At 47.2% G+C, this 72,089-nt stretch overlaps 3 protein-coding genes across 3 annotated transcripts in view; 1 reads left to right on the top strand and 2 right to left on the bottom strand.

The window, feature by feature from the left end:
• Positions 1 to 2,604, top strand: part of chac2 (ChaC, cation transport regulator homolog 2 (E. coli)) — a 3,838-nt gene extending 1,234 nt beyond the window's left edge. Inside the window, exons 2-3 of the mRNA XM_036543244.1 lie at positions 1,729 to 1,764; positions 2,203 to 2,604. Of these exons, the coding sequence (XP_036399137.1) occupies positions 1,729 to 1,764; positions 2,203 to 2,574 (408 nt within the window). The 3' untranslated portion in view covers positions 2,575 to 2,604. The remainder of the gene's footprint in view (positions 1 to 1,728; positions 1,765 to 2,202) is intronic.
• Positions 2,605 to 5,722: 3,118 nt separating this feature from the next.
• On the bottom strand, positions 5,723 to 7,748 carry LOC118790309 (probable G-protein coupled receptor 75). Its single transcript, XM_036547220.1, has one exon. It carries the CDS (start codon positions 7,480 to 7,482, stop codon positions 5,773 to 5,775), a length of 1,710 nt encoding a protein of 569 aa, XP_036403113.1. The 5' UTR covers positions 7,483 to 7,748; the 3' UTR covers positions 5,723 to 5,772.
• Positions 7,749 to 12,865: 5,117 nt separating this feature from the next.
• Positions 12,866 to 49,336, bottom strand: psme4b (proteasome activator subunit 4b). Its single transcript, XM_036542097.1, has 47 exons — positions 48,855 to 49,336; positions 45,343 to 45,483; positions 44,552 to 44,668; positions 41,973 to 42,017; positions 41,327 to 41,476; positions 40,799 to 40,862; positions 40,115 to 40,189; positions 39,866 to 39,988; positions 39,445 to 39,537; positions 35,856 to 36,121; positions 35,171 to 35,357; positions 34,994 to 35,083; positions 34,736 to 34,800; positions 34,326 to 34,476; positions 33,879 to 33,977; positions 33,104 to 33,173; positions 32,838 to 32,905; positions 31,461 to 31,676; positions 29,917 to 30,074; positions 29,196 to 29,291; positions 28,747 to 28,802; positions 28,453 to 28,509; positions 27,886 to 27,941; positions 26,636 to 26,734; positions 26,131 to 26,193; positions 25,156 to 25,251; positions 24,708 to 24,839; positions 24,271 to 24,480; positions 23,700 to 23,836; positions 23,282 to 23,335; positions 22,695 to 22,824; positions 22,350 to 22,431; positions 21,653 to 21,791; positions 21,150 to 21,219; positions 20,690 to 20,815; positions 20,008 to 20,160; positions 19,453 to 19,557; positions 18,723 to 18,814; positions 18,485 to 18,616; positions 17,837 to 18,045; positions 17,274 to 17,359; positions 16,835 to 16,963; positions 16,183 to 16,338; positions 15,139 to 15,301; positions 14,486 to 14,619; positions 14,081 to 14,220; positions 12,866 to 13,716 (listed from the first exon to the last, which is right to left on the bottom strand). Exons 1-46 carry the CDS (start codon positions 49,049 to 49,051, stop codon positions 14,086 to 14,088), a joined length of 5,472 nt encoding a protein of 1,823 aa, XP_036397990.1. The 5' UTR covers positions 49,052 to 49,336; the 3' UTR covers positions 12,866 to 13,716; positions 14,081 to 14,085.
• Positions 49,337 to 72,089: the final 22,753 nt, after the last annotated feature.

The raw sequence follows: 72,089 nt of genomic DNA, 5'->3' as shown, positions 1-72,089 counted from the left end.
TTGAAGTAAAACATCTACAGCTATTGAATCACCACAAATCCCGGTGTTCTGGGTGTTTAAATAGCCTAGTAAAAAAAATGTAATGTGGTGTAACCCTCCAAACATAAATGCAAGTAACAAAAGTGCTCAAAATGTTCAAATTAAATAAACTGTCAAGATCTTCTGTCAGGGTTTGTTGTTGTATCCTTAAAGTTAAAATTATTTTGCTTATCCCAAAAATGGATTTTACAACATGTTGCACAGTGTAACTGGCATCAGAAAGCCATTTTCAATGATGAGGTAAAGTATGACATGGTACAACATCTCAAAGAAGACCACAAATGACCCCTCTGACCTGGCAGAAAGGTTCTTAAGTCTCCCATAAATATTGCACAACCACAGAAAATCTGAAAATGGAGTGGCACGAGGGCTACTGTCCTTGTGGTTACCTTATAAGTTGGCTCTTAAAATTGAATAGGAGGGTTGAGGGTTGAAATCAAGGGTTGTGTCCACAACATGTCGCTGGGAGTTACTAGAATTTCCAGTTCCACCACAATGACATCAGCGATTCCAGATGGATTAAGGGATGTTTTTGAATGTTTTTTTTCAAGAAGTTTAAATAAAGGTAACAGGGAACACAAAAATAGCAGTACTGTCACTACAAAGGAGTGCCTTGTCGAAAGATGAGCATGGTGCTGTTTTCATGGTTTAACATGAAGCTTTCTTTAAAGTATACAAATACTGTTTGTATGTGGGCTCAAATATGACTCCATTGATAACATCCATATGGAGTTGTGAGTGTAATTTTAAAGAAATTTTGTCTTATTTTTTTTTCTTTTGCATTTTGACAGCATTATTTTTCATTTGCTCAGGTGATGTTATCCTTAGTGGCTTTAGTCACTTTCTGTTTAAAGTGGAAATTTAGTGACCATTACTGACCCATTTAGCTAGCCAATGCTGGCTATCCCATATCTAGCTGTTAAAAATAGGTCCATTAAATAAGTAGTAACATATTATGTTTTCCAATACTATGAACAAGTTTAAAATAAAGTGACAAGAATTTGAATTCATGGAATATAGGTAGATGGGTGTACTGTTTTTTCACTTACATGTTGTTGAATTAACAAGCCAGTGACAGTGGCACACATCAAATGATGAGAACCACCTAACTAGCTAGTTATCCACTGTAACAGCCCCCCTTAAGAGCAAAAAAGCTCTAATGCCGACAGTTGTTATGTAGTTTTCTTTGCAGCTAATTGGGCCTAGCCTCTAACCACCCTCCCAGCCCCTTTGTAACACAGACTTTCACACAGGAGGCAGAAGCTGAGGCCTTGAGGGAGAATAGCCTGCAAGTTGTCCACCTCTCTGCTGCTCCTGGGCGTTCTTTTTAGAATGTTTTGAAGAGGAAAAAACAAATCAATTCTGATTTTTTCCAGCAGGGCAATACAGTATAGTACAGTTAAGGCTGAAATAAGATATCTACCCCAAGGGGATGTATGGGAGTGAGCCCGTGGGAGGTGTGTGTGTTGATAAGGGAGGTGCACAAGGGTGGTGTTAATAACGCTCTCTCTTTCCCCCTCTCTCTCTCTCTCTCTCTCCCTCCCTCTCTCCCTCTCTCGCTCCCTCTCCCTCTCTCTCTCTCTCTCTCTCTCTCTCTCTCTCTCTCTCTCTCTCTGTCTCCCTCTCTCCCTCTGTCTCCCTCCCTCCCTCTCTCTCTCTCCTTCTCCCCCCCCCCCCCCCCGCTTTCAGCCAGGACGAGTGGTGACGTTGGTGGAGGACCCTGAGGTGAGAGAACGCAGTAACATGCTGCCTTATCTGTCTTTCTTAACTTAAAGGTGTATGCATGCTGTAAAGCCACAGTGTCAGTCTGGTTTCAGTGATTCTGTGACAAAAGGAATTCTTCCTTGTCCTGCTGTTTCCAATAATGTAAAAGATTAAAAGATTTGTATGCACTTTTAGAAATCACTCTGGATAATATGCTAAACAACTGAACAAGATGTACAACAGTAATTAAGGCTTCTGTTGGTGGGCGGTGCACAGAAGTGGATTTCTTTCGGTGATGTTCGGAGTATTGGTAGGAGACCTTGTCCACGAGCTCCCAGCTGGCCCACCTGTTTAAACCCAAATTCTGCTGTTGGCTTGAGTGACAGGTTTTGTTTGACCACCTTGTAATCCAGGATATGTGTGGCCTAACCGCCCCCCACCTCCTTTTCTTGCTGCCAGGGCTGCGTGTGGGGTATTGCCTACAAGCTTCCCACAGGGAAGGAGCAAGAGGTGAAAGAGTACCTGGACTACCGGGAGAAAGGGGGCTACAGAGTGATCACCGTGACCTTTCACCCTAAGGAGCCCTACTCGGAGCCCCGGGACACGCTGCTCTACATCGGCTCATGTGACAACCCCAACTACCTGGGCCCCGCCCCGCTGGAGCTGATCGCCCGGCAGATCCTCAGCTCGGTGGGACCCAGCGGCCGCAACACGGAGTACCTGTTCGAGCTCGCCAACGCCATCCGAGACCTACTGCCCGAGGACGGCGACGAGCACCTGTTCTCCCTGGAGCGCCTGGTCAAGGAGCTGCTGCAGGAGAGAGGGGACTGAGGAAGAGAAGAGGGAGAGAAGGAGGGAGAGAGAGAGACAGAGGGAGAGAGTGAGGGGGTAGAGAAGGAGGGAGAGAGAGAAGGAGCGAGGGGGAGAGAGCAAGGGAGAGGGATAGAGGGAGGGAGGGAGCAGGGGAGAGGGGTTGCGTCCATTCTCAGGGGCGGGAGTGCAGTCATTCCTCAGGAAAAGCCCTAAAAGTACAGCAGAGCTGTCAAAGTTGTAAAAGCACTTTTATCTTCTTTTATTCTATGTTCTTAGTCGCAGTAGGGGTCCACAGTCACAAACACTAGATGGAACAAACAAGACATACAGAAATAAAAGAGTGATGTAGACATGTGGTGCAGAAAATGGACCCTTTGAAACATAGTGGAGGATGCCATAGTAAGCTAGAGGAGGAGCAGTGACATATTTACAGTGGCTCTGCTAATGTCATTTAGTGCAGTGAGCACTAGGTCTGTGTCTTCTCATCCTTCTCCCTTCTCTCTGCTGTACATCCTGTGAGTGTATGAGTGGAGTCTGACAACTCCACAGGTGCTATGAAGGAAGCTATTTCCCCACCTTCCTCCAAAGCACCTCTTTGTACTGCTACCAAATGATTAAGTATGACTTACTTTGTTTTTGCGTAACTAGCAAATGGATATTGAGCAGGTTGTAAATAGGTAATAAACATTACATTATAAAGTGTTAAGTACAGTTTGGTCACCTTCTGACAAAAATGGTGTACCACAAGTCAAAGTGGAGATCATATATTCTGTTTACTACCTCCTTACTGTCTGTTTATTAACTGTTTAAAATAATGCAGTCATACTTAGGTGAAGTTATCTTGAAATGACATGTGTATGAAATGTTTTCCTAACAGCATAAACAGGTCATAAACAGAGTTCATAATTCATCAGACCTGAAGCACGTTCTGATTTGGCCTGTTGGATCAGATTCATAAAGGATACGGAGAAAAAAAAGTCCCTCATCGTAATTATGTGTTACAGTACTTAATGTATGTGCCCTTCCACTACCAATGACTGGTCATACAGGAGCCTGGAAATGGGCACTTTCTAGTACAGATTGTTCCTATGGATGTAGCTGTGTCGGGGTCTGAGGTCCCAGGCTCCCCTGGGATTTTTAGCCATTCCAAACTGCTTGACTCAGGAAGCATTTGTGCATCTGGTTTTGTCAGTGTCGTATGAGGGCACCCCCATACCAGTCTGAATGCATATGCATTTGAATTTGCACTTGCATTTGCATTCACATGTTGTGCATTGTAGGACTGTGTCTGTGGGTTCAGTGAATTTATATTCAAAAGCGCTGTCAGGCTGTGGACGTGTTTTGTGCTGTTCACATGTAAAAATTAATATATCAAGGAGACCTACCTAAATGGAGAGGAATGTATGTTTTATGTGTGTCACAATACAAGGTATATGTTATTCAGTATAACCAGTGAGGTGGCTCTGGCTGCATTCAGAGCTCACGGGACTCTCTGTGAAGTGATCCAGCCGAGGCACATCGTTTTCAGCTCACGAACGCTGGCACAGACTGCTCGGCTGTTTAAACAGTATGTGACACTGGATGCGTCTGAGTGGGGTTTTAGGGAAGTGACTCGTGACAGTTGTAGTATCTGTCCATTCTCGCGTCTCCACAGACTTCATGTAACTCTGTAACGGTGATGTACGCTCTGTCTTGGTGTCTGAATAAAGCAGACTGTCTGCCCCAGAACACGTATTGCCCTTGGGGTTTTTTATGGGTAATTTATGTACATTTGCATTTAGTCATTTGGCAAACACTTCTGTACAGAATGACTTGCAAAGCAAGACGTGCAAGTGCACGCAAGGTCACATGAAGAGCAGGGCAGCGACAGTAGTGTCTGTGCACATCTGAGACCTAACAGACAGACGGCAGAGTGCTGCCATAATCAGAATAGCAGTAACATATGAGTGTCCATGCACATGTCAGCATTGCAGCTCACCCTAACAAATGAACCTTACAGAAAGGTAAGACTTGGAACGTTAGATGTGACCTCTGTAGGGGGGCTGGGGAGTTCGGTCTTCAGTGGCGGATGGTGGTTAGTGGCTCCGCCTCTCCGCCACATTGGGTGGATACAGAGCATCAGCTTGTTTCAATGGAATGCTCACCAGCGGGTTATTTTTCATTTGAGTAAATGAGAGGAGTGTTTTACATAAAAGGTTTCAGGTAGTCACTGTATAATAATGACACAATCATACATTTGCTGTTTCGTTATGTTTTTTTCCCTTCATAAGCTGGGGTAGCAGTGTAGCGTAGTGGTAAGGAGCAGGACTCTTAACCAAGAGATTGCTAATTCCCTGCTGGAGCACTGCTGTTGTACCTTTAGGTAAGGTACTTAGCCTAGAATTTCCTCAGTAAATATCAAGCTATATAAATGGGTAACGTAAAAATTGTAACCTATGTAAGTTGCTCTGGGAAAGAGCATCTGCTAAATGCCAGTAATGTAAAGCAGATATAATATCACTCTCCTCTGTGGAGTAACAGGCAGCAGACAGGTGTTACAGAGCAGAGCTGTAACCCTTGGAGTGTGGGTCTGACTGCTGCTGTTCCCCTGGGTGAGGTAGCGTGAATTGCACCAGTAAATATACAGCTGTATGAGTCACATGGAGACACTTGGCATGTATGTGAAGAATAATTCCAGGCATTCCCTTTATGTGACCGGAGAAAAAAAAACATCAAGCACAAATACTCCTGTGATATGTTTATTGTAATTATTACAAAATGTAATATTACAAAATGTAATGTAATGAGACTTTCATAAGTACTATTTCTCACGAAGAACAGGAAAAGACAGCATCAATGTAATATATAATATAATATGAAAAATTAAACATCACTGTAAAAAAGAATCGCGGCAGTCTCTATTGTTACTATACTGTGATAACACTGTACTGTACTGAGATAACACTTTGGAATATTTACTCGTTGAATAATTTATTAATACATATTTGAGAGCAGATTTGGCCTGTTCAGCATGAGAGAACGTCCATTCTTGATCAGAGGTGGATAAAATCATTCCATGTAATTCTGTTTTAAAATATGAAGAACAAATAGCACACTGGACCAGATACTAAGGACAGACAGGTATATGAGCGTACGTGTATGTTTGTGTATATGTATGCTTGTGTGTGTGTGTCTGTGTGTGTGTGTGTGTGTGTGTGTGTGTGTGTGTGGTGGGGGTCATACAGAGGGTATGGGGATCTGGTGCATAGAGGTGCTCTCATAGTCCTGCAGCGCCTCCTGCTGGGGGTGGTGGTGCATTGTGGTGTAGGGCCTTGCGAAGCTGAAAGCGGAGCCAATGGGCGAGCTGGGCTCCCCGGACAGGCTGCTCTTGTAGATGCTGTAGTAGGGCTCTACCCGGGTGTTTGCGGGCGTGGAGCTGCTTGGAGGGCGGGGTCGGCAGCCAGCGGTGGGCGGGGTCGTCAGCGCGCTGTCAGCAGACCGGCTGGGGCCGCACGCCTGGTCCACCAGCCTCCTCCGATTGGGTGACTGTGCACAGCAGGCTGAGTCGGTCTCCCGGTGGGAGGACTTGTTCCGGTTGGCCTCCAGGCTGCCCCGCCCCACAGCGCGGAGGCGGGTCTTGCGTCTGCAGCAGGCGGGGTTCGGCGCCGCCCCCCGCAGACACCAGATCACCCGGCGCCGCAGACCGGCGCTGTTCCGCGAGTACATGAACGGGTTGACGCCGGATTTGAGGAGGACCAGGGCGAGGCCGCACAGCTCGAACTGGTAGAGCGGGAGGCCACCACCCGGGGACAGGAAGTCACTGCCGCGGGACAGGAAGTCCCAGACGAGCGAGACGGCCAGCGGCAGGCAGCAGAGCAGCACAGACAGCACAATCGCCACACATGTCAGCACCGCCTTGGAGTCCTTGGGCGTGGCCAGGTTGACACCGGAGGAGGCGGTAGCCTGGGGGAGAGGACCCCGCCCCTTGGCAAGTGCGTGCGCCTGCTGCAGCCTGCTGTAGGCCTGGTTGCGGTACAGTGTCGGCACGGGAACGCTCACAGCGCACTGGACGCTCTCAAACCCCACGGTCGCCAGCGGCGGCGGCGGGCGGGTGGCATCCGTGGTGATCGCGGGGCCCCTGCAGACCTGCGTGTTCCTGTGCAGCGCGTGGGCGATGGCTGCGTAGGAGACGGTCACCACGGCGACACAGAAGGCGAAGTCAGCCAGGTAAAGGTAGAGGGCGGGGCCAGCCAGTGCCCCCACCAGGCCGGCGCAGGGCAGGCAGGGCGGGGCCCTCCTCAGGCGGGGCCGCAGGGTGACCAGCGTGGCCAAGGTGAAGCTGGACACCCACAGCAGGGCGGTCAGCACCAGGGTGCAGGGGAAGGGGGCGGGGCGGTCTGGCTGGCGCCCCAAAACCACCCGGAGCCTCTGCAGAGCGATCGCTGCCACTGTCTTCAGAGACATCAGCACCAAGCCCGAGCTGCTCAGGTGGAATGCCAGGCAGAACTCCCTGGACACGCCCACACCCCCACTCCCTCCCCCAGTCGTGCCCCCGACCCTGCCTACCGCGTCCAGGAAGAGGAGCAGGGCGAACATGGGCGCAGTCACACAGCAGACCAGCAGGTCACAGAGTGACAGGTTGAGCACCATGAGGTCGAAGCTGGTGCGGAGCTTGCGGACGGCCGGGTCAAAGGAGGACAGGACCACAACCAGGTTGCCGTAGGAGCCCAAGCAGAAGATAAGGAGGAGGAGGAGGGAGCAGAAGGCCAGGGTGGCGGTGTGGACCGGCACCCCGCCCAGCGAGGGGTCGGGGCCCAACGTGGCGTTGTAGGGGCCGAGCCAGGTTACGTCCCCCGGCCCCAGGGACGGTGAGGTGCTGTTCATCTCGCTCGGGGGGTCTCCGCGGCCACCGCGGTCACAACTGTGGGACCACCGAAACTCTCCCATCCACTAAAAACCATGATCTTGCATGTGCCAGCTGATGGCAGGCAGGTTGGAGAGAATGCTGTCAGTACCTTATTTTCTTAGAGTTTTGCCTGCATCTTCCTCTCCATTTGAGCTGCTGAGGTCAGAAAGATCTCTCCTGTGTGATTTACATTATCAGATGTGGCAACTCTAGTGGCTCTACATCTGAGGTTACAGTCTCCCTGAATTTCCCATAACTCCATCGGACAAGGTCATGACTCCTGCTGTTCTCTTTATCTCCTCAGGGAGATGTTCACTGGAAGAGAAACAAAGTTACTTCACTCCTCTGATGAAAAAAAATGTGTTAATAAACCCATCCCTTGTGACTGGATCTCTGTCCAACAATGAGAAACTATATTCCATTTCAGTGGCATTGTGATTTGTGCTCAGTGATCACTGTTGTTTTATTATTTTATTATTATAAAGGTAAATATCCAAAATGAAACAAAACAATGAAACCTTCAGAGTAACTGTATGATTTTCAACTGGAAGCGCACCAGAGTGTCGTACCTTCACTCCTAGGTCTAGCCATGTACATTATGAATTAGCTGACACTCATTTCCTGGGTGACTCTCACAACTCACTGTTGTGCTATACATATATCTGGAGATATGCTGAAGAACTCATAAGTACTAAGTACCGCACTCGAGAATATAAAGTCACTGCCCTGTCAGGGCATCAAACCTGAAACCTCCTGCTTAAAATTCCTGAGTAACACTGCCGTTCTACTTATAATCCATATTTTAACACAACATCAGAGACCTTGTGTGATTTTTAGCATGTTACTTTCATGGTATTCATGCATCCATTAACATCATATTATTTTAAATTCTGTGGGGTAATGGTCTACAATGAAACAGCTTCAATGCCATCATTCCTCCTCTTCCTCACTTTCTATCTGGGCAGAAAAAGTTACGAAGCGGAAGTGTGGTGTGGTAGAGACTGCGCCTCTAAAACACTGACCCCAGATCAGTTTAAATGGTATCTCCACTGGTAAAATATATATTCAAAGTGACTTTACGCAGAACATTATTCATTGAAGAATATCTAACAGTAACGTAGCTGGGGATTATAACCACGTTATAAGGTAGGCAGTGGATTTTATCTGGTTGTTGCAGGTAAAACTCTGTGCTTAAACCCACTGCTTGATCGTTAGAGTTAGGCAGTACTAAAAAAGACACTGGCGGGCCAGAACAACCAGGAATCGCCATCTATGTAGCCTACGAGCGTATTGTCTTCGCTTTCGGTCGCCAGGATGCTGCAGGTAAACACTCCGATGACGTCTGTCTCTATCTGATGTTGCTCAGCAGACTTCAAAGAGGACCACCTGTCGCTTCAACCCCGCTGTCCGTCTGTCCGGGACACACATGCGCGAGCACACAGACGCATTGGGCACCCATTAAAACTGTATCATATATGGATCAGATAGAAGAGGCATGTGCAGACAGCAGTATGCCATCACTAATTATATAAACTCGCTCTATGGTGCGTTATAACCGTATGAACACCCGTAAGACCACAGAAACAACTGCTCTATCAATCGTCTGTTGTAGTTAAGCAAAGTGTGTGTGTGCGCGCGCGCGTGTGTGTGTGTGTGTGTGTGTGTGAACCAAACACATATGTGCGCGTGCGTGTGGAAAACAAATTGTCGTGATTCCCTTCAGAGATAATCGTAGTGTTCTTAAATATCAAGGTTACAAGCGGAGATGAATGCACTGTAAAACCAGCGTAATCATCATAATTTATCACACTCTAGTTATAATAATAATCATAACAACAACAACAAGAACAACAACACCAACGGTACTTGCCATCAGCATTCCCGATGATCAATGCGATGATTCCAGACGCAAACATTTGGGGTATGTTCTTAATTTCCTGGTGTTTCCCCCTCTTTGGAATCCGTTTTCCACCCTGCCCTTGATGTTATCTGACCGGTGCTGATGAGATGCAGAGAGGCGTGTAAAATCACCGTCCAACGTCTGCGCAAGGCACATCCTCTTCTGCGGAACGTGGACACACGAGTTCTGACCACGGCCGCGAGAGAGACGCGCGAGCGCGTGCACGTGGATGCAGGGGTGGAGGATATTATTGAAATAATATTTTCAAATACTTTGTCAGCTCAAAAAAAATAATTATGCACCTATGTAATGCATAAAATAAATACAATATGTATTTTTTGTAAAACAGCATGGAGGGGATTTAGAAAAGAATTTAAAAATTTAGATTATCTGGTCAGCCTCCAGCCCAGCTATGGTAAATATGCCGCCTTGTACTGCCCTGGGCCCAGGATACTGATAGTGGTCACTATGGCAAATCCATCTGCAGGTTTGTGATAAAAATCCTGGTCCACTCTCCTCTCATGCTTCCATTCCTCCATCTTCCTCCTTCGTTCTCTCTCCATCTCCTTTTCTTTATGTAGTGGTGATCAGAACACCCCCCCCCCCCCCCCCCCCCCCCATGACATTAGAACATCATTATCTCTGTCACTACAATTTCCATGAAAACACTGCACTTTCTGTGTGCTTACTCTGGGGTGTGGCTGTGGACCTTGTGCTGGGTGGGCGGAGTGACTCTGCTTCACATTGGATTTGTGTCCAGTTGAGAGTGGGTTCTAACTCCTCCCCATCTCTCTCCTCAGTAGAGACTCGTGAGCCCTGTGACCTGTTTTCAGCTGGCTGTTGCAGGTAAAGCTCTATCCTTTATCCCACCCCTCCTCACAGGCAGGTTCAGGTATGCCGCATGTCTCTCCCTCTCTCTATCGTTGAGCGTGCTTTAGGCTGTTGGTTCCATCCTGTGCTCTCATTGGCTGAGCCACATCTGCACCAATAGACTGGCAACATGAGTGCACAGAAAAGCACACTGCGTTTCCATGGAAACATGTGGAGTTCAGTGGAACTGTACACATTTGTGTTTTTTTTTTTTTCGAGGGGGTTCTGTCAATGTTGGAGATGAAGTGTACAAGCTGCGATGTGATGGTTAAAATGATTTAGAGGCAGGATTACTATTATTTAGTTTCTTCCTCTTTTTTTGAAAATAATAGAAAAAGAATGCTGCAGGCTAATCATCTGAGGACTTAGATATCTTTTGTCTTGAATGCATTAAAAAATAAACCAGCACAGAACAAAGTCCATGCGAGATATATTGAGACTGCAGTCATCTTTGTGTGCTTAAGTAATGTTTGAACACCAGCAGGTGCGGCTGTGCTGGTACACTGATCCTCACAGCATATGGATGGCCTGATGTTGCAGGCACAGGCAATTGGACGACCCATCCAGATGATATACAGATTTAGGAGGCTCTATGCAGAATCTACCATGCCTGGCAGCTCAAAGCATGACCTGTCTGGGTGATTTTTCTATGGCTCAGAGAAGAATGAGAAGAATGCGTTTCTATGAGACAGGGGTGAACATTGCATTAATGTATTTATGGAGTCCTATACTCTGTACAGCACATGCATACAGCATACAGAAGCAGAAATCACTATTTGGCAATGTTGGCAGCATACATTCACACATATTAAGGACACATTACTTTTATTGTGGATCCTATGTCAGGCTGTTGGACTTTTCTGTAAGAGCTGCCTTCTGTGGACACAAAGCCACTCTGAGGCTGAAGAGGTGGGGAAAAGTTGTGACCATTTCAAGTGTGTCAAAATTAAGAGCTGTGATGTTTTTATATTAAAATAACCATATATATTCTTTTGCTTCCACAGTTTATAATCATGCTGATATGGTACTAACATTTCGACAATCAAATGCCTTGTCAGCTATAGTGTTTACTTATTTATTGACTCATGAACTGATACCTTTGTAGAGTTGTGTTTTTATTCTCGTTGGCTGTAATTTCTCATCAGGTTGTGTCAGAGACAGCCCCCAGCTGTACTGTGGAATTGTGGCTTTGCTCTTCCAAATACACACACACACACACACACACACACACACACACACACACACACACACACACACACACACACACACACACACACACACACACACTCGCGCACACACCCATATGCACATAGATAAACACAAAAGTCTCATTATAAACAACCCATTTATTGCCCTTTTTTGTACATAAGCAAGCACAGTGCATCTACAAAAATCCCTGCAGTTTTGGCACTACGCTCTACAGTGGTTTGGTAGAGACCTTCCTGAGTAATGAGGTTCTGCTAGCCGGGTCCCGGCCTTCAGGATAAAATCTGTGGGGTCATTAAGGGAGGTGATGCATGTCATACAGCACTGAAGCTGCGTTAACCTCTAAGAAGCTGTCTGAAGCTGAGAGAAACAGCAAGAAGCTCTGTGGAGCTGTCTGAAGCTGTGGGAAGCAGTCAGACAAGCTTCAGATCTCTGGCTACCTTTATAAATTATGATGGTTACTATTAATAACTTATTCCTCAGTGGGGGGAGGGTACTGTGGAGTCATCACAGTGACATGCCATCACACAGTAACAACAACGCACACTGCAGAGGCACACATGCACACACACACGCAGTTCACACACTCGCACAAGCACACATACACATACACATACAAGCACACGCACGCACACATGCACACACACACGCAGTTCACACACTCGCACACGCACACATACACATACACATACAAGCACACGCACGCACACATGCACACACACACGCAGTTCACACTCGCACACACACACACACACACACACATACACATACAAGCACACGCACGCACACATGCACACACACACGCAGTTCACACACTCGCACACACACACATACACATACAAGCACACGCACGCACACAGTTCTTCTCTCTCATACATAAACACACACACACACACACACACACACACACACAAGCCCAGTCTGTTTCACACAAACGGCTGAGAGTACAGTAATCCCTTGTTCTTTTCCCAGCTACAGGGCTGCACCTAAAGTGCTTACAGTGCTGCACTTAAAGTAAGCGTGAATCTCACACTGACCTACTCACGCCAGGGAGCAAGCAGCTCAATCCACTGTTCGCAGTAGTTTACATCCCTACACCATTACTGTACAGCATCACAATCTGAGCGAGTGAAAAACTGTGGTGAAAAAATTACACTTTCATATCTGCGTCAATTCCATGAACATAGCTGCACATAGCTATTTACTCCTCTGAAACAAGGGATCACTGTACTGATTGAGGCAAAATCCACCTCAGACAATACATCAAGGTCTCTTTACAACAAATGCAAGTTTCATCTAGGTACATTACAATACATACTTGTGTAAATATATGTCACTATTTACAAAGGTATGTAAATAATATAAACATGTTAAGTATTACATACATGAAGTAAAAACTGATTTTGTATTGATAGCATGTGAATCGAACTCCATGCAGGACTCTCCCGGTAGACTGATGCAGAACTAATTACACCAGGGTCTGATTCATATGTCAAATAGACAGTCTTCATGGTACATGCCATTGTAAAGATTCTGGTGTTATCACACTTCTGTAAAGATACAGGGCTTAACACACTGCTGTAAAGATGCTGGTAATAACACACTGTTGTAAAGATGCTGGTCTTAACACACTGCTGTAAAGATGCTGGTTTTAACACTTTACTATAAAGATGCTGGTAATAACACACTGCTATAAAGGTGCTTGTCTGAACACAGCATTGTAAAGATGCTGGTCTTTGCACTGCTGTAAAAATACAGGCATTAATACATCACTGTAAATATACAGGTCTTAACACAGTGCTGTAAATACACAGGGTTTAACTGGGGGTGAAAAGGGCAGACAAATTGTAGCCAATCACGTCCAAGCACTCGGCACACAAGCAAGGAAAAACTGTACAGTAATGTTACAGTAGTATTACAGAATGAATGCCAATCTGTCCTGCTGTTTACCTTAAATATTAAGTATATCAGGAATGAGATTTTAATTGAGTACACCTGCTTTTATGAGACTCCCCAGCCCTGCTGAAGGATGACCTTTCCAGGAGTTTTGCTGCTGACAGTCAATGACCACGGATGACCACTAGTAACCATAGTATGATGCAGCAAAGACACAGTCAGGCAAAGTCAGACGTCCCTCTGAGACCTCTGAGACGTCCCGGACCACAGGAGGGGGAAAAATAAAACTATGAGGACATCTTCTTGTTTGCTTCTTCAATCTTCAAAAACTCAATTTAAAAAACAAAAAACAAAAAATCCAACAAAAACTGGTCTCCAGAAGAGAGTCATGTCATGTCACTGCCTGGAAAAGAGGAGAGAGGGAACATTCACGGTCACAGCTGGAGATGCGTTCTCCTGGGGCTCGCCTGAAATGAACCTTGGTTTCATTTTCAAACCGTACTCACACATGACACGTGTCACAACAAATGTCTGCCTCTGAGATGGCGCTCTGCTGAAACAGGATTTACTGACAGATTAATGAGTGAATAGGTGTGCAGGTGTGTCACGCAGAAGTACCATACCTGCTCCAGGCATATTAATAGGTGAGTGAGCAGGTACACAGGTGTGTCAGTGCAGAGGTGCTATACCTGCGCTAGGTGTAGTAGCAGGTGAATGTGCAGGTGAGTGAGCAGGTAAGCAGGTGTGTCAGTGGAGAGGCACCGTACCTGCTTTAAGCGTAGTAGCAAGGTGAGACCAGCAGATCGGTAAGAACGCACAGCTGGTCATCAGTGAACTGCTGCTTGTGCTCCTGCCAGTTATCATGGTGAGTCCGGCGGAAGTCAGACAGGGTCTTCTTCACAGTCATCTGGCAGGACAGGAGCGTGTGGTGAGAGAGAAGGAACAGCTACCCTGTGGCCCGCAGTGAGGCTCATAACCTCTATAGGCAGTGTGAAGCGTTCAGTACCTCTATGGGCTGGGTGAGGGGTCAGTAGATGTTCAATACCTCTGTGGTCTGGGTGAGGTTTTCAGTACCTCTGTCATTTGGGTGAGGTGTTCAGTACCTCTTTGGTCTGGGTGAGGTTTTCAGTACCTCTGTGGGCTGGGTGAGGTGTTCAGTAGGTGCTCAGTACCTCTATGGGCTGGGTGTCGTTGAGGTGGGCGCTCAGGTCCATCAGCAGTTGGGGCATCCAGTCGGGGACATCGTATGGACTGGAGAGGATGCAGGCGCTCAGACCCAGAACTCCAGCATGACGGCGCACCAGATCTGCACATGCACACACACGCACACGCGCGCGCACACACACACACACACACACACACACACACGCATATACACACACACACACATAAACACGCATACACGCATACACATGCACACACACACACACACACACACACACACACACGCACACGCGCGCACACACACACACAAACACGCATATACACACACACACACATAAACACGCATACACGCATACACATGCACACACACACACACGCATATACACACACACACATAAACACGCATACACGCATACACATGCACACACACACACACACACACACATAAACACGCACACACATAAACACGCACACATGCATACACACACACAAACACGCATACACACACACACACACATACACACACACACACAAACAGGCACACAGGGAGGAGAAGATGAGCCAAATATCTGAGTTGTGTGTCTTGGTTATGAAGTGTGAATGTGTGTACAGTCTGTGTTGGTGGCGTGTCCAGTAACATGTGTGTAGCATGTGTCAGTACCCGCAGAGGGGATGGTGTCCACCACAGAGCCCAGCTCCTTCTTCCTCCTCTTAGGCAGGCGGGTTTTACACAGCGTCTCAAAGTGGGCCTGCATTTGGGCATCCATGGGCAGGAAGTTACACTGCAAGAAGCCGCTGAGAGTGGTTGCCGCCATCTCCCGCACCTGACCGAGAGACAGAGGAAGAACGAGAGAGAGAGAAGAGAGGAACTTTTATCGGATTGCAGAGAAATCACTCCAATAAGACAGCAAACTCTTATATAAAACCAATATAACTTCTTGTGATGTAGAGACCACAATCACTAACTACAACAACATTGCTTCTTGCTTCACCTCCCCCTAGAAACTGAATGTTAATTGTTTGTTAATCGTTTGTTAAATGTTCAATGGCGCTTTGTCATCTTTACATTTCAAACTGAGCAAGAAGAGATCTTATTTCACCAGCTTCATCAAATTGCAGATGACAGGGCATCTTTCAGAGCCCAGCGCAATTTCTCCCCTCCTCCACAAACCTGAACATCCATCTACACATCACCATGGCAACGCAATACTCCTGCAGCAGGGGGTTTCCAAGGCAACAGCCAGATCAGCAGAGGGGAGGGTGCTGACTCATTAAATGGGAGGCAGTCAGGGAGAGAGACTGATAAAGAAACACACACACACACACACACACGCAGATACATACACAAACACGTACTCACACATACACGCACACACAGCTCTTTTCAGTCTCTCAGCAGGGTATAATTATATGAACTTACGGTGTGTGTGTGTGTGTGTGTGTGCGTGTGCGTGTGCGTGTGTGTATATGTGTGCATGTACATGTAAGTGTGTGTCTGAATGTGTATTTGTGTGTGTGTGTATGTGTGTGTGTGCCTGTGTGTGTGTCTGTGTGTGTGTCTATGTGTGTGTGTGTGTGTGTGTGTGTGTGTGTGTGTGTGTGCATTGTGTGTGTGTGTGTGTGTGTGTTTGTGTGTGCATTGTGTGTGTGTGTGTGTGTGTGTGTGTGTTTGTGTGTGCATTGCGTGTGTGTGCGTGTGTAATACCTCCAGCTGCTCGTCCTCCAGAAGGCTAATGACCAGCATTCGGACGTCTCTGACCGACTGCTCGTCGCTCAGGAAGGTGAAGAGGTTGTAGAAGACCATGATCTGCAGGTAGGTGAGCACGGTGTAGCGGGCGTGCCAGGAACTGCTGCCTGCAATCTGTGGGAGACAGCGCCCCGTGGAGTCACATCTCACATCTACAGCATGCAACACCACCACATCACAGTGCTGACACCTAACCTTCAGTTCAACATCCTGAAGGCATTATTATACAAACACATAATGCATTTCCAATTCAAACTCTGTAAATCATGAAAAAATTAAATTCAAAATTCCAGTGCTAAATGAGACCCATCTTTACAAAATAGATTCCCTGCCTACATTGTTAAGGAACTAATGCTAAAAACAGACAATTAAGAAAATTAAAAAATTAAATGAAATGTAATATGACACAGCAGATCCCTCACAAATATGCGTTTCACAAATATTCAGTCACATGATGTATTGAAAGTGTCTTTGGGAGGGTGAACAGCACTATGCATTTGCTTATTTTCACTGAATCTGAAGTGATGGATTGGTCCAGCTGCATTAAATTTTACTCCAGTTGCCCAGTGAGAGGCGCGTTGCGCTTAGTGGAGCCCCCTGGTGGCCTCACCTCCTTCAGAGTGTGCAGCACCTGAGGAATCTGCTCTGGGTACAGCAGGCCCTGGGACATCAGAGACAGGCAGGCCTTGGCATCTCTCTTCATCTCATCATAGCTGTCGTCATTCTCCACCGGAGCGATCTACAGCCACACGGAGACACGGGCACTGTCACTGTGTGTGTGTGTGTGTGTGTGTGCGCGCGCGCACGCGCGTGTGTGTGTGTGTGTGTGCGCGCGCGCACGCGCGTGTGTGTGTGTGTGTGTGTGTGTGTGTGTGTGTGTGTGTGTGTGTGTGTGTGTGTGTGCGTGTGTGTGTGCGCGTGTGCGCGTGTGTGTGTGTGTGTGTGTGTGTGTGTGCGTGCGCGAGAGAGAGAGAGGGAGAGAGAGACAGAGACAGGGAGACAGGGGACAGAGAGAGATGGGGGACAGACACACAGACAGAGAGACCCACCTTGAAGAGCAGGGGTAGCAGCTGCAGCTGCTCCCGGACAGCAGTGGAGAAGGAACGTCCTGCACTGGCCATCTGCCACTTCAGCACTGCAACGCAGACAAAGTACATCTTACACACACACATTACACACACCTCACATACACGCCTTACACAATACACACATCTTACACACACACATTACACACACCTCACATACACGCCTTACACAATACACACATCTTACACACACACATTACACACACCTCACATACACGCCTTACACAATACACACAGCACACAAGCACATTACACATACACATTACACACACCTTACATATACACCTTACACAATACACACAGTGCACAAGCACATTACACACATTATACAAACTACACAAGAAAATTACATGTACACTACACACACACTCTACACATTACATGCATATTACACACACACTACACGCACACTACATGCACACACAACACATGCATTAGTTACATTACACACAAAACACGCCACACATACATTACTTACATTCTACACACACTCAACACACGTTACAGTCCATTAACCCCTTCCTCACCAGTCTTGAGCAGTTTGATGGCCTGTGTCCTCTCGTCCTGCTCTCCCACCCCGTTCTCCTCCACCACATGGTTCTGGATCTCCTCGTCCCCCTCCAGCAGGGGTTTGAGCCGCATCACCACCCGCTTGGTGAACTCGGAGACCCGCGGAGACGCCGTCGGCCGGGTGAAGGGCAGGTCCACGTCGATCATGAAAATGTAGGTGAGCACACTGTAGGAGGGAGGGAGAGAGAGAGAGGACAGAGAGAGAGGGAGAGTGAGAGGAGAGAGAGAGGACGGAGAGAGAGAGGGAGAGAGGGAGAGAGAGAGGACGGAGAGAAAGAGAGAGGGAGAGAGGGAGTGGGAGAGAGGGAGAGAGAGAGGACAGAGAGAGAGAGAGAAAGAGAGAGAGGTTGGAGAGAGGGAGAGGGAGAGAGGGAGAGAGAGAGGACAGAGAGAGAGAGAGGGAGAGAGAGAGGACAGAGAGAGAGAGAGGGAGAGAGGAGAGAGAGAGAGAGAGAGGGAGAGAAAGAGAGGATGGAGAGAGGAGGCAGAGAGGTGGCCTGAGCTGAACTGAAATCACAGCATGCGTTTCACAAGCGTTGCACACACCTGCAGTTTAGGTACAGTGGGAATTCCACGGGGGTGAGGCGGGCACACGTGACACTCACCTGCCGATGCGCTCACGCACGTTCTTATACACCTGTGTGAGTTTGGGCTCCAGGTACTGTAGCAGCCTGTGGAGGAGCTCAGGGACCCGCCACTGCTGCTGGGCCAAACCGCCCTGGAGCACGTACAGCCGACTGGAGCAAAGAGGGGAAGAGGAGCACAGTGCACACTCCGCCAGGAAGCTGAGGGGTGTGTGTCAGTGTGTGTGTGTGTGTGTGTGTGTGTGTCTGTATTCCTCACCAGGCATCCACGAAGGATCCTCCCTCTCCATTCACCGGTGACTCCATCAGCATCTCAAACAGCCAGTGCAACTTCCGAGGGTCTCTGCTCTCCTGCAGGACCACAACACGACCGGGTCAGGACCAGGTCAAACAACACAACCAACAGGGTCAGGACCAGGTCAAACAACACCACCAACAGGGTCTGGACCAGGTCAAACAACACAACCAACAGCGTCAGGACCAGGTCAAACAACACCACCAACAGGGTCTGGACCAGGTCAAACAACACCACCAACAGGGTCTGGACCAGGTCAAACAACACCACCAACAGGGTCTGGACCAGGTCAAACAACACCACCAACAGGGTCTGGACCAGGTCAAACAACACCACCAACAGGGTCTGGACCAGGTCAAACAACACAACCAACAGGGTCAGGACCAGGTCAAACAACACCACCAACAGGGTCTGGACCAGGTCAAACAACACCACCAACAGGGTCTGGACCAGGTCAAACAACACAACCAACAGGGTCAGGACCAGGTCAAACAACACCACCAACAGGGTCTGGACCAGGTCTGTATATGGACTGTATATGGAAACAACCACTCAGCACTGACAGACAGGATGCACTGATGAGCACAGAATCAACATGCAGACACTGAGTAACAGACACAAACTGAGCATGAGCAAATGTTTCCTCAGACAGACAGACAGACAGATGGGGTGGGGGGTAAAGGGGTGTACATACACAAGCGGTGGCGATGCACGTGCCCCAGTCTCCGTACGTTTCCACAGTGATGTTGGACAGCGCAGTGCGGATCAGAGGACAGAGCAGCTCCCAGAGGCTCACCACCTGCCAGGGGTCAAAGGTCAGACAAACACCCGGAATAATATGTCTATAGTGTATGTGTGTGTGTGTGTGTGTGTGCGCGTGCGTGCGTGTTTGTGAGAGTGTGCATGTGTGTGTGTGTTTCAGTATGTCAGTGCATAAGTGTGTATGTGTCTCTGTGGCATTATGTGTGTCAGTATGTCAGTGCATAAGGGTGTATATATAAATGAGTGTGTGAGCCAGTGTGTGTCATGTATGTAAGCGTGTGTGTGAGCTTCTGTCTCTGCATCTCTCACCTTGCTATAGCTCCAGCGCTTGCTGCCACAGATGCATGCGTGTGTATGTGAGTGTGTAAGTGTATATTTCTGTGTAAGCGTTCTCGAACCTTGCCGTAGCTCCAGTGCTTGCTGCCGCGGATGTGTGCATGTGTATGTGAGTGTGTAAGTGTATATTTCTGTGTAAGCGTTCTCGAACCTTGCCGTAGCTCCAGTGCTTGCTGCCGCGGATGAGGCCAGCGATGATCTCGGCTACGCAGCGCTGCGTGCTCTCGTGGGAGTCGGCCACCAGCCGCTCCATGTGGGGCTGTAGCACAGGCAGGAAGGCGTCGCCGAAGTTCCGGAACAGGCCCTGCCAGAGAGAGACACCGAGACATCAGATGCTCACTGCTGGGCTGGCAGTGTAGCGTAGAGGTAATGCTAATAGCCTCCCATTCTATAGCCTCTCCTGTGTCATGGCTAAAGCTAACAGCCTCCCACTCTATAGCCTCTCCTGTATCATGGCTAAGGCTAATAGCCTCCCAATCTATAGCCTCTCCTGTATCATGGCTACAGCTAACGGGCTGATTGGAGGTGCAGCATAGTGGTAAGGAGCAGGGCTCATAACTGAAAGGTTGCTGATCACTGGGGCACTGCTGCTGTACCCTTGGCCAAGTTACTTAAACCTCAATTGCCTCAGTAAATATCCAGCTGTATACATGGATAAAACTGTAGCCTATATAAGTGGTTCTGGGTAAGAGTGTTTGCTGAATGACAATAACGTAATGTAATGTGATGTAATGTAAAACTCTGATTGCTGGGATATCTGCCGGACACAGGTTTTGGCACAGTGCGTTGCAGGTGTGCAGGGTTCGAATGGCGGCTGTACCATACTCCTTTACCTTGAAGAGGCAGAACCTCCGTGGGCTGAACTGGTCCTTGCCCTTGCGGTCCTCCAGACACAGAAACTCGATGAGCTGGTCGACAAACTCTGGGTCGGTGAAATGGTCATAGACGATCTGCTCCCTCTGACAGAAAGACAAACACACAGGAGCCGCATGTTTACAGGCACTGCTGATCTCTACAAGCTACTCTGCGTTTCTGTGTATGGGCGTGTGTGGGGTGGCAGGGTAGCATTGTGGTAAAGAGCAGGGCTGGTAACCAAAAGGTTGCTGGTTTCATTTCCCTGCTGGGACACTACTGTTGTACCCTTGGGTAAGGTACTTATCCCAGAGTTGCCTCTGGGCAACTGTATAATTGGATGGCATGTAAAAACTGTAACCTATATAAGCCACTCTGGATAATAATGTCTGCTAAATGCCGATAATGTAGTTGTGTGTGTGCATGGCTGGTTATCTATACCTCACTCATTTCCTCTCTGGTTAGGTCTTGTTTTGGCTGCTCATGTGTAGGAGCGTACAGCATCAACTTCCTGGAGAGAAAGAGGGAGAGAGAGAGGGCCAGAGAGGTAAAGAAGGAGGAACAGAAAGAGAGACGGACAGTGAGAAAGAGGGAGGGACAGAGAGCGGGAGAGAGAGAGGGCCAGAGAGGTAAAGAAGGAGGAACAGAGAGCGGGAGAGAGAGAGGGCCAGAGAGGTAAAGAAGGAGGGACAGAGCGGGAAGGAAAAGAGAGGGAAGAGAAAGACAGATGTTAACAGTGTCATTAGAAACTGAAGATACTGAGAGATGAGTAAGAGAGCAAGCAGTGAGGAAGATACAGAGTGAGTGAGTGAGTGTAAGTGTGTGGGTGTGCATGTGTGAGTGTGTGTGTGTGTGTGAGTGTGAGTGTGAGTGTGAGTGTGAGTGTGAGTGTGAGTGTGAGTGTGTGTGTGTGTGTGTGTGTGTGTGTGAGTGTCTGTGTGTACCTCGGCCAGCAGTAGTAGCCCCAGTGTGTCTTCTCCACGAAGCAGCAGCTCTCCCACTCCTGCTGTGTCCGGGGGAGACGGCTGCTGTCATACAGGAGCCAGTGGTTATCAGGCCTGCCCTCCTGCACACTAGCACTAACTGGGGAGACACAAGGCCAGACATGACCAATGAAAAGCCCAGTAAAGACACGCCCAATCAAAAGGCCCAGGAAAGACATGACCAATCAAAAGGTCCAGTGAAGACACTGTTCTGCTCAAGGTTTCTTCCTGTTAACTAGGGAATTTTTCCTTGCCACTGTTGCCTTAGGCTTGCTCTCAAGGGGTCTCAGGCCTGGTAACAATGTAAAGTTGCTTTGTGACAACTTGTGTTGTAAAAAGTGCTATACAAATAAAATTGAATTGAATTGAATTGAATTAAAGACACGACCAATTAAAAGCCCAGGAAAGACACTACCTAAATGACAAATGAGGATACGACCGATCAAAAAGCATAATAAAGATGTGACCAATCAGAAGACTCACTAAAGATGTGACCAATCAAAAGGCTCACTAAAGATGTGACCAGTAAAAGAGCCCATTTAAAGACACAACTATTTGTATTAGGAACAGAGAGTGACGTTATGAAACCTGCCGACCGGCTTTGGGCAAACCTGCTCTCTCTGTTTTGACTGGTCTGTGCTCTCTGACTGGCACTCACTGATTTCAAAAGGATCAATGGGCACTTTCTTGTGGGCCCTCTTCAGCTGCTTCAAGATCCCACCCACAGCAGAGATCGCCATCTGGTGGAGAAAACAAGAAAAGAATCAGACTGCAGGTTGATGGTGTCTGCAAGTGAGTGAGTGTATATGTGAAAGTGTGTGCGTGCATGTACTGTATGTGTATCTGTGTGTGCATGTGTGTGACTAAGCAATTTTGGAAATGAATGATTGAGAATAAGGAGGAAGTGTATGTGTGAGGAGAGTATGAGGAAATTGTGTATGTGTGTGTGTGTGTGTGTGTTTATATGAGTGTGTGTATGTAAGAGAAAGACAGGCACACACACCTTGCGTATGGTGATGGAGTCGTGGTTGAGACTCTGGATGAAGAAAAGCACAGCGGGGACAGGAAGGGCGTGGTCATCCCGAAGCAGGAGGGATAGGAAGCCGATGGCCATGTGCTCAAACTTCCACGGCCTGGATCACCGAGAGAGAGAGAATCAGAGACACAAACACTCTACCTCACTGTCTCATAGAGAGTCTGAGACACTAACACTCTGCCTCAATCTCTCACAGAGAATCAGAGACACAAACACTCTGCCTCAATCTCTCACAGAGAGTCTAAGACACTAACACTCTGCCTCAATCTCTCACAGAGTCAGACACACAAACACTCTGCCTCACTGTCTCAGAGAGTTAGACACAAACAATCTGCCTCACTCTCTCACAGAGAGTCAGAGACACAAATACTCTGCCTCACTGTCTCACAGAGAGTCAGACACACAAATACTCTGCCTCAATCTCTCACAGAGAGTCTGAGACACTAACACTCTGCCTCAATCTCTCACAGAGAGTCAGAGACACTAACACTGCCTCAATCTCCCAGACAATCTCTCACAGACACAGACACACAAACACACACATGCATACTTACAGGTCTGTGTCGCTGAGCAAATCCACAAGGTCATTGACCAGCCTCTCGTACTTCCTGTCAGGCAGAGGTCAGAGGTTACCAAAGGTATGACACATTAAATAAAGGGCTGTGGGGTAAAGCCAATAGGTGTAGGGGAACACAGCTGGGGAGAGTAGTAAATTTATAGTAAAGTAGAGAATTAGTAAATGCATAGTAAGGTTATGGGGTGCGCAGTACAGTCAGTAAAAGTGTTGTAAGGTGAGGGAGTGCACAGTAGAGTAGGGTGGGTGGGTAAGTAGTGGTTGGTATGTATGTATTTGAATAGAGATTAGAGGGTGTAGTAAAAGGTGTGTGTAGGATAGAGTGCAATGGAGTGTGTGTGTCTGAGTGTGTGCATGTGCATGTAGTGCAAATGCAATGAATGGCAGTGAGAACTCACTGTTCTGAGTCCAAGTTTTTGGCCAGCATGCGCTGCACACCCATCTCCAGGTCCTGGTCAGTGGGCAGGGGCAGGGAGGGCGTGGGGCTATCAGACTGTATCATCTTGGTGGTGAGGGGAAGCATGTCTTCTGGTATCTGTAGGGGACAGTGGCCTGTGAAGGTCAAAAACGCAACCACAAAAAAAGACACACAAGCTACCGGGGCAGCAGTGGTAAGCATAGTGGTAGGGAGCAAGGCTTGTAAACGAAAGGTTGCCAGTTCGATTCCCTGCTGGGACACTCCTGCTGTAGACAAGGTACTTAACCCAGAATGGCCTCAGTAAATATCCAGCTGTATAAATGGATTAAACTGTAATCTATGTAAATCACTCTGGAAAAGAGCAACACCTTAATGGCAATAATGTAGTGTGAACGTTTTTTTTTTTTCAGTTGTAATGTGGTCACAGAGCTTTAAGCACTCAGAGGACTTTGCTGAATCGACCTGGAGGACCAAACTGGACACATCTGACAGCAACCGCTTTATTCAGTGATAGCAGGGGGTGTGGAAGGGCCGGGGTGTGAGGGACGTACGGTGAAGTCCAGACCGATGGTCTCATACTGGCGGTGGACCTTGTCGGCGAGGTCGTCGAACAGGCGCACGATGGACGGCTTCTCCAGGGACATGGCGGCACTGAGGCCGGAGCGCACCATGGCCGGCCACGTCTGCACGATGCAGTCCCAGTCGTGCAGGCACGCCAGGCACACACCGCTGTGGTTGCCCAGGAGACAGTACAAGGCACCCTGCAGCAGGGGAGGGAAGGGGTTAATATGATGTCATGGTGTTTCTGGGCCTCAAGAACGGTGCCCGGATCTCTGTTTTTTGCTGATGATACTTGATTAACTTTAAAAGGGAAATGTTGTGAGACACTGAATAGGGGGAGAGAGGGAGAGAGAGAGAATGAGAGGGACAGAGGGAGAGCGAGAGAGAGGGAGAGGGAGAGGGAGAAAGACAGACAGGCCCACTGTACTTTGAATTGCTGCTGTGTGACATCGGTGCGGTCTGGCTCCAGGAGCTCCAGGACGTGGGGCAGCAGGTCTCTGCAGCAGAAGTTGTAGGTCCCCAGAGCAGCGAACAGCACGTTCTGGGCCTGACTGCGCACCTGGGACATACACACACATACAGAGCAATCAGAAAACACACACACACATACATAGCAATCAAAAAAGACACACATACACACACATACAGAGCAATCAGGAAACACACACACACACACACACACACACACACACACACACACACACACGCACACACACGCACACGCACACAGCACAACACCATAGGTCAACAATCAAAGAAACAACCAAATGGAGACCACCCGGAGGCAGACTGAAAGTCATCCTCACTGAAATTCTGAGGGCTATAGCAGTGCAGGTGTGTGGTAGGTAACTGGGCGTGGACCGGGCCAGTCTCACCTGGCTGTAGGTGCTGGTGGAGAGTTTCAGCAGGTCTTTCAGAAGGTCCTGGTGAACGCTCCTGTATTCACACCCCTCCACCGTTAGCTTCCGCAGCTAGAGGCCACACACACCCACACACACAGATGTGCACACACACATGTAAAACGAGTTATATTAGCAGGCACAACTATGCTGGCTAATTTGCTATTCTCATATAGGTACACCTTCTACAGCTTTTCTTTTTGCTTTAATATGCTGAAGTGGATGAGTACCATATTTAATGACACAGGGTCCCACAAACTCCTAACTGGAGCAAGTGGGTTACTGGTACGTCCCCACAAAGACATATATCGTGGGGACTTACACACGCTCAGTCACACACATAGGCATGGCCTCAGAGGTACATGCATGGAGGAAAGCATAGTGAGACAGGCCCTGAGATGGACAGAAATGGAGACAGACAGAGTCCAGGGACAGACAGACACACAGAGAGATGGAGTCCAGTGATGGACAGACACACAGAGAGATGGAGTCCAGGGACAGACAGACACACAGACAGTTGGAGTCCAGTGATGGACAGACACACAGAGAGATGGAGTCCAGGGACAGACAGACACAGACAGTTGGAGTCCAGTGATGGACAGACACACAGAGAGATGGAGTCCAGGGACAGACAGACACACAGACCAGTGATGGACAGACACACAGAGAGATGGAGTCCAGGGACAGACAGACACACAGACCAGTGATGGACAGACACACAGAGAGATAGAGTCCAGGGACAGACAGACGCACAGACAGTTGGAGTCCAGTGATGGAGAGACACACAGAGAGATGGAGTCCAGGTACAGATAGACACATAGACAGATGGAGCCCAGGGATGAACAGACACACAAACACATGTAGTCCAAGGATGGGTAGATACACAGACACATGGGAGTCCAGGGACAGACAGATACACAGACACATGCGGACAGACAGAGCGAACCCCACCTCATGCTGTAGCATTACTCTGTCGATGAGCAGAGCCCGAATGTGCTGCTTCCTGCCGTGGAGCTGAGGGGACACCAGTACAGATGTTAACACCGTGAATGCCAAAACCACAAGGGTCTAAACACCCTGCCACAGCATCAACAGCCAGCATGATTAGGGCTTAACTGTCCCAGCAACAACACCACAGCCAGCCCAAGACTGTTTTTAATACCAGGTTATTCCCAAAGTCATAAAATAAATGTTTCAATGCCAGCCCCACATTTGACTGTAAATACAAACCAAACAAAAGGCCTCACAGTGGAGATAGATCTACATTGCATGGTTCAAATCAGTGTGTTGCAACTGAAGCAGTTAGTTTGACATACTTTACTTTATGTAGGGGTTTGTAAATCCAATGATGTCACTGTCTGAATGTGAACAACACCTCAGAACGCCAACCGTGATTGGCTGCAGCAGTGAATAGAACCACAGTGCAGCGGTTCTCCAGATTGCCATGGAAACTCACCCGGTCCTCCATGGACTTCTTTACCAGGTTGAAGCTCTTCCAGCGGGAGTCAAACTCTGCCTTGTGGGACCCTTTGAATTGCAGCAGGTCACTGATGATCTGAGGAAACACACACAATTCTCAATTCCCTTTTTCATTTACACCAATGAAATAACCTGCAACAGCCTTCCTCACAGTCTGGATTGAAAGGTCCCTGGAGCTCAATATCAGCAAAACTATAGAACTGTGCTGTGGTGCTGATAACGATCACCCACTTTTTAAACCAATGCAGCTTAAGGGAGAGGTAGTTGAGCAGGTGGGCTCTTTTAAATACCTAGGCACAGATATCGACCCCTGTCTCACCTTCACCAAGCGCGCAGTGTTTTTAAAAATGGCTCAACAATGCCTGGGCCTTCTACGGAAGCTGAGGAGTTTTAATATTATCAAGGACATTTTAACAGTTATGTACAAATCACTCACCAAATCTGTGCTCACCTTCAACATCTCATCCTAGTTCAACTCTCTTTTAGTTAAATGCAAAAAGAGGCTTTCAAGGTTCACACAGCAAGCTGGCAAGATAACAGGTATACAGCAAGAACCTCTTTCAAAACTCTACACACTGGCAGTTAAAAGGAAAGCCCCCCTCATTGCAACGGACCTTTCCCACCCCCTCCTTTCAGCCACTCCCGTGGGGGAGATGGTACACCGTACGTTTGGTCAAAAAGAACATTTACAAGAAGACTTTAATCCCAACTCCTATTGGCATTTTAAATAAGCAGCCAAGATGAACTTTTAAGTCCCAGTTTTTACTGCTCTTTTTATTGCTCTGTGTTTTTAATGTATGCATGTCCTTGTCCCAAAGTGAATGTTTTTTAATTGTTTTACTGAGCCTCCTGTCAAAGAAAATTTTCTATCCTTGTGGGATAGACAATAAAGTTTTTTGAATTGAATTGAATTGAATTGAACAGGTAGACACACACGCGCTCACACACACATACAAATGCAAACACAGGCGTACACAAGCACAGACGAGTCCACACAGATGAGCACACATAAACAGACACACACATGGTAAAACACACACATATACACATAGTTACTCTCCAACCTGTATCTATTTCACCATTTTTTCCACCGCATTTAACAGTAACTGTTGAGTCCCTCTTCAACCTAATGGTGCTTATACAGGCATGACTATGAAGCCTACAGTTTTTGACCTTCCATAATCCTACCCACAATTCCAGGGCCCTGTCGTGCAGCTCTGCACCCACCTTGATGATGCTGAAGAGGGACTTTGTGTCATCTTCAGAGTGTTCCAGAATGTGATCTGAGGACACAGAGCAGGGGTTCAGTTTTAGGGTGCATCCATGATAAGATTTGGGGATTTGGATTTGGGAAGTGTGAGCTGGATGGAAGTGGTGGGTAGACCTGTTAAGGAGAGGTGTTGAGTGGGGTGGCAGGAAGGGGACAACCATCTCCATTTGGGGTGTGGTGCAAGGAGTGGGTGGAATTGCAGAGGGGGAAGGTTTGGGGTCTGTGAGCAGTGTTTAAGTGAAAGGGGAGTAGGCTTTAAGTGTGGTGTGTGAATGAAGGTGTTCGGGGTTTCAGTCACGTGGGACATGTAGGGCATGAGTGGGGATTTTAGGGGGCATGGTCAGGGCATGATTGGGGCATGCGGGACATGATAGGGTGTGACTGGGGTATGATTGGGGTATGACTGGGGAGTGATTGGGGTGTGAGTGGGGTGTGATTGGGGCGTGACTGGGGCGTGTGGGGCATGCAGGGCGTTATTGGGGCGTGCATAGCGTGTGTATGGAGTCATGTCAGGGCGCACTCACGCAGTAGCTGTCTCATGACTCTGCAGATGGTCTCTCTGTAGTTCTCTTGGGATGTGTCTGTGGGAGAAAGAGACAGAGAGGTTAGCTCAGGCAGAGAGAGCAGACTGGCACAGAACACACAGCAGAGAGAGAGACGTCCGCAGTGTTACCATCACAACCACCATCAGAAAAGTGCACAGACTCAGTGCAGCAGCTGAATGTTACAGAGTCAGTGACGCTCACCATACTAAGGAGTCAATGAGCTAAGAGAGGACTCACTGTACTCTAGAATCAGTGAGATGAGAGAGGACTCACCGTATTCCATGCCAGCATAGAGTTTGGTCTCCTCCAGACTCACCATGCTGGAAACCCTAGAGAGGACAGAGCAGTTACCACTTACAGCTACTTAACAACTCTGCTAAATACAGCCCTGCTGCTTACAAAACTACATTCAGCTGTGCCACATACAGTTTTGCTAAATACAGCTCCATCAGATAATGAACTACAGTACATACATTTCTGCAAGTGCAAAATTAATACGTTAAATTATATACAGAAAGGTGAGTTTACAGATAGGTGTGACTACAGACACAGGTGTATACAGACAGGTGAGTGTGCCGACAGATCTATACAGACAGGTGTGTATAGACAGGTATGTACAGACAGGTACACAGGTGAGGGTATAGACAAGTGTATACAGACAGGTAAGTGTGCAGACAGGTGAGTATACAGACAGGTGAGGGCTGGAGTGCTGTGGGACTCACAAGCCAGACACCACGGTTCCCTCCAGTGGGGGCAGCATGCTCCCAGCTCCTAGCAGGCAGTGCTGGACGATGGCCAGGCTCTGCAAGACGTCATCCCTGAGGGAGAGCAGAGAGAGAGCTTTAATATCAAACTCCACACTGAGGGAGAGCAGAGAGAGAGCTTTAATATCAAACTCCACAGTGAGGGAGAGCAGAGAGAGAGCTTTAATATCAAACTCCACAGTGAGGGAGAGCAGAGAGAGAGCTTTAATATCAAACTCCACACTGAGGGAGAGCAGAGGGAGAGCTTTAATATCAAACCCCACAGTGAGGGAGAGCAGAGAGAGAGAGCTTTAATATCAAACCCCACACTGAGGGAGAGCAGAGAGAGCTCTAATATCAAACCCCACAGTGAGGGAGAGCAGAGAGAGAGCTTTAATATCAAACCCCACAGTGAGGGAGAGCAGAGAGAGCTCTAATATCAAACTCCACACTGAGGGAGAGCAGAGAGAGAGAGCTTTAATATCAAACTCCACACTGAGGGAGAGCAGAGAAAGAGAGCTTTAATATCAAACTCCACAGTGAGGGAGAGCAGAGGGAGAGCTTTAATATCAAACCCCACACTGAGGGAGAGCAGAAAGAGACATCTTTTATATCAAACACCACAGAGTAGATCAGCTTTAATACTAAACAGACCCCTGACTCCACTCTCCAAGCAGCCCTCCAAGCACTGGCCGCTTACCTGCTCATGTCCTGCTCTCCCTGGGCGTATCTCTGCAGGCGCTGGAGTTCAGGCTGCAGCAGCAGGTCCAGCAGGTAGAAGCCAAAGTCCTTCTCCTCCACGTTCGGCACGTGCCACTGAATCTGCAGGTCATTCAGGTCCCCGGGCCGACCCCAGTCCTGCAAAACCAAGACAGGATCATGAGAAATACAGACAGGACTGGGTACTAACATACACAACTAAACACATACACGCACACACGCACACACACACACACACACATACATACATACACACACATACATACATACACACACAGCATGCACCTAACCGCAATCACAACACACATGTGTACACGCACATACACACACATATGAACATACCTAGATGCAAATGCAAACATACACACATATACACTCAAATGAATACACACACATACATACACATGTACACACACACACACACACACTCCAAATTACCCTATCATGATGGAAAAGCACCACTACTTTTAGTAGTTATCGGGGCTTCTGGCACTGAGGGTTATTGCGGTATTTCAATCAGGTGCAAACCTGCCAGCACAATGGCAGCTGAAGCTGAGTTAGTGAAATGCAAATATAATTCTGAGTAGGAACCTTAACTAAGGGCCTAATCGCGACCCTCGGGGGTACCTTGTGGGTGTGTCTAAAGACCCCTCCTGGTCCTCAGCATCTTTACAGCAGTGATAAGGTCCAGACCCAAGCCAAAGAGGAGTACATGCTTGAAACATGTTCGTGGCTTTCTCCATGTCCGTGGCACGACATACAACTTCAGACAAGCTGCGGTCACCCGGTTCTACCGCAACATGACCACACAACCCCAACACTGAGCCACAGGATCGCAGAGGAAAGCTTAGCCAGAGACGCCAGCGTCAGCGGTGCGTCAGTACGTTTGGACAGAGACGGCAAGGTTAATTCCGTGATAATTCTGCCTCCTCAACACGAGCTTAGGGAGATTTAACAGGATAACAGAGCCCCGTGGGGAGGGGCCGCGGTGGGGCTCGTTATGTAACCGCCCGGAGCTGTGCTAATTTGGGACTGCCCTGGAGGAAGCGACAGGCGTCACATGACAGCAGCCCAGATTATCCCGCGGGCCGACGCCTCGCTGATGTGAAACCGAGATAGGCCGACCGCAGTGACGTGCAAACAGGACCGTGTTTCATATCTCTGAGTCACTTCAGAGGATGGTTTTACAGTAATCAGAAACAAAACACGGTGATACTCATGGCACCTGCAGACCCGCAGAGTGTCAGAAAATTTGACTTTAATTAAAGGAATCAGTGATAGAGACGAGGGCCTGACTGTTAGGGGTAAATATTGGTTGGTGTGTAGGTTCTGAATCTGGGACAGCTTCTTATTAGGCAGATAGCTCTGCACTACAGAAATTAGGTCACCGCCTGTATAGTCAGGTAGACCTGCAGTAGTGATTGGGTATCCACAGTAAATATGGTCTTTACCTGTATCTGCAGGTAGGTCTTCAGTGGTAGTAGGGGTATGTACAGTACTGCAGTACAGTAATAAGGGCAGTACCTTGATGGGCAGGTAGTCCCGCCGCGGCCGCTGGTATCCCCCGGGCACGCTGCAGTACTCGGTGGGGTAGGTGAGGGCAGTGGAGCGCAGGACGTGGTGCAGCAGGTTGCAGGCCAGGCTGTAGCCCTGTTTGCACTTCAGGTGCAGAGTCAGCTGCAGGATCTGCACCAGCTGAGAGCGGTACGGTAAGAGCTGCTGTCCATCCACACGAGTCACCTGCAGAGAGAGAGAGGGAGAGAGAGAGAGAGAGAGAGAGAGGGAGAGAGAGAGAGGGAGAGACAGAGGGAGAGAGAGAGGGAGAGAGAGAGAGAGAGAGACAGAGGGAGAGAGAGAGAGGGAGAGAGAGAGAGACAGAGAGAGAGAGGGAGAGAGAGAGAGAGAGAGACAGAGGGAGAGAGAGAGACAGAGGGAGAGAGAGAGGGAGAGAGAGAGAGAGAGAGACAGAGGGAGAGAGAGAGGGAGAGAGAGAGACAGAGAGAGGGGAGAGAGAGAGGGAGAGAGAGACAGAGGGAGAGAGAGAGAGAGTGAGACAGAGAGAGGGGAGAGAGAGAGGGGAGAGAGAGGGAGAGAGAGACAGAGGGAGAGAGAGATAGAGAGAGACAGAGAGAGGGGAGAGAGAGAGGGAGAGAGAGACAGAGAGAGAGAGGGAGAGAGAGAGAGACAGAGAGAGGGGAGAGAGAGATAGAGTGAGAGAGAGAGAGAGGGAGAGAGAGAGTGAGAGAGAGGGAGAGACAGAGGGAGAGAGAGAGAGACAGAGAGAGGGGAGAGAGAGAGGGAGAGAGAGACAGAGGGAGAGAGAGAGAGAGAGACAGAGAGAGGGGAGAGAGAGAGGGGAGAGAGACAGAGAGAGAGAGGGAGAGAGAGAGAGACAGAGAGAGGGGAGAGAGAGATAGAGTGAGAGAGAGAGGGAGAGAGAGAGTGAGAGAGAGGGAGAGACAGAGGGAGAGAGAGAGGGAGAGAGAGAGGGAGGAATAGGGAAAGAGGCAGGGATAGGGAAAGAGCAAGTAAAGGAAAGAGGGAGAGAGAAGAGAGGGAGAGAGGGAGGGAAAGAGAGAGGAAAAGAGGGATCAGGAGAGAGGGTCAGAGAGTGTGGGAGACAGTAGAGTAGTCATTCTCAGCTGCACGGTGGGAGGAAGCAATTTGCTTTTGGAATCAGAGTAAGCAGCCCTATACAGCTGGTGGAATGCAGGGTTCCATTTCAGCAGTGCATAATTACAGATCACAGACACACTATCAACATCACACTGACATGCCTACCACCCCAGAGACCCGAGCGCCAGGTGCAGCTCAGTATTCTCACTGTGATTCTGCACTGCCACAGCATGTTCAACCTGCTGCGATCCCCACTGACCCCTCACCTCTGACCTATGACCTCACCTCTGACAGCAGCTGGAGATTCCACAGCAGGTCCTTATCCAGCTCTTCCTCACTGAAGATGTCCTCATCTGCAAAACAAACACACAGCAGCTATGAGCATTCATACACATGCATGCGAGACACACATTTAAGTAGGGTGTGCACATACATGCTTGCTTACACACACACTCAAACAAACATGCATGTGCAGATCCAAACCCATATACAGGCACAAATGTGCACACATATAAACATACTCAATTACACACACACACACACACACTTACTGGCAGAGATGTGCATTATTGCGCTGCAGCAGTGTGGCACAAACAGCTTCAGAGCCTCTGCAGGGTGACACTGGAAGAGACATGCAGCGAGACGGTGACTAGCAGCTCATCACCACACTGACCCCAGTTCAGCCACACTGCCCTGCACCTCTCCCCTGCTTGAAGGCAGAAACTAAGCAGGGATAATTCTTGGATGGGAGACCAACTGGGAAAACCAGGTTTCTGCTGCTTGTGTTAATGGGCCAGTAGGAGGCAGTGTTCCCCCAGGAGACCAACGCCCTACTGCAGTGATGGGGACACTGTACTGTAGGAGGTGATGGCATTAAACTGAAGTCCTCATTCTCTGCTGTCATTAAAGATTCCACAGAATCTCTTCCCTGGTGTCCCAGCTAATCTGACCATCTGATACTGCCCCAGTTTAATAATTAATCATAATAATTATTTAATAATTCCCTCCCTCACTACCTAAGCTGATACGCAATGAGAGTTTTGACATAAAATGGCTGCCATGCATCACCCAGGTTCATGCAACACATTAGTGCTAGTCTGAAGTAAACCTCTCCCTCTCTTCACTATAAAGAGCTTTGAGAACTTTCAAAGGCGCTATATAAAGTATAATCCATTACTATTATCCCACTGACTCCAGACACATGGTTCTGCTATACCCTGCTAACTCCACACAAAAGGCAGTCCTGCTCAGTTTGCCTGAGTTCTAGTGAGCCAGCTGTGTAGCATTGCTGCTCATTCACAGGCTTGGTCAGTAGGGGGCGCTCACCTTGGAGGCGGCTCTGCACATGTCTGCCACCATCCTCCCAGCCACGCGCGTCTCGAAGATGTTGGTGGTGGCGAAGTTGAAGACCTTCTCCAGAGCCACCTGTGTGTGGGGAGAATGGAGGGGTGAGGAAAGCACGCACGCACACACACACACACACACACACACACACACACACACACACACACACACATATATACACACAAATACATGCTGCCCTCAGTCAGTGCTGAGGTCCAGGTAACTTTGGGGGGGAAACCATGACATGGAAGGTTTGCCCTAAAGGAGCCAAAAGACAGCATTGTGTATGCAGGTATGTGTATGTTTGTGTTTATGTGTGTCCAGGACATTGAGTGTGATGCTGTCATGTGCCTGTGTGTGTGTGTGCGTGTGTGTGTGTGTGTGTGTGCGTGTGTGTGTGTGTGTGCGTGCACACATGTGTGTATGCACCTTGAAGATGTCCATGGAACACTGTGTGAGGATGGTGCTGAAGGTGGAGGACAGTCCCAGCTCCACCAGGCTCTCCAGATGGGTCATCTTATCCATCTGCATCTCCTCCCGAGTCTGTTCCAGAGTACTGCTGTCGATCAGAGCAAAGCACCTGCAACCACAGAACGACTGCTCTTACACACCTGCAACCACAGAACGACTGCTCTTACACACCTGCAACCACAGAACGACTGCTCTTACACACCTGCAACCACAGAATGGCTGCGCTGATACACCTGCAACCACACACACATTGTACCTAATGCACCTCTACATACAGACATCCACACACCCACACAACCAAACACCCACACACAAACACACACACACACAGACAGTTTCATCTCCACTGACGCCCCATCCACCAGTACCTGTCCATGAACTGCAGCACAAAATCTTCAAACTCTGCAGAGGCTGAACACAGCTCCCGTTCCACCTGAGAGAGGGAGAGATAGGGGCATTAACATCGAATTGTGTGGAGAGCACTGCCACACAGGAAGACCTGGCAGCCACAAACACAATCAAAAAATGTAGGAGGAGCATCACTGTACACACACACAGTGCTCTTCAAGGTCCTAGACACAAACACATATACACATACACACATGCACACGCACGCACATACATACCTCTGTCAGATCATTCCTTTCGTGAAGGGCGGACGAGCAGTCCACCAAAGGCACCAGGGTCGTAAACGTGGCGATGAACTGGAATGTGATCTGTGGGCGGAGTCAGGACCAGCGTCAGTCAGAGGATGGTCACACCTGAGGCACAGGTGCGCGCAGGTCAGGGGGAGAGATACCCACCATGCACTTGCTGAAGTCGTTGGGGTCGACGCCTGGCAGCGCCCTCATGAGCAGTGGCAGCATGTGTGTGGGTCCCTCAGGGAAGTGGCGCCCCCCGCTGACCAGGCTGCGTGCTACCGCGATCATGCAGCTGAGCGTGGCCGTCAGCTGGTGTGGCTCGGTCAGTGTCTCCATGGCCGGGTATGTCCTGCAGGGGGCGACAGAGAGCACAACCTTCCCATCAGCTCTCCTTACCCAAGGGCTAACCCTTCCCAGAGCTACTGCTAATACGTGGTGTTACCATGTGTTATCAGAGAGTCATTGATCTCAGCCAGTCACACTGTTTTGCTCTGGAGGGAAGTGTGTTTTTATTGGATCATACAAGACTGACAGCACATGACTGCTCTACCCACTATCGGTTTTATGAAGTCATCACCCGTCCATACACAAGGCCCAACTGCTTGGTGGAGTTAATCTATCAATCATTTTACCTATCTATCAATCAGATCAAATCAAATCAGATTTGTTATGGCGTATTTTAAAAATGGCAGTTGTCAAAAAATGCTGAAGAAAATTGTCCACAAAAACCTCTTTCTCCACCTCTCTTGGGCCCAACGCCCCCCCCCCCCCCCCCCCCCCCCCCCCAGCCTGGCCCCACCCTGGCCCCACCCTGTCCAGCCCCACCCTGCCCACTCTGCCCACTCACTTCTCCAGCACGGGCGGGATGACGAGCTCGGGCCGCATCAGCGCCAGGTTCTGCAGGGCATGGGCGGCGTCCAGGCTGCCCGTCTTGCTGAACATGGCCAGCAGCACCGGCTGCTTCATGCTCTCCACAAAGTCGCCGATGTCCTGCTCCGTCAGCTTGTGGCTGTCCGGCACCGGGGGCAGCCAGGTGGGGGCGCCGTAGCGCTCCTCGTGAAGACGCCGCACCACGCTGGCCGGGAGGCGCTGCAGCAGCTTCATCAGTTTCAGCTACAGAGAGAGAGTAAGATATTAATTACAATAATCAATCGATGAATAATTGATCAATTTAAAGTTTACTGTTGGATGTACTGTGTAGAGTTGATTATTGTTTATTACTTATCAATTTAACCTGTATGTATATGTTTTCTTTTAAATTTGTTTAATTATATTTGTTTAAATACTATATTGTTCATCTTGTTGTTTTGGAAAACAGCGATTGCCTTTGCTGCCAATAAATCAAATTTAAATTGACACTGAAAACTGAGAGAGAGAGAGAGAGCGTGAGAGAAAACGAGAGAGAGAGAGAGAGAGAGAGAGAGAGAGAGAGAATGAGAGAGAGAGGTTATATTGTCACTGTCTCACAGGTAGAAACAGAGATGTGCTTTCTCCTACACCTTAATAAATTCCGACAATGCTAGTGTAAAATACTGTAAATATTTTGAAGTATACTTCCTTACATTTAAGAATTCAAAAGCAGAGGAGAGGTTACACATTCTCCTAGCAGAGGGAAACACTGCACCTTATGTATGTATCTGAGTGCTACAGCCTGAGAGACATTGGGCAGGAAGCATCCACCAAGTTACTTTAAAAACATAAAGTTTATATGTGTGTGTTTTCATGTGTGTGTCTTTGTGAGGCATCTACCTAGTCAATTTAATGGTTAATAAAACTGAGAAAGAGAGTGACTGATAACTAGGCAGGGCAAAGAGGAACTCATACTCTTTGCAATAAGTCAAAGTAAGTGTAACAGACTATTGGATACATAACATTACATAAGGCAGATGCTCTGTCCAGAGCAATGCATGTCATATATTTACACTGGACATTTACTCAAGCGGTCTAGGTAAGAGCAGTGGTCAACATGGGAATTAACCATTAGGTTACGAGCATAACTCTCTACCACAACACCACACTGCTGTGCTCAATAACGTGCATAACCACAATCAGTCACGCCCTCTGCTTAACATACCTGCCTCAACACTGCAACACTGCATCCCCATCACAATACTCAACTGGTCCTGCCTGAGGGCTGCCCTCTACTGGCCCACCCGCACCACCTCTAGCGGCAACCCTGGATTTCTCAGGGTTAAGTTGTAATGCCTCGCAGACAATTCAAACCTGCAACCTCTGCAAGCTGCTATGCCACCTCATAACACCCTCCTACCCAACGGCCAAAGCTAATTGCGTCTGAGCTCTTTAAGAACTTTGGATTGCTTTAGATAAAAGTTTCTGCCAAATGAATAAATATAACATGGAAATGCATGGGAGAAACATAGATTGCTGGTGGGCCAGCAGGGGGGACTCTTCAGCCTGCATTACAGCATGCGTTGCAATTACAGGGACACTTACTGTAGTGGCAGATATTAAATCAAGGTCCTGACTCACTGTAGATTCCTTGGCACTTGTTGCAAAGAGCAGGGGGTTCCCTGGAGCCCTGGCAGTATGCTCAGACTGGCTCCTTTAGACCGGACATCTATCCGCCCCCAGGGAAACCAGTTAAAAAACCCTCCTCCCTCCTGACACTCCTCAGCTGATGTGCTGGGAGCTTCTTTACGCAAAATGGCTGCCATGTATCACATTTGGGATGGGGGAATATGAGTCATATATACACATGCACACATACCCTCACACGCACATGCTCACACACTCTCACACACACACACACATTTGTATACGTATGTTAATAGAGCATAATTGTGGTGGATAATGCAGTGGTCAGGGAAGTGAGCTTCTAGCCACGAGCTAATAACAATAAGCTAATAATAATAGTGATAAGAATGAGCTACCGGCTATAAGCCCAAGTCCCTGCCCACCACATTACCCCCCACCCAGTTATGCTCCACAGACTGGTGTTGTAAAATCGTTGGGAATATCTCCTCCATCAGAGAAGTATTAGCATCCAATGAGCGGGGGAGGCAGAGAGGCGCTTAAACTCTCGTGGGGGGGGGGGTCTGGGACCGAACCGTTCCTCGCGGTCAGAGCGGCACGTGCCGAGCATACCCACGCCTCCATTTTTAGCGCCCTGGCCCTGCAGGGGAATGACATGGCACACCGCTGCATTTCCGAAACCGTACACAAACACCCAGACGACCTCGGTAAACACACACCGACCAGGCCTCCCGGGAAGGCTTTGGAATGGAGCTGGGGGAGGAGGGGGTGTGGGGGTGTACGCTTTACAGTTTAACAGTTTTATGAGCTGTTGATAACCTTGTTCAGTTCAGAGGATAAGCCTGGTAAGTCTTTCCCCCAGTATAACTGGACCTTCATTCAGAATCATTCAAGCCAGCGGGGTTAAATACCTTGACAGATAAACAGTCATTGATCTAATTATTATGGTTGTTTCCCAGGCTGGGGCTCACACATGCAAGGCCTGCAGAACTGCATTCTGGGCAATCATCGTCTCATGCTGTGTCACACTGCAGGCTGCACCTCTTGCCAACCCTGATCTTGGATCAGCGATCAACCAGAGAGCGCTGTCACCTGATGCTCCAAGCACTGATCTGAGATCAGTAGGGATGGACGAGCGGGATTAGACACTGCCTGGACTGGAGTGTGACGCCTGAGCAAGCCGCCTGCTTTTCAGTGGGATTTTCCACTGCTCTGTGCCAAGGGTATCAATGACTCCGGGAGCCATTCACAAATACGGGCTGACAAACTGAGGACGAGCTCCTGCCAGCCTCCTTCCCGTGCTGTTGCTCCACGGTCACTAATCCACACATGTGCGACAGTGTTGTCCCTCGTTCACACGCTTCCCTCCATTTATCTTCTGCCACATTCTGGCTTTTTTTTGCTCATTGCTTCTTGCAACAATCTGATCCCATGTTGGCCTGCAGCCAAAGCACCCTGACGACATTCTAGGGCCTCAAAGCTGATGCCAAGAGTGGCAATATTTGCTTAGTGCTGCACTTAGATGGCTGACCAATGTACTGACAGAGCTGGGCTGCTCCACAGAGAGGCATTGCTGGGTCAGCAGGGGGTGCTCTCTTCCCACTAGACCAAGCAAATGTCATGCCTCAAATGCAATGATAGGAACACTGTGCTGTAGGAGGTGTCACCTTTTGGATCTGACATTAAACTGAGGTCCTGACTCATTGATGGAATTTAAGATCCCCATGGTGCACCTCAGAGGAGCAGGGTTGCTAATCCTGGTGTACTGGTCAGATTCCCAAATTGACTCTTCGCAGCACAACGTTTAGTCTCTGAATCATCACCCTAAAGCTGCTCGGCTACAAATTTCGGTTGGAATTTGCCGGCCACCTCAGCTCCCAAGGTATAGTAAGTACAGTCAGAAATGTACAGGAAGAGGAAGCAGGGAACAGGAAGTGACTCACCAGCCAGCGGCCATTGTTGGAAGGGTGGAAGAAGGAAGTGATGCTGTTGAAAAGCCCGCTCAGCTGCTTCTGGGCCTGCTTGCTGGGTCCGCCCTGCCGCGGACAGAACGGGGTCAGATGTCAGAGGCAGGTAGAGCATAAAAACAATATGATAATAAAAACATGTAATACTACTACTAATAATAATAACCACCAGCAGCAGCACCATCACCACAGTGCTGAAGAAGACCTGAAGTAACAGCAGAGACAGTGATTCTGGAATTCAATGACCTTTAACACAGAACCCGGCAAAACTCATTGGGAAAGCCTATGTTTAGCAGTCAGGTAGAGAAAAACTGTTGTGATTGGCATAGCAATATGACAGAAATTCTGGAGAGCTAAATCAGGCCACTGACACTGCTACTTGACCTTTCACACTGACCAGCATGGAAGAGATCCAGAGCACCACATGGCCGATGTCGTAGGCATTGGTCAGGTACCTGGGAACCAGCACCTGGCTGGTCCCCACTGGCAGGTTCAGACTCCGCAGGATCCTGGTAAATATCTGGAATTCGTTCATGAAAGAAATCACAAATTAAAAAAAGCATAAATATCTCTGGAACGCTCTTTCACCCAACGCACATAGCACACAGGAGCAGGGGGGCTGAGGTTATTCGAAAACTCGCCTCACCTTGGGGATGTAGGGGTCCCAGTCAATGTAGCCGATGTTGTCACTGGCCAGGCGAGCGAACAGGTTCATGAGACTCTGTGAGGACGAAAGGTCAGAGGGTCAGGAGATCAGCGTGTGCGTGAGGAACCGCTGTGTTCTGTTTCCCTGCCCCTCTGTGTATCCCCCAGTTAACAAAAAACATCCTGATGTGTGTCTGCAGACGCCACAACTACTAGTGTCCAAAAGCGCCCAAAATGCGGATTTGGCTGCTCTGAGGTAGAGGTTACCGTAGCAATACTGGAGTGGGGGGAAAAAAGTTGTTTTTGTAGGAGTCACTGCAAGTTCAGTAGCTTCTAATATTGTTGACTCCTTATGTGGCTTTTTGGTTGTGTTGTACTCTGCCTCAGTTGTAAGTCACTTTGGATAAAAGATCAATTGAATACATGTAAATGTAAATGTAAATGTAAGTTCGGTTCCACAGTGGGGCACTGCTGTTATACAACTGTCTAAAGCACTTACCCTAAACTTCTTCAGTAAATATCCAGCTGAGTGCATGCATGTATAACGTGCAAAATGCAAGCTAAGTAAGCTGCCCTGGAGGAGGGCCCCTGCTAAGCAAATAAACAATGTCAAAATAATCGGAGGAAGCAGGTTCCACCAATCACGCGCTAGTCTGCTGCCTGTCCGACCAATTGCGCGACTCACCCCATCCCACGCTGGCAAGTTCTGCACTGACACCCAGAGATCCATCAGCTCATGGAACCACAGCCTAGAACACAGACACAAGCACACCATTACACACCAGTCACACTGGGACCCATAACAGCAGCTACAGTCTCTACCGCTAGTAACTGAAGGAACACAGCCAGTCACACCATGAGGTCAAGGGTGACCGAATAGTAGTGATAGCTATCACAGTTTTTATACGCAGCATCAGCAACAAGATACACCTAGCCAAGCAATGCTGTTAAAATGAAACACAGAGGCAAAATGGGGGGGGGGGGGGGGGGGGGGGTGCACTTCTGTAGGTAGGAGTAGAGGGTTCAGCATTGTAGATGAGAGGGGCACTGTATTACACCATGCCAACAGTTTGGCAGGGGGTTTGAGATGGTGGGAGAGGGGTACAGTGTCATAGGGGAGATTGTAAGGTTGGGATACAGTTTTACAGATTGGGCGAGATGATGGGGTCGCGGTATAGTGTTACAGATCGGGGGGGGGGGGGGGGGTGCTCACTTGAAGCCTCTGTGGTGCAGCTCGGGGGGCAGGATGGTGGGCAGGAAGAGCTCACAGTAGCTGATGACCTTCTGCATGCTGAGGTCAAACGGACAGATCAGCGGCCGCCACTCCTCCAACATCTCCTCTGTGGCGGATACTGGGAAATACCTGCACACACACACACACACATTTGCACGGACACGCACAGACCCGCACACAGGCACAGACACACAGACACACAACACGCACGCACAGACACAGGTATATACAGTTTATACCTATGCACATCGTGCCTCACTAATGACTAAGTGCATCTCTGCACACAAACACTGCAGTAGTTTCACCTGCATCATTCAAATGCTGATCTTGTTCTCCTTCTCTTACACCATTGCAATACTCAGCTGGTTGCATTTATTTGGTACAGACCTGATCTATCAACCATCAGCATGCAGTAATGAACTGAATAAGATGGCTGTTTGCACTCTCACACACACAGTCAGCCACTCCTAGCATGGTGTCAACAAACACCTCTAACCAAGGCCTTCAGACATGGAGAGGGGTGTGATTTCTCCAACAGCCAGAAAAGGGGCAGACAGGAGAACAGGAAACCGGCAGGCTCCAAACACAGAGCAGACAGACTGAGACCGGGGTGACAGGTACTCACGGCCTGCAGCTCTTCACCAGCATCTTCAGCACATGCTCCACAGAACTGGGGGGACGGACAGGAAGAGACAGGTCAGACACAGCTCCCACAACAGGAAGTGATGCTAGAGTCAGGCTTCAAGAACCACGTGCTCACAATAACTGGTTCATATGATCCGATCAGAGGAATTTGCTTACTACAGCAAAACACTGCAATTACTTCAGACCAGCGAGTCATCAATAGCCAATAGCAGTTCCACCCATTTCATGGTTCATGAAGCTTCACAAGGGCAGGTATTCATATATTCTGGGCACTGAACACCTGAAGCAATTTGAAGAGAAGCACATACAAGCCTCACTGTTTTGAACACTGAACATACATATATTTTACACGCAAGAGACAGAAACACGTTTACATCTCAGTCAAGAGAGGGTTTTCCTTTTTCGCTTTGGCCTACTGTGTTATCCATTAGGTATTTCTGCTTCACCCTCATGCTGGTGCTTATCTGTGACAGTATGACCTTCCTGAGCCCCGGACCGACTCCACCCGTGCAGTGAACACACCTGCTCTGCTTTCTTAGAGCAATGCTTACGATGCTGCTCTTGGCCAGAGTGACTGACAAGGCAAACACGCGCACACGCATGCGCTGAGCACACCTGAACACAAGAGCCAACGCTTTCCTCACGCCCCACGAACCTGCTTCACAGTGTTGACATAACTGAAGCATTGTCAAGCCATCTCATTGAAAAAAAAAAACAGTGTTAAAAAAATGAACAGCTAAAACAGCTGAAAGACTCCCCAGGAGAACTTTCACCGCCGTTGCAAGATAATTGTACCGACCATGTTAAAATAAAACCACGCAGAAAACATGTTACATGGAGCCACGTGGGTCTGAGAGAATGTCCATGGGCCTGGCTGTCTGATTCTCAACGAGTTTGAAATCCGTGCAGGGCCAAAGTGACAGCTTCGGGTTTATAAACCACTGTCTTCCGGGGTGATTGGCAGCTGTTTCAAGCCCTCTGATTTTGTTGCACAAAGACAATCCAGGAGGATATTTTTCATGTATTTTGTGTAATTCCTGGGGATGCGCTGTTTGAGATGAATGCACATTCACCAGTGTGGTGTCAGAGAACAGGCCTCAGAGAGGTTTTTCCAAATGTGGTTTTAGCCCTGGTCGGCTGCCATGATGCCCTGTGTCTAGATCAAAGAGGACCTTCAGCATCACAGAACCACACAGGTTCACCCCCATCTTCAACTCCTCTAAACACAAATCCGCCAACTGATATTCAGCCACTAATCAAGGCTGAATTGGCAGGTGAAATGGTTAAAGTAAGCACAAAAGAAAAAGAGTGGTGGTCAATATGTGAGCCCTCTGTATCCACAGAAATGAGTAAATCAGGTTATTCTGTAACGTTTATGGACAGTTTTTACAGCCACATGAAAGCCAAGGTATCCTGTTCCCAAACACCACAACTTTATTTTCTGATATACAAAAAACCCCTTCCATCGGCAATCCATGCAATGGATGCCACTGATCAAGGTTCAGCAGCTCTGTTACTATAATGAGTTACATCTGATTCTGCAAAAAGAGTCAGGCCATCATGGTCAACCTATTTCTTCTGGAACTTTCCTGCACAGCAGTAAGACAGTGAGGAGGTCAAAGTTCACTGCTATGCCAACACCATGGTCTCAGAGGGCAGGCCTGCTACAGCTGTCCACTTCTCTCTCACACACAAATACACACACGCGCGGACACACACTCAAACGCACACACAAACACACATGAAAACTGTATAGCCTCAGAAGGCAGGCTTCCTACAGCTATCCACTTCTCTCACACATACACACACACACACACACACACCCACATACACAGAAACATACAACTAAACAGTACGGTCTCAGAGGCCAGGCTTCCTACAGCTGTCCTCTCCTCTCTAACATATACATACACACACACACGTAAACACTAGGAACACAGACACACACACACACACACGCATGTGCTGCACAATATGCTGGGCAGGTTCAGTATGCGGGGTCGGTTTAAAATAGAGACGTGTCTGACACTTGACACCACTGGGAAACTGGTGCAAACCTGGTGACCTTTGCAGCTGAAATTGGGGGAACTGGGCACTGACACTATGATGCACCAATGAAAAGAGACCTTAATTGTACCCACCAATGAGGAGATGCTTTAACAGTGTCCTCCAATGAGGAGAGAGTGTCACTGTTTCCACCAACGAGGAGAGACCTTAACTGTGTCCACCAATGATGAGAAAGCTTAACAATGTCCACCAATGAGGAGAAAGCTTCAATGTGTCCACCAATGAGAAGACACCTTCACTTCACCTTGTCAGAGTGATTTCAAACTTTCTGTCAGCTGTTCACTCTGTGTAGTTTTACCACAAAAAGTGTTGAGTTCATTGGCTCCTCAGCAGTATAACATGGACAGATAGACACACAAACGCCCAGACAGACATATGGACAAACTGACACAACAAGTCCCCAATGGCTTTCAGGACCGAGGGGTAAAAAAAACACATTGGTGTGTCCCACGCACAGCCAATAGAAACAGCAGGGAGGCGGTCAGGACCTACTTGGGGAACCAGTTGAGACCCAGGTGCTCAGTTTTGGAATAGAGAATCCTCTCGTAAAGCTCGTATAGTGGTCTCCACGGCAACTCCAGGTCATCCCGTGACAGCAGCTCCTTCTTCCTGTGTGAGACAGGGTGAAGCAAGTGAGACATGGAACTACCAGCTGGGCCATCATGGTGTAACCATCCACTGCTGAAGCAGGCAGATGGGCTCAAGGGAAATGCAGTCCAGAACTTATCAAATGTTGGAAACAACCTTTAGCTCCAGACTACACCTCACACAATCTCTACAGAATCTTTTGACATGAAGTCTACTTCCTCATAGTGGGTAGGATATACCTGATCATAGACAGTCAGAACCCACCCCAAAATAGTACAGCTTATTCATCACACATGACTAGCAGCGCAACTCTCAGTGTTCTTAGTCATGACATGTTGTTATTAGGCACAAATTAACAGCATGTGTGTTAAGGAAGCAATGTTTCAGCTGCACTTTGACACCGCGTTGTTTAAATTCATCACTGAAGCGGTTAGCCTGTATTCAGCATGGTAGCAGTTATTGTAGCAGTCTGTGATGGACTGACCCATGTTCAGATGTGGCCAGGCTTTGTCTTTACATGCTGCAGTTCATATGGCCTTATTACTGTAAATGGTTTTATAGACTGTCCCTCTGCAAGTCGCTCTGGATGAGATCATGTGCCAAATGACTAAATGGCCGTGGGACGTGGTTTGGGGTATCGGGCGCAAGGCGGGGCACAGGGGACAGGGGGTGCAAGGCATTGTGGGATTGCTTACTTGAGCAGGGTGATGAGGAGGCGGGCGAAGCCCTGCATCATGCTGATCTCCAGGTGGGGCATGGTCACCAGCTCATACAGCAGCTTGATGAAGAGCACATGGTCCTCTCTGCTGAACTTCCTGCCATACAGCCGGATGTACCTGCAGAGAGGAGAGGGGAGTGCTCACTTTCTGTGCATGAGAAGATGGTAATGGTACCACACACATATACACACACTCACACACACACACGCATGCACACGCACACACGCACGCACACACATGTACACATGTGCGCACACACTCTCCCACTATACACATGCACGCGCACATACATTCACACATATACTCACACACAGACACATGCATACATATACACACACATACTCACACACACAAGTGCACGTGGTTGCACATACACACATATACTCACATACACACATGCGCGAACACACACAAAAGCACACATGCGCATAGATACACAGAGACACACACAGACACAGACACACCACACACACACACACACACACACACACAAATACACAAATATATGCATATATATATATATATACAAACACGCACATGCAGTTAGGTTGTGGGGAGGACAGGCTGATCTCAGATCTGCTATTAAGGGCAGAGAGTACTTGCAGGGAGAATGGGGCTGGAGCCTGAGACCAGCTGCTCAGATGTAAACAAGAATCATGGGACCAAGCAGCTGTTACAAACTGTGGTGTAAAGCAGCATTGAATTTCCCATTCCTACAGAATCAGCACAGTACTACACAGCACAATACTGTGTAATGGTTTAACGCATTCATAAGCTTTACCTGCTTGTCTGTACCTTGCCTGGCCAACCTTTGAAACTTGGTCATGCAGTGCTTCTAATATTGTTGACTCCGTATGGTTTTTCGATTGTGTTGTATTGTACCTCACTTGTAAATCGCTTTGGATCAAAGCGTCTGCCAAATGAATAAATGCAAATGTAAATGTAAATGTGTCCTACAGGATCAGCACAGCACCATCTCCTACAGAATCAACACAACACCATCTCCCGCAGAATCAGCACAGCACCATCTCCTACAGAATCAACACAACACCATCTCCCGCAGAATCAGCACAGCACCATCTCCTACAGAATCAACACAACACCATCTCCTACAGAATCAGCACAGCACCATCTCCTACAGAATCAGCACAGCACCATCTCCTACAAAACACCGTGTCCAACGTCTGCGTCACCAAGGTGACGTAAATCAAGGTTTTGTGGCTGAACCATTTCATTGTTATAGGGGAGACGTATGGTTAGAAACACTCTGCTCAAAATTTACCTAATATGTTCATGCCAGTTTTACCCTAGCATCTTAACTGCTTTAAACAAATAATCATTGTACAGTACTATGTCATAATTATAGCATACAACAACAATAATAATAATTGTCTGTAAACCTTTTTCTATTTGAGAGCAGAACTGAATAGGACTAATCTAGAACAGCACACCCAACGCAGGGCCAGGGGGACAAAGAACTCTCTTTATCAGTACACACAATCACAATTCAGGAGTGTGCATTTGCTCTTTCTATTTTTACAAAAGCCACAATTCAGTTTATAAGAGATCCAGAAGTACAGCAAATTCTGTAAACTTTGGTGGGGGAAAAAACAATATTATCATCTTATTTATTTTATTATTATGATGTTTACATAAACAACCCCCGCAGAAGTCTGGGGCAGTTTGAACGACCCCATCCTTAGGTTTTGAAAACTAGGCCCCTGTGCACTATGAGGGGTGCCATGACTCTTCTCTGATCTAAATCTCAGCCCCAGGTTTGAAAGCTTACTGGGTGTTGCACTTGGCTTTATGAGTTCTGGGGGCTGTTAGATCTGATGTAAACAGCAGGGAACTTTGCACATATGAGCTGGCTGGGGGTCAGCCAATATAGAATTAGAGGCCAACATTGGGGGGGCGGGGGTCAGGGAGAGCTGGGAGGTGACACATTGAGGCTGGCGGGTTAAAGGGCAGGACAGCAGGATTCGATTTGGGCTGTGGGGACGAGGGGGAGGAAATAGTTCAGAAAACTTCGCACAGGTCAGAAGGTTTTCTGGCATGTAGACTTTCAGCATGTATCTGGATGTGTGACGGTTATTCATGTATCCTTTACTCAGTGAACCACAACTACTTACCAACATGCAGTCTAATGAGTTAAAATTGTGTCTATTTAGGATTTTGTACTATACCTGTGTATGGCAAAGACAGCTAGGGTCAAATGTGCACAAAGTTTACATTAATACAATAACTTTACTGCTTAGGGACAAAGGTGTATGTCATTATCTCAAAGTTACTAGTCATTGAGAAAAAAATAGTAGTGGTGTAAGTTTTACACATTTTAAGAAAATGAGCCACAGTTGTTGTTACATGTGGATTGGCTGAGCCATCAAACATCAGTCAGAAACGGCAAATGTGAGGTAGCCAATTGCTGAACATGCCCATGCTAATAACTGCCCTTCTAGAATGCATTGGTGACATGGTGGTGGAGTGATCAACACTCAGAGTTAGTGTCAGAAGGAGCAGAGAAGGAGGTGAAGGAGGTGGTGTCCGCGCAGCTATAAACATCTGTCAAACAACACTCCAAAAATCTCAAATATTTTCAGATGGTTTTTCAACATACGCAAGTAATTATTAAAACACTATATATATATATATATATATTCTTTCTCTCTCTCTCTCTCACACACACACACACACACATACACATATAGTCAAGTTGGGTTGTTTAGAATACATTTGAAAGCAGTAATGAAAACAATTTTGCTAACCTAAACCTAACAGCTTTAGAAAAAAAACTAGAAACAAATGACAAAATATACACACAATGTGTTCACGATTTTCCACACTATTCGACAACTTGCTATCCAGCAAGCTGCTGTTGTAACCTTTTTAAACCCGCTTCGGCGGGCCGAAGCGTCCAGGCGCAGTTGCGCTTAGATGCGTGTCACGTGGAAATTTCCGGAAAGCATTTATGCGCTATTTACAAAATCAACAATACCTGCCATGTGGTAATGTTTGATTGCATATTACATAGCTTTGACAATTAACCGGCCTCATAACTGGCTAATGGCCTTGGAGAACTGCCATATTTAAGAGTGCTCTTAGCTAATTTACAAGGGGGAGATCAAAATTTTACATAATCCATAAAATAAAATTTTGCACGTTTGGAAAAAAATAGACTCCACATGAATGATCTATAACGACGTGCTTGCTCAGACCGATTCGGACTGACAAAACAGAGATAGCGTTAACATTCAGAAATCTAAGCCATGCAAAAGCTTCTGCTGTCGCTGTCAAATTGGATACAGCAGTTTCGCCTGTTTTATCTCCACATAGCAACAGTTACAAAGACACCATAACATTGCTCAACGCTTAGATATGCAGCTGAATCGTGCGCGTTGACAGCCGCGTGTGTGCATGCGTTACCTAATTTCGGGCACAAAAACAAGCGCACTAAAAACAAGTTAACGAGTTACACTCCATGTACTTACGTAGAAAGTTTCCTGGTCCAGAACAGGATTCCGGGCCATAGCTCGCGAGCCTGTACCGCCCGAGCCAAATTACCCTTGATCTGGGCCAAAATCTCATTGGACTCTTTGTCTAATTTGTCCGCGTATGGAAGAAGACTGTTGTAGACGATCTCTTTTTGAGGAACAAATCCTAATTCCCCAGCCACGTCCTTTTTCATATTACAATTTCCCAGCAGTTTTTATATATATTTTCTTTCGTTTATTTGCACTGAGGATAACGGTTCTTCTCGTTCAGAAGTTCTAATGTCAATTTTTATTTTGACAGATTTCCCGGTGGTGGTTCCCCGAATGGCACCTTTAGTTAATCCGGTGATGCAGGAAAACAGTCGGGCGAGCAGCGATTTGCGAGCTCCGCTAATCTCTCTTGACCTCAACTGTCGCACACGTACACTCGCTCCATACCTTCGTCTCTCTGCCTCACGCACACGTTACACACACGCACACATTCCTCTCCCCATGCACACGGGCTGACACTCATCCCGCCCTACTGGCGATCTGTCGTCATTTCCGCCGTGACTCAAAAATTAACCGGGGGTGACAGATTGATTCGTTCGAGCTGTCATCCAGGGCTTGCTCGGGGTCGCAAACAGTCGACGCAATGCATTCAGCTTGCTGACTTTACGGTACCCGTGCATAAACTACATGCATTTTCTTTGCATGTTCAAGGTCGCACAAATTCCCAGGATTGCCAGAATCGAAATGTAAGTATATATCTAGCCAACATTGCGTAGCGCAAAATAAGCGTGACACAAAGTAAGCAACTTTTACCATATGCACCACCTCTGGAACAGAACTATGATTCCCAGGGGTCTTTGTGCTGCTTCTCGGCTGCGGAGCACCTTGACCTCGCCAGTGGGTTATCCTCAGGATGTGCACTAACAAGATTCCTTTAAATCCGTTTGGGATCCTTTTCTGGGATCTGATCCTTTGAGGTTTGACTGCACGGACACTCTGAACCAGAACGGTAGGCCGTGTCCAGAGTGTTGGCTGATTTCTCACGTCTGGGCGTCAGGATTTATTATTTGACATGTCTGAAGTCTGTTGCCTACCTACTCGCCATTTATACTTGTTACCTTTGATAAATCCTGCAAAGACAGTGCCTCGCTTAGAATTCAAACTTGCAACCCTTTAGTTCAAATCCACAGGCTCCCATACCAGTGCACCACAATTTTGTGAAAATATCTTTTTTCCTGCAGTCTTTGGCAGTTTTTCAATCCCTCTGTGCTTTCTGCATACTCAGTGTTGTCCAATAATATACATGACTCTTTCTGGGGATCTTAAATCCGGGAGGTCTTTGTTCTGCTCCTCTGACAAGTTCTGAGAATGTTCTATTCCCCTGCAGGTAAGCAGGGTCTTTACCATGCAGCTAAAGAGGTCCAGACCCCTTAACGAGGCCGCGACCGGCCGCTGCTAAGCTTACTCCTTGTGACATCATTTCGCGCGCTGTGATTGGTGCAGCCGCGACCTTTGCGCGGAAGCTGAAAACTTTCCCTCAGCGGCGCTAATCGCGGGCCGCGTCCGCATAATCGAAAGCCGCTCCTGCCTGGCTCCGTCAGCCTCGGAGAGCTGCGTCTTAAATTTGAACTTGAAGACTTGCCAGCCTGTCGTCCTAAATCCGTATCTCTTTCGTCCCTCTCGCCTACGTCAGCAGCGGGCCAGCGGCCACGCTCCCTGGCTCCCTTAATCCACTTGCTTTGCTCAAGCATGTCCCTGATGATCATTACTGGATCTTTTTCACTTCAATCTCTTTAGCTCTCGCCTAGTCCAATGACCACCAGATAACTGATTTATCGCTCTTTAAAGGAACATGAACATTCTGGTAAGTTAGCCTATTGTGCTAACCTCACCTGATTATTTTTTTTTACTTTGATATCTGTAATTATTTTTACAGGCACATGGTAACAGGTTGAGAGTGTGTGGTAAATTGTGCTGTTCTGTGATTTTAGGAATGCGGTCGCCTGCTGTCTTCACGTGGGTTTGCTTGTGGAAAGCCATCCCTGGACCAATCAAACCCAAGAGAATTTGTGCCCCCAGTTACAGGTCCAGGATCAGTTTAGGCCCCACTTATCCCTACCCTAATCATTCACATTCATTGTTGATGCCTACCCATGATCAGCAAAATACAACAAAAATACAAACACACACACTCCAACATACATATATATGTGTATAAACATACTCAATTACAAGCATGCACACATACAGACACAGGCACAGACACACACATACATTTATATTTAATATTTCATTTGAGTACAAGATGAAACATTACATAGAAAGATACCAGTATTTTTATGTTATGTTTAATAGTTGTTTTCCAATGTCACTAGGCTCTACACAGAGGCACGCTTAATTTAAACAGTCTGTATTCAGGGGTACATGAGGCATTGTCTTTTCCAAACCATTATGCTTTCTATTACTGCATGAAATAGAGCAGAACTTTGAAAGTTGCAAATGAAGGACAGACATCCTCCTTGGCAATTAAGTCACACACAGTCACACACACACACGCACGCACACACACACACAAGAACGTGCAGACAAGTGTGTACAGACACAAACAAACAAACCAACACACACATACATATAAACACACACATACATGCAGACACACTCAGTTAGAAGTGCACAAAGAAAGCCACATGTAGTAACTGGCCCAACTGTAATACTTATCGCGCTGAGACTCGTATCTAAATTCATCCCACTAAACACGACGGGATTAGGGACCTGCGCAGTGGACACAAACGTTTCCTGGACAGTGCTGAGCTGGGCACGGAAGAATGCTGGTTCAGATGCGATGGGGATTGCAATCATTTAATGACACGTGTAATCTACGCAAAATTCTAACGAAGTGTAGTAATGCGGCAGGGTCAGGGTATCCCCGGACTTGAAGTGCCAGAAATTCTCCTAATTTCAGATAAATTAACGCAGTCGATTCTCCTGAATGGTAAATCACCTTGAGCGCGCGGTCACATGCAATTTTTCATCAAATTATGACATTTAGAGCTTGGATGTAACGTTTAAAATGTGTTTAAAATTTATTTACCTGACGTTTCATGAAAAAAGTGAAAGAGCCAATAAGAGCGTGTGCCCCCAGTGTAAACGACATGTATGGGGTGGACTCACAGAAGCAACACCAGAGAAGGACAGCGAATAAAATTAGCTGATTCATGTGCTCCGCTCTCAGTCTTAACAACCAGAAATACTGGCTTTGACCCCAAGACCCTCTTTTCTTTTCAGTTGTATCGCAGTGTATTTTCAGCCTATGTTGGCGTTCTTCTTGGCTTCATAACACAGCTGTGACGTGATCGCCCCCTCGTGGAAAAAGTTATGCAATTCGGTTTGCGTTGTCAGGTTTTGATCCGATTCGCGAATGTACCGCAAACTCAATACACAAACAGAGCTACAAAAGGAAACGAATCTGGAACGCTTTACTAAGCGTTGAGTACCTCTAGTACTGCTGGTTTGTTCCTGCCTTTCCCTCTTATTCCTGCTTGTCTGGAAAAAACCTGAGTGTGGATATGGCTGACTACGGAATATTAAACCAAGCATTAATACTCATTTCTGAAGCGTGACCTGAGCCACAAACACTTCGCTGACTGTGGAATTAATGCTAGACACATCGCAGAATTCTGATTATAATTGAAAACAAAACTGCACTTTGCCATCATCCTGGAAACTAGGTGCTTCTGCAGGAGAACGAGGGAGGGTAGGTATTGCGGTGGAATAACGCAAAATTAACACAGACCATCCACGCATATATGTGTAATCTAACGCCTAAGTCAACTTCTCAACACACTATCCATACAGCTCTATTAAGGTCTTCTGGTGCAAAAAAAAAAAAAAAAATCCAACTCCGTAAATAGGTTAATGAACTTGATGTGTGAAACTGCAAACCCTGGCATATTCATTACTTTAGAATACTGTAAATAATAGCAAAAAAAAATAAATAAATAAACTGTAATAAATAACGACTTATCTGGTGAAAGAAATAAATGTTGTCATCGTTGTAAGGCAATGTGAATATGTTGTGATATAAGGTAACGTTTCTTATAATATTTTTGTACACTGTATGCGCACGTTACAACAGTTGACGTTTTTTGCGCTGTTTGGCAGCTCCGATGCGTTGAATGCTGATGCGCTTTTTTCTGATGGTCGCGTTTGACTTCGCTGCTCTTGTGACAATTTTGTGTGCTCTGCTACAAGGTCCTCGACTATCTCTCTGGATAAGAACATCTGGCACAAATGAAAATGGTGGGGATGGTGGTGGTTGTTTGTGGCAGGGTTTCCGCTAGAATTTTTTCTTGCCGGTCCAGTGTCCGGAAGCGGGGGGGGGGGGGGGGGGGGGGGGACGATACATGTGTTTTGTGCAATGTTTAAATATACACGGACTCGGTTTAAATGGCTTCGGTTTATTTCTTCAGCTAGTGAGATGTGTTCAGTCCTGCAAGAGGAAAGAAGACTGTTACCATTATGTATAGGATTGCTACAGCCATATATGTTTGGATTGTTTGTTTGTTGTTTGGATTTGTTAAAACTTTAAGGTAGCGAACACAAGCGTTTGTTTCGGGTGCACACGAAACAAGCGATCAGGTTTGCTAATTTAACAGACAGCAATTATAATTGTTACTTTGAAACAAATGGGATAATTGCAATTAATTTTGAAATGACTCACCTGTGGGTTAGAGCTGCTACCGGGAACAGGCAAAAGGAGTGCGTACACGGAGCAGGGGAATTATATAGTATTATGGGTAGCGTAGTTCCCATGTGTTGAAACGTGGAAAGGGGAAATTGTGCTGCCAATGTAAATTTTATGCAGCAATCTATTTATTTGGAACAAAACATGTGGGTTTGTCAATGAAACGTGTGTATTTCATTGTGGGATGAATTGTTGTTATAACTTTGTCGTTTTATTCCTGTAAATTGATTTTAATATTTTGACCCAGGTAATGGGTTAGTCCAGGGCGGGGCTCAGGCTATTTAAGCACCTAAGTTCTGTCAGTTGGGGAAGAAGGCTGTAGGAGAGTATAAACTCTGTGAGCATGTGAAGGCTTGAAATCAAACATGTCCAATGTGCCTTTTCAGTCTGCAATGTGCATAAGCCGCGTCGCCCTCTCCTCCTCAGGAGCGCCGTCTTCATTCGACTCTGCAGAGAGAAGCCCCTCTCTGCTGGCACGCTTGACACGGGCAGAACACAGGCATTTTTTTTTGCCAGTGTAGCCCAGTCGGGGAATAGCTCGCTGAACTCATACCTAAGCACCTTTCGCTGTCAAAACACAAATGTCCTGTTTACGGATACTCTTCGTTATATCTACGTTTTCTATGCGCAATATTACTGGACATTTTGACCGGCAAGTTTTCAATTTATCGGTTTCTTATAAATTTTACCAGGCAAAAACCGGTAATCACCTGAGTAATTACTGATTGTGTGTGTGTGTCTGTGTGTGTGTGTCTGTGCGTGTGAGTGCATGCGTGTGCGGCTGTGTGTGTGTTAGGGGGGGCGGTGTGTTGGATTGAGTCAGAGCATGCTGAGAACAGCTGGGAAGTGTTGCGTGATTTGAACATAAAACCTATAAACCACCGAGAAATATTTGGTCCAATTCCATGTCCTTGTCTTCCCCAGAATCCTACCTGGCAACATGACCTTGGAACTTTATGAAAAGAAGCGATCATATAATTAATGGGACTCCTTTGGAATTTTTCTTAGCTACGTATTTATTTTTATAGTATTTTGTGTTGTTTCCCGGGAAATCTTGTGACTTAATGTTTTCCATCTGTTTTTATTTCTGGCCTGAGTGTTGATTGATAGTCGGGTTATGTAATGATAATGGTGGCTATTAATTGAGGAACTCTGGTTGCTGTCATGCAACCAGAAGGCCAGGTACAGGAGTAGCACAGATGTTCTATTTATAGAGCAGATATTCAGTTCCCCATGCTTCACATCTACTGTTCTGTCTCTGGTATCAATCAAGATAAAAGTGTTCTGATTTACAGGCCTGATATGAACTTTCTTGGAGGAGTATGGTCTAAGACGGAATATCCATAACACAACATCACAGGCAGCATGGGAACCGCCTGTTACCAACTGGAACCTCCTGGACGAGGAGGTAATGAGTGTGTTAGGACTGCTAAAGTAATACAGATTATCTGTGGGGTCACCTGGTGTAATGCAGTGGACATATTATGTTACATTACATTATTCTAGCAAATGCTTTTATGAGTGACTTCCATAGGTTACAATTTTTACATCATATCCATTTACACAGCTAAATATTTCCTCAGGCAATTGTGGGTGAAATATCTTGCTCAGGGATACAGTAGCAGTGCCCCGGCAGGCAATCCAACTAGCAACCAATTTGGTTACAAGCCCTGCTTCTTACCGCTATGCTACACTGCTGTTCCAGAGCAGCAGGTACAGGTCAAATACACCTTTAACTTGTAACCTGTGACCCTTAAGCAGAGAGGGGATTGGTGAGATCGGAACACAAAGTTAAATTGTCTTGAAAAAAGATTCTGTCAGTGTAGCTGTGTGGTTTGGTGGCAAGGAGCAGGGCCAGTTCACAGATTGACATATGTGTAACTATGTAAACCAGCCACAGGGTCAGCTAAGTAAATGTGATGTTATGTTATGTTTCCACAGAAACTACAGAGATGGAACAGTTATGATGGGGGGTGGAGGGCATTGCATCTGAAAATGACTGGGAGCCCAAACAAACCGGCTTCATTCCGCTGGGGTTGGGGGCAGGTAGGGCACCAGTCTCAACACCCTGCAACTCGTTCAGACACCTGTTGGCTTCTCAGAGAGAGTCAGGGAAATGCACCTATCCTCTGAACACCGTCTGCTTCTCGGTGCACTGGGGGAATGGCGTTTATGTGTATCACAGGGATACATTGCGCTCCTGTGCAGGAGCGAGAGGAGTCTGATGGCGTCTGATGCGGAGAACATGCCAGAGAGAGCGTGTATATAATCATAAATAGTGTGTGTGTGTGTGTATGTGTATGTGTGTGTGTGTGTGTGTGTGTGTCTATGTATGTGTATGTGTGTGTGTGTGTGTGTGTGTGTTCATGTGTCTGAACCTGGATCAGCACCAACAGGTTCTCTTTACACTTGTGGGTGCACTTCCAAAGAGAGGATGCTACTATATGCACGCACACACATGGACACATGCGCACACACACACACACACACACACACACACACACACACACACACACACACACACACGCAGTTTTGGGAAAGCCTTTCCCCAGCTGGCTGACTCCCCGCTGCTCTTTAACGCACTCGCTCTCGCGCACTGGCATCCAAACGCAGCAGTGTGTATGCGCAGGAGGGCTGCAGGAGGGCTGCAGGAGGGCTGCAGGAGGGCTGCAGGAGGACTGCAGGAGGGCTGCAGGGATTTACTGCGGATGCGCCACCCTGAGATTAATGAATCAGGGATGTGGGTGTGGGCGCGAGCCATCCCGCTGCCCTGCCTCCAAGGAAACGGCCTCTGTTTGTTTATTTATTCATTTATTTATTTTAGCGGAGAACTTTTCCCCTCCTGTGCAGCCAAGATGGTGTTATTCCCAGTAAGATGATCTGCTGAGTCTGATCTGTCTTGTCTTCACTAATACAGAGTGCCAAAGGGGGGGGAGGGGCAGATAGGGGTAGATGGGGGCTGGAAGGGGAATGGGTGAGAAACACTGCAGAGCCACTTTGATGGTTCCCCTTCTTATTAGTGCTAGCTTGCCATTTAGTGGTGAAATTAAAATGCAAATGCTGTTGTTACTGTAGCGGAGCCCGTTGATCATCCAGTGCGCCACGTCATGGCTGGGGTTTATCTGTGACAGATTTCCTGAGAATTTGACTTCGTGGTTGCCTTGCGCAGTGCTTGCAGTTAGCAGGTAAGTGTGCTAATCTGAAGCCAGAGCCTGAAGATCGCGCGCCTGGATTTGTGCTCTGACCAAACCCCAAGGTAATACCAGGTACAGTTAATAGTCTGTGATCACTTTGCTTGTTCCCCTTCTTAGTACCTTTTCACCATACAGTGGTCGTATAAAGATACTGTTGATCCTGTGTGTAGGAATGGCAGACATTGAGCACACTGGCCTCCACTAGGGGGCAAGAGAGGTCTGAGGAATGACCACATAGCCTGACAGTCCCTGGCAAAACGTGACCAGCCGCTCTGCGGTCTGCAGTTCACTAGACAGCGACATCATCAATACCCACCAGCAACAAATGAGGAAGAGGAGGGGTCTCTTGAACTACAAAATAGGTGGGGCTACCATGACTATCAACCAATCAAAAGACTATTCTGCTAATGAAGTTTAGTGCTGTCATAAATTGCTGTGCTTTTTAAATTGTTTCTTGTTGCCGCCTTTACCCTGACGCTCATTGCGCCGTTTGAAGTTGAAGTTTGCCGTTTGAAAGTGTATCGTATTAGTTGCCCTATAGGCTGTAATTGTACAAATCTAATAGTACTGTGTCCTCAAACAGACGTTGCTCTCAGCTGAGAACTGTCTCATTGTGGAACTGTACACATCCTGTCCCCGTACTGTCGCTATACTTACTGTATGCACTTTTGTAAGTCGCTTTGGATAAAAGCGTCTGCTAAATAAATAAATGTAAATGTAAATGGCAAACCATTGATTGGCTCACATTAGTGATGACACGTGATAGCACTGCTGTTTTGGGACTGAAGATGCCGCACTCTCCAATCATTATCTGAAAATCCGTATCCAGGGAAACATTGCTGACAGTTTCACACGCTGTAGACCTTATTCGCTCTCTACCCTATAAATGCAGCTGTTTTTTCATCTTCTTTCCACGAGAGTATATAAAGTATATTTCCATAAGAGTATGTAGATCCTGTACTCTGTCAAACCCACAAATACAACTATTCATGGACTATTAAGCTATTTCCATCAACAGAAAGAGAGAGAGAGAGAGAGAGAGAGAGAGAGGGCGCACCAAGAGTCCTCATGGTTTAAAAGACCTGCTCCCAGGTGGCTCCAATAAGCAGCCACTACAGGACTACAGGTCTGTACAGAAAGAAAGCACAGGTTAACAAGCACTGGGAACCTCACTATACGGCAGGGCTGTGACACCCATGAATACGACTGTGTGGGGGGTTTTTTGCGTGTTTTTCCACAGGAGTAACTGTGAAAAAGCACCTGACAATGTACAGCACACACTGACAGTTGGCGGATACAGAGCACCCACCGGCATGCTTCTCTTCTAAAAATTCCCATGAGCCTCTCTGTCCTCTGCTCATTCTTCTACGTCCTGTCTGATTGCAGACTGGATGGATTTTGTTTCATTTTTTTAAAATTCATCATTTAGTATTTTAATCTAATTCCTCCCCGGAGTGTGAGAGTACCTTAGATCCAGTACTTGGCCCATCTTAGCGGTATTTGTAGTGCATTAAATATGATTTAAAAGTTCTGGCAACAACTGAAGCCCGCGATCTCAAAAGAGAAAGAAATGGGGAGTATGTCTGTAAAAGGGCATTCTTCTGTGCTGCAGTGTGAACTCTTGCATGAGTTGGCTGCATGTGATGTTGTATGTAAGTGTATGCATGTGTGTATGCATGCATGTGCTCATGTGTGTTTTAAAAGCTGAACATTGCAAAATATTATACATTATCCCTGCACTGGCCAGATGGGGGTGCTCCTGTTGCCATTTTCGACTGTAATATCGTGAGGTCCCACTTTCCACATGGAAAATGGCAGCAGTGTAGCATAGTGGTTAAGGAGCAGGACTTGTACCCTAAAGGTTGCTGGTTTGATTCCCCACTGGGGCACTGCTGCTGTACCCTTGGGCAAGATACGTAACCCACAACTGCCTCAGTAAATATCCAGCTGTATAAATGGATAGCATTGTAAAAAATTGTAACCTATGTAAGTCACTCTGGATAAGAGCATCTGCTAAATGCCAGTAATATAATGTAATGAAAATGGAAACTTCTGTCTTTGAACCGCAAGCCCCCACAAATTAGCTGACAAGCCCCAAAGCCCCATGGGACACAGGAGAACTCTCAGCAGTGAGCACATTCCTGTCCAGCAGAGGATACGGCATGCTGAAATCAAAACCATCATTTCAGTTCTGAAAGTCATTGATGGTGCTGGTGTTCATTGATGCTTACTGTGTACTTGAGTGTCATATGTGGCTGTCATGTTTTTAGTTCTCCCATGATCCCTTGGGGGTTGCTATAGCAGCTTGCTTATGTTTTACAACCAGCACAGTTTCTTGTTGTTGGAACCTGGCCCCTCCCTTCACCTGTATGACCTAGACTCCACCCATGGCAAAACGAAAATTGACACAATAACCTAGCAACAGCAAGCTGTGAATTTCCGCCTAAAAAATCACAGCTAGATTCTGCCAGACTTCTGCTGGTCAGTTCCCCTCTGACCTTCTATCATAAAAAAATAAAATAAAATAAAAATAAACCTCCCTACCATGTTTATTTTGCTGTCTCTCCTTCCCCTCTTTTCTTTGGGTTTTGCTTTATTTTCCATCTCGGTGCATAGTGTTCCGGAACATCACCATACGCCAGCACCATGGCTACCGTTGGCTAAACACGGGATTCTAGGGCCAAAAATCAGACGATGTCAAAGGCAGAAGTTCCTCTCACTGCCAGATGTTCCTGGACAGGAGAAGCTGTATGAACGCCAGTGACACCAGAGAGAGGAGAAATGAGAAATGGTGGAGTTTCTCAGAGCTGCCTCTCTCATATGAGATGTGCTGGGGTGGGTAGCAGTGTAGTGTAGTCAGTCAGGGAACCCTGCCTCCAGGCAAATGGTTGCAGGCTAAAAATGAGGCTTTAGCTTTAATTCTTAACTGCTTTGGTGCCATAAATATGTAATTGTTTAAATGGCTAATATGTAAAAGTGTAAGCTATGTAACTCACTCTGCCTGATAGTGTCCGCCAATCAAATGTTGTTTAGTTGTATTGACTTCCAGTTTGCTTGCTGGTGACAGTTTAAAAAAAAAAATCAGTTAGCTTCTCAACTGCTGTTCATGTGTGGCAGATCCAAAATATAGGGTTGCGTGTGTGCATTTACTGTAGAGAACTGTAAAAAAAGGTAACCTTTTGGTTTGTGGTGCTCCCAGCGACTGGTGCCTGGCGCCAAGCGGACAGGAGCTGAACCAGAGCAGGTCCTGACCTAGAATGACAGAATGACCAGGGAGCTGAGCGGGCGTGGAGCACAGTCGGCCTGTAGCAGGCGTGGCGGGGCTCTGTGGTTCCCATAGGAGCTTTAAGCTGGACGCGGTTCGGTAGGATATTGGTTTTTAAGTGTGTGTTAATCACGCCTTATGCGTAATGCCAGCATGTCGCACCTCTGCATTCTGGGTCCTTGACATGGCTGGCCAACGTGGAGGGTGCCTGTTTTCTCTCAATAACCCCTGCCAGCACAGAGCAGGCTCTCAACTCCAGAGCCGCCCTGGATTACACTGCAAGACGTCAAGATCCACTCCCTGTGGGAGGCTTCTATAATTGGCAGCGTCAATGTCGGAATTTAGAATCCCAGTGCAAATTCTAGAACACTAGTCATCCAGGATTCTCCTGTATAAGTTAGAACTCCATTCAGCTGGAATGGAGTCAATGTAGAATTTAGATTCCCAGAGAAGTGCATTGGCAATGCAAGGCAAATCAGTCAGGCTGTAACGAACCAAGACTGATGAACTTTGATTAGCTTCGATCTAAACCATTATGCTGTGACGAGGAGCAGGGAGAATCCAAATGCAGGACACCAGAGGTTTGGTTCAAAGAAAAATAAAGTTATCTTTTACTTGAAACTTAGGAGAAACAAAACAGGCTTGGTACAAGACTTCACGCACATTAAAGAAGGCAACTCAAAACTGAGAAGAAACATGAAGAAAGAGCAGGGCTTAAACAACAGAACACAGGTGAACACCGGACGTTATGAGGCCATCTGGTGGCCATCCTGGGAAACAGCAGCCATATCCCTGGTATATAAAATTAAATGAAATAAATGCTTAAATGAAAACAATCTCTATGTGAAAGCTGTGCTTCCTTTTTCTTTATTGTCTGAGTTTAAATGATTGTGCAATGGTAAATTATGGGATGACATGGAGGTTATGTTACGCTATGCTTGTAGAGTTTACTTTGTGCTATAATGAGGAGTTTATACTGTGCTACAATGAGGTGCACAAATCTGGATGGAGAAGATTCTGTGGAGGAAGAGAGGAACAGCATTACACACATCACTCAGATGAGTCTGCTTTTTCCACATGCTGTGTACAGTCACAGACTGAGTCAGTTCTTTGAATCACATAAAAGCACATAAAAGCACGTACGTTTCTCCTGACCCGCTGTTAAAAATATGCAGCAAATGTATTGCGCAATAAATCGGTGGGACCCACTGGAGGCAGTTTATGGGTCTGCTCCATGGAGCTCCTTCTCCTGTGAGCTAATAGGACGCGGTGGACTTGGCCGTGGAAGTTGTGGAAAATTGATATCAGATTTAGGTAAGATTTTCCACAGTTTGGAGATGCAGGCAGTTTTGGGGTTCTGTATCAAGAGAGCATGCTCTGCTTTTAAAAACAGGAATCAGTTTCAGTGTTTTTGTTAATTGCTGTCAATTTCTTTCTTGCAGTCAATTTCTTTCTTGCAGTCAGATCCCAATCCTCAATCCCCCTTTACTTATTTATCAATGCAAGTGTTGTATTTTTTGAATGACAGCCGAATTATTTCCGTTGAAACTGGTGATCCCTGAACTCACCGCACTGGTTTTGAGAAAAAGAGTAACAGCTGAATTAAACCTTAGCTGAAAATAAGAGCAAAGTTTGACTGAATCCAGCCCTGTGTTTTAAGGGTAAGGGGTTGGTGAACACTAGTGCCAAAAAGCTGTACGAAAAAAATGGTTTGAGCTGGTTTATGCTCAAGGTTTGCTCCTTTTACCCAGGGTTAGGGTTGGTCTACAGTTATAGGTTTATGCTTTTTGCCACTGTTGCCATAAGCTTGCTCTTGAGGATGAATTGAAGCTGACTTGAAGCACTGTGTGTATCATAATATACTTGGCTTTTGTCAGAGTTCAAAAGGTAACTTGCAGCAGGGCTTGCTCGTTTAAATTGAATGGTTACACTTATGTTCTTTTGTGATGGAAGTTGCTCTGGATAAGAGCATCTGCTAAATGCATGTAATGTAATGTAATGTATGTAACGTTGAGGTGTGTCCAGTTTCACAGCCTCACCACTCAGATGTTGTATGTGTGAATGACTGTAAGGAGACAGTATATTACATTTCTTTACATTACATTACATTACATTCATTTCGCAGACGGTCTTATCCAGAGTGACTTCCACCACAGAAGAACATTTTACCTGATAACCTTGCACACCTGGGTTAATGTTTTACACACATGGGAGGTGCTTTGGTGAAGGGTGGGACTTTGAACAAGCTGCTTTTATCAGGTAACACTGGTGTGATTCATGCTTTGTTTCTTACAAGTACATTAAGCCTCGCAACTGTGGGTGTTTAAACACCCATCGACTAGCTGAAACACGATGTGTGCATTTTTATCTGGAAAATGTTGTGCTGTTCTTTTAAATAGTTAGAAAACCACAGGACACAATTAAAGTGCACTCAGTTCACTTGGATGCTACATATTCATCCTTCATTTTCCTTTAGTTTCACAAAGGCCCACGTCACGACATTGTATTGTTTTAAGAAAGCTGCTGTTGCTGGTTAGCGCCTTTTGGAAATGAGTTTGCATTTCTCTAAACAAGTTGTCGCCATCTGGGCTGAGCACTCGTTTAGATTCCCTCAAACGGAGAGATGTCGGTGAAACGTGAGCTGCCCGTGTCCCTGTTCCCAGAAAGCGCGCACACGCTGCCCCCTGCTGGGGGGGGGGGGGACACGCATCCGTTCCTCCCGCTTGACAGACAGGACCCCGATTTATTGGTCTCGTAAAGGCAGAATTCATCTATAAAAGAGGCGCAGTTTCATCCGTGTAATTATGTTTTTATCCCTTTTATTGCAGGATTGCGATCCAATTTGAGCTGCAACCAAAACACGTCGTTAAAATTTACAAGCGGATTTTCCGTCGGAGGGAGAGAGGTGTTATGTAAGGATGGGGATGTGGATGTGTGTGTGTGTCTCTCTCTCTCTCTCTGATGCGTCACTCATGCCCCCGTCCCTTCCATGTTCCCAGTCTCGTCTCAGTCTTAATGGGGCATGGAAGCACGTCATTGAATTCCACATCCATCTGATGACTCTGACGAAAGGAACGAAATGAGACCCATTGTTCTTTTGTTTCCAGGTTCAAGGTTTATGTAGCTGCACTGCAGTCCAGCACAATGGCTGGTCACAGGCTGGTCTTTGGAGAGTTGAACCCAGAGTAAATGTCTGCATGGCCTTTAAACAGGTTGCTGAAGGCAGAGAACTTGAAATGTCCAGCCATTACATGACATTACATTACACTCATTTAGGTAAAAGCAGAAATGCTATTCATTGTAAGGACACAAAATGTTCATGACGTACTGTCTACTCCTGCTGTTTAAAGTAGACAGTTCTGGTGCATGCTGGGAGCTTTATTTCCATATGGTTCCCCCCACTGACAAAATTCAGCTTCTGCTACTTTCTCTTGGCAGGGCAAACTATTGGGGCCTGCCAAGTGAAGGAGTCAGAGCAGAAAGGAGAGGACAGAGGGAGGAAGGAGAGAGAGAGAGGAAAGATGAGGAGAGAGGTCTGGGGCTTCAGTATGTTGGGAAAGAAGAGATCACAGCAAGCATCACTGAGCACCTGTCACATTTTAAAGGACAGTATACAATGTGTGTGTGTGTGTGTGTGTGTGTGTGTGTGTATATGGATGTGTGTATGTACTATGTGTACATTATATACAAAATCCTCAGCTCAAGTCTACCATCAAAGCCCGTTGACGTCAGCCCCTCTGCTGGCCGAGAGAATGCATTCTCTCCCACTCAATTTGCAGTTTCACTGCAGTCTCTGGAAACCTCCTAATTCTCCCTGTCACCCAGTGGTTATTCCAATAATAACCCAGCTACAGCTGATCCGATGCTGGCCTGCGTCCGAAATGGTATTTTCCACCCACTGCTCTGCGTCACGTTAGAATATTACAGCAGCGTGTTGCCTGTTATATCACTTCAGGGCAAGACACCTTCTAGCTATCCACAGCCATACATGAATATCTGCAAACACCATCAGTATAATAATTATATAATAGTGTAATGATAAATACGGTTTAAACTGAGATGCTGTCCAGTAATGCATTAATTACAGATAAGAAGCGCTTTACATGGTGCAGGAGGATGCCTGGTCTTCCTCAGTTACTGCTCCACCTCAGATCACTCCCCTCCAGCTCTCTGACCACTACTTTGTCTCCTTTTCTCTACCTCCTCCTCCATGACCCACCCAGGTGCCTACATCTATCAACTCTCGCTGTAATATTTGCAACCTTTCACCATCAATCTTCTTGTCCACAGTTCTCGCTTCTCTCCTGCCACTCAATGCTTTCTCTAAACTGTCTAATGATTCTGCTGCATCCACCCTTTTCTCTTCTCTGTCCTCTTCCCTTGATTCTCTCCACCCTCTTACTTCCAGGACTGCACGACCCAGTCCGCCATGTCCGTGACTAACGGATTCGCAAGAGCGTCTGCTAAATGTATTTAATGTAATGTAATGCCTGTACTATGAGATTTTGTTGTTAGCTTCTTGCCAATTTGGTTCAATACTGTGGCTGGCAGTAGGGGGGTGCTGCTGAGCACTAACCCCCCACTAACAGATTAGTGTAGATTGTTTGTACAGTGTCTGGCTCTGATATGATTTGTTCATTACTATTTTCAGTTTGATTTTATGGAGCTTATGACTCCAAAGCATTGTGCCTTAGCCAAGATTAGGTTTCTACCTAACAAAGGTATAGAAAACATGAATTCCTGTAATCATGTTGGTTGGGACAGAAGCACTCAGATGAGTCCTGAGGGTAGCAGGACTGAAGGTGTGTGTAGCAGTGCTTTGTCCACACAGACAGTCAGTGTGGTACAGCATCACGCTCAAGGCAGGGGACCTGAGACCAATCCAAGAGACCAATACATTGTTATAAATTGTAGCTGTTTCTGAGAGCCTACGGAGTGAAGAGCTGGGATTTGGCTGGGCTCCACCACTTTGACAGGGGGTAAGTCTGTACCCATCACCTCGGGGGCTTTGGGTGGGGGAAGCTTTGGGCAAGTCTGGCAGTTTTGGTGAGTTCGGCCTACCCACAGGCTGGGGAGTAGACAACCTTGAGCTGTAGAGTCAGTCAGTCAATCAGTGGGTCAATCAGTCAGTTAGTCCAGTGTTGGATGCTGGTAGACTGTTGCAGACTGTTGTTCCTCTTCCTCTGTCTCTTTCTCTCTCCATCTCCCCCCACTCTCTCCTCTGTCAGTTTCTCTTTCTTTCTCCCTCCCTTCCTTCCCCTCCATTTCACTTCTTTCTCCGTCTCTCTCCATCTCTTTCTCTCTCTCTCTCTCTTTCTCTCTCTCTCTCCCTCTCTCTTCTCTCTCCCTTTCTCTCTCCCTCTCTCTTCTCTCTCCCTTTCCCATTCCAGACAGCAACATGCACCTCTCACATACCCTGCTGCGTGCAATGCTGCGTTATGGGTTGTTCAGGTGTCTCAGTGTGCTAGAATGTAGTCCTTTGCAGTCATTTTGGGGTTTGAGTGAGCGGAGACAGAGGGGAATGCCTTTGTCTGGGAATGGCTCACCCTGCACCCCCCACCCCCCATATCCGAACACCCCTCCCCAAGCCTGACTCAGCCTGTGGCACTGTTTGAAACATTTCTCCTTCTTCAACCAACTTTCCATCCATTCTTCCAGCCAACAGAGCAAAAATAAACCACCTGGAAATTCTCAGTGTTGTACTGCTCGGAAATCAGACTTTAAAAAGGTTCTCCCTGTTCTACCCCCCACCCCCACCCCCCAAAAAAAGACTTACGGGAAATATAAAATTGAGTCTTACACCCCCCCCCCCCCCCCCAGAATGTATCATCAAAGGCTCCTAAGGGAAAGTTATTTATTCGTCCCCCTTCCCCCACCCCCCACAGCCACCCCCGACGGTGTGCAGACACAGAGACATGGAAAAGAGTGAAATATATGTTTCCCCCTCAGTGTTGGGCTCTCCCAGGGGATGCTGGGTAACGAGAGAAACACTCTGCTGCTCCAGGGTTGCGCTGAGCCTGCTTCCAATCTCTCACAATCCCCGGGGACGTGGCCAGGGTCCGGCGGAATGGCGCCACGACCTGGGGGAAGAACAGAGTGAAGGCACCAGGGAGAAGCTGGGGGGAGTTTGGGTTAGCTCTGCCTCAATTACAGAGCAGGTAATGTCACAGAGGGCAGGCCTTGTGTGTTGACTTCAATACAAGCATACATACATACATACACACAAACACACACGCATATGCACACACACACGCACGCACACATGCACACACACACACACAGACACACGCATGCACACGCACACATATATAAATACATGTGCATACACAGAAATGCATGCACACGGACACACACACATATTCACGGATGCACACACACACATTTATGTACACAGACACATGCATACACACAAACATATTGGTACATACACACAGAGACATGCACATTGATACACACAGATACACACAGACACATACGCGCGCACACACACACACACACACACACACACACATACACACTCATGGACTCACGCACACACTCACGGACACACACTTTTCCCCTAGACAGGAGACAGAAACGGAGAAAAAAGGCACTAGATATAAATGTGTGTAATTTAGGACCAAAGTTTAGATTCCACCCCAGCCTGTCATTAGGTTGTCCATTACGGCCAGTGAGCGTTTGAGGTTTTTGGAAAGTGTGCTTTTAAGGTATCGCATATCGAGCAGTCACAGCTCAGTTTCCCAGCGTTCCGTGACATCAGACGAACACCCTGAAGCCAGTGGCTGTTCAGGCCACTCCGCCGGCGCTGAGGAAAACAGGCATAGAGCGGTCGGCCCCGCTATCCAGACGAAACCCGCGGCACGCTCCTGCGGACGCATCTCTGTTCAGGAGAGGGCTGGCACGTCCCAGACTCCTCCAGTTCTTCACATTTACTTTGACTCTTTTGACCCCTTTCAAACATAAATAATGTGGGAGGACAAGAGAACAAGACTTTACAGAGGACGAGAATTCATGGAGGATGAGATGAGAGAGGACAAGAGTTTAAGCAAGGACAAAAATTTCTGATATGGCAAGAATTTAGAGAGGATGAGATTAGAGACAGAAAGTGGCGCAGTCAGCAAGGCTCTTCTTGTGAGCGCAGGCTGAGCCCTACAGTCTGGGTTTGTTAGCCGTGTCAGCAGCCGATAACGACCGGCAGCCCACAGCAGCGGAAAAAAATCTCCATTCTGCTGGGGATATGGGGGAGGGTCAGTCAGTGAGGTTTCCTCACCAGCCATCTGTGGGTGCTCAGATGACCTCACTGGCACTTCAGAAAGGGTCACACGTCAGCGGAAAAGGAATAGGGAGGAGGGTGCGAATTTAGAGAGGATGACATTAGGGAGTCTTTTTGAAATAAAAACTCAAACACAGTCTGTCTGTGGTTAACAGTGCAGAAACATGTCACCATCTCCTTCACCCTCCAGTCTCAGAGGGGCCAGGGCTGTATTCATATACTGATCAATAAACCTGTGATTGACAAGAACATACAGCTGAATCCACAAAATCATGAGCTATTGGAGATTATAATGAAAGGCTATATAGCTTTGTGGCCAAGTGGTTTTGACAGTCTAATGGAAACATTTCTCATGGCAAACTGAAACCCAGTCTGGCACAGACAAAACTGGCATAACTGTCTTATTACTGCTGAAGAATGGATGTCTAGCTTTGTCCATTGGCCTTAGTATGTGGTTATTACTTATGATGGAAAGGTTTCATACTGTTATAGATAACCTCAGCCAGGAGACTGACATTTGGTCATGTCATTCTCTTAAACCTTTGCATTTACATTTACATTTACATTTATTCATTTAGCAGACGCTTTTATCCAAAGCGACTTACATAGGTTACAGTTCTTTACAATGTTATCCATTTATACAGCTGGATATTTTTTACTGAGGCAATTGTGGGTTAAGTACCTTGCCCAAGGGTACAGCAGCAGTGTCCCCGTGGGGATCGAACCGGCAACCTTTCGGTTACGAGTCCTGCTCCTTAACCACTAAGCTACACTGCCGCCCACACTTTGGATTTTCTTTCATTTAGAATGGATTTATTTTATCTTTTTTTTAGAGATACATTTCATGGATTGAACATTTCAATTTTGGAACATTTCAATTTTGGAAGAACAGTCTCTGATGATCTCAAGGCTGTCTGATCAGTCTGTATGTGTGTGTGTGTGTGTGTCTGTGTCTGTGTCTGTGTGTATGGTAGTGTGTGTGGATGTATGTGTGCAGTTGCTGTTCTCTGATCTCTGGATCACACTATAGCGTGATGCAGGTTATAATCACTTAATTTATCACTTATAATTATGAGGTGGGTAAAAACCCTGCAGGATGCCCGATTCTTGGGCTGACCCAGGCGATGGCTGCAGCATGCCAGGGTGTGCAGCCCTCACAGGGATGGGTCTCTCTCTTACAGCTTTTCGCACCAGGGATCAGAAAACCGTGCTTTTTTTCCAAGCTCTCAGCACATAGCAACTGGCATGACGTCACCACCAGTCTGAGCTGGCTCTGAAAGGATGGGAGAGCCTCCGTTGGGTTATTAATGATGCCTCTGCTTTGGATTATATCACATCGCGGGCTCTGAGAAGTGGAGACTCAGGCCAGCTCCTGCTGCCAGTCATGCTAGCAACCTGACACCTGGAGTGTTTCCACAGTGGCTGAGTCTGGCCAGGCTTTTGGCTCTGGCATCTCGCCCGCTGGGGTGGAGTTCCCACACAGAACCTGTGAGGAGAGAATGAGGCTTCGCCAACCCTGTTGCCAAGTGGAGCTGTCAATCACCGAATCACATGGGCCAATGAAAAAAGAGGTTGCCACCCAGAGTAAAAGTCTCTGATTGGTTCAGAAGGGGGAAAACCATTTGCTACATGTGGTAGCTCCACTCATTTTGAGGTTAAACCTGCCTCATCCGTCACTATATCTGCTGAAGAGATCTGCTGTATTGGGGAGAAATCTACAGGACAGACCTCTCAAATCCCTACTTATTTGGTGACAGACGCGGATTAACACTGTGCTGGTCAACGTAACATTCTGATGTCACACCTGTAACATCACAGCAACGTTTGGAGAGCGTTATGTGCAGTCCGAGCTGGCTCAGGTGTATCAGTCCCTCCATCCACTGGAAAATGCATTTTTCCCCTTGCCTTGCCCATAGCATTTATCACAGTGCTGGCTCTGTGCCTGCATGGCCTCTGTGAGTACAGACTGGCGCTCTGCACAGAAATGGGGCTTCAGTACATTTAACACATCCTGAATTTCTAACCTTTTGCAGGGCACATGAGGTAAGCCAAGAGTAGAAACAACAGTAGGACTTTAATCTGCAGGAATCTCAGACACCAGCAGGGATGTCTCCTACTTCCACGGCTCACAGGATGGACACGGTCAGGGGTTTCTTTTTTCTCAAACATTTCTAGACGTACCCCAAGGAGGAAAAAAAGATGGAATTTTGCTAAGTATTCTGAAAACCAGGCTAAATGTCAGCTTTGTGGCCCTGGAGGACTGAGCTTCCCATAATTCCTGTGTTAACAGGAATTATGGGAAGCCCAAGCCCAAAGGCCACACTTTCTATGCTGCAAGCGATTTTTGGTATGTCTGTGTTGCGTTCTTTTCTCTCACTTGTTGTGTAAGTGGAAGTGTTTTGCTGAGCACCTGAACATTGTGTAGCATGTGTAAGAGTGCTCTGCGATGCATTTGTGTGTTTGTGCAGTTGTAGAACTTTGAACTGCATTAGTGTGCTGTGGAGGTCCGAGAGTTTCACTGTGTTTCTGCTGGTTTTATGTTTGTGTGTTTTGCTGTGTGCGTGTGTGTGTGTGTGTGTGTGTGTGTGTGTGTGTGTGTGTGAGAGAGTGTGTGTGTGTGTGTGTGTGTGTGAGAGAGTGTGTGTGTGTGTGTGTGTGTGTGTGTGTGTGTGAGAGAGTGTGTGTGTGTGTGTGAGAGAGTGTGTGTGTGTGTGTGTGTGTGTGAGAGAGTGTGTGTGAGCTAAGGGTTTTTGCAGTTTATGAGTTTTCCTTGTGTTGTGCAGGGTGTGTAAGCCACCAGTATGAGTTTGCTTTGTGTTCATACGCTTGTCAGGTTTCATTCAGTAAAGGCTGGGAGGTAGCAGGTTTTGAGCAGCTGGGAGGGTGGCAGGTTTTGGGGAGCTCAGCATGTTTCGGGGGGGTGGAGTGGGAGGTTTTCGGGGAGCTACTGCTTTGCACGCACTCCGCTGCCTCCATGCTCTCTCAGACGAGGATCAAAGGCAGAATGTCAAAACCTCTGACCCCTCAGGGTCGTCCTAATGTTTTGAAAACCCCATCTGTGTGTCAGGGGACTGCACACGATGTGCACCCACCCACCCCACCCGACCCCAGAAATATGACCAGAGAAGTTTCAGATGTGGAATCATGTGATAGGTTTCCCATTCTCCCCCAAAGCAAGTCCAGGGTAGCAGAGCATATTTCCTGACTGTTTTTTTTTTATTGTTTTTAAACCTGATTACTTCCAGATTACTCTGATTTCTTACTGATTACTTACAGAAAGATTCTTTCGCCAGATTAATTAAGCATACTTGCCTACCTACCAATCATTATGTTTCTTTTTTTTTCCAAGCAGGAAGTGGTTTTCTGGCCTTTGAAAATATCTGAACCTGAATCAGTCAGAAGCCACTTCTGTCTGAGACAGTGAAGTTTAGCGTATTCTATTAAAACATATTCTATAAACGCAAGTGTATTTTTTTAACCGTTACTGCGGTGGGTGAGTGGCTCGGTCCTTAATTCCACAATTACATCATAATCAACACCCTCACCACCACCATCATCATTGTAATCACCATCATGATTATGAATTACTCCCCTCAGGTGCTGGGGCTTGTGATTTGGCAGGAGGCCTTTGGAGCCTCACACTAATGGCTTAAAAACGTGTTGTGCTCTTCTGGAAGAAATGATGTGCCTCCCCTCGCTGGGATTAACAGAGCCTGGTTGGCGGTGGGTATTTCTCCCAGAAGCCTTTGTGTTCCCCGCCAGAAGCATGACCTCATGGTACGAGGATGGGTTCAGGTTCCAGCCCTCCTCAATCATGGAGCTACGCAGAGCCCAATCACATTGCGGTGCTGTATGGACCACTGTGGTTCTGTCATTCACACGGCGCGGGGCCTGGGTCCCGGTCCAGGGGAGCGCCACCAGGGGATCGGCGATGAAGGGTCCCGGGAATGGGTTGAATAATGTTCTCCTCGTGGGAATGGCAAATTGTTGATGGTTTATTGGGCTTGTCTGAAGACTCCTAATTTATCCAATGAAAGAAGAGGACAAGAAAGAGAAGCAGCGGTATGGAGCACAAACAGGAAGTAGGAGCAACAGTATGAGCACAGACAGGAAGTAGGAGCAACAGTGTGAGCACAGACAGGAAGTAGGGGTTGAGGCTAGAGGCTAAAAGCATTTCAAATAGAACAGAAATATTGGGTCCAAGTAAATACAGGTTGTATATGTAATATTAGGTATTTGTAGGTCTCTTTGTATAGGTTGTGAAATTACTGAAATAAAACAACAGGTCAACAATGTTACTATTAACGCAAAGGAATGTCAGTTAACACCAAACGTTGCCCTAGCTCAAATGTTGCCCTAGCAGCTTGCTGAGCTTGTATACCAGATCCTTGTACGCCTGCAGTCTGTCCCCTGCATGTGTATGAGGTTCCCCCATAAGGGGCACACGTGGACGGCAAACAGGCTGTCCTGCAGGGCACCTCTGCTGCTAAATTTGGACAAGGATTGCTGGGGTCAAGTGGGGTCGAGTTTGAACCTCTGATCCTTAGAGTCCATGACTGCATAGTGTGAGTGGAGGCCAATGGACTGAATCAGAGAACCAGGAGAGAAAGAGTGTCAGTGTTAAAGTATAGAGATTAAGAGAGAGAGTGTCAGTGTTAAACTATGGAGGGTGAGAGAGCGTCAGTGTTAAACTATTTATAAAGAGCGTGTCAATGTTAAAGTATAGAGAATTAGAGAGAGAGGGTCAGTGATAAACTATATATAG

This window comes from Megalops cyprinoides, chromosome 1 (genome assembly GCF_013368585.1).
Source record: "Megalops cyprinoides isolate fMegCyp1 chromosome 1, fMegCyp1.pri, whole genome shotgun sequence".
NCBI classification, from domain to species: domain Eukaryota; kingdom Metazoa; phylum Chordata; class Actinopteri; order Elopiformes; family Megalopidae; genus Megalops; species Megalops cyprinoides.
The sequence above is the reverse complement of the archived record's forward strand: the minus strand, read 5'-3'. Positions and strand labels throughout refer to the sequence as shown.

What these genes read in the sequence shown, in the direction of transcription:
- LOC118790309 (XM_036547220.1), bottom strand. Translation starts at nt 7,482, where the DNA reads ATGGGAGAGTTTCGGTGGTCCCACAGTTGTGACCGCGGTGGCCGCGGA.
- psme4b (XM_036542097.1), bottom strand. Translation starts at nt 49,051, where the DNA reads ATGAAAAAGGACGTGGCTGGGGAATTAGGATTTGTTCCTCAAAAAGAG. An exon ending in GGGACTACCTGCCCATCAAG is followed by an intron (nt 30,075 to 31,460) that starts GTACTGCCCTTA and finishes TTGGTTTTGCAG; the next exon opens with GACTGGGGTCGGCCCGGGGA. An exon ending in GGAGAGCAGGACATGAGCAG is followed by an intron (nt 29,292 to 29,916) that starts GTAAGCGGCCAG and finishes GCTCTCCCTCAG; the next exon opens with GGATGACGTCTTGCAGAGCC.